At 33.7% G+C, this 60948-nt stretch overlaps 1 protein-coding gene across 1 annotated transcript; it reads right to left on the reverse strand.

Annotated features, from left to right (window-relative positions):
• Positions 1 to 29159: 29159 nt before the first annotated feature.
• Positions 29160 to 60390, reverse strand: LOC118187792 (uncharacterized). The gene is made up of 3 exons (XM_035358067.2): positions 60107 to 60390; positions 34449 to 34610; positions 29160 to 30807 (listed from the first exon to the last, which is right to left on the reverse strand). Exons 1-3 carry the CDS (start codon positions 60168 to 60170, stop codon positions 30581 to 30583), a joined length of 453 nt encoding a protein of 150 aa, XP_035213958.1. The 5' UTR covers positions 60171 to 60390; the 3' UTR covers positions 29160 to 30580.
• Positions 60391 to 60948: the final 558 nt, after the last annotated feature.

Raw genomic sequence — 60948 nt, forward strand, 5'->3', positions numbered from 1 at the left:
TTGAAAACGTGAATTTTTCTTAAAATAAACCTGGAGAGGTTTTCCATTCTTTGTTGATATATACTGAACAGTTCTGTTTCTAATTTCGCACGATCCCTTACAACAGGGAAGGCTTTTAGTAGGGCAGTCTTGAAATTTTCGTAGGTATAGGTGGGACTTCCTGCTTGACCCAAGAGACTTCTGCCGATACATTTGAACCAGTTAAGCGCTTGGCCCCTCAAAGCGCTGGTAGCTAAGGTAACTTTTTGAAACTCGTGCACGGGGTAGAGCATGAAGTGGTCATCCAATTTTTCCAAAAAACTGGTTACCTGTGAGTTTCCATTAAACGTTGCTTCTGGTTTTATCGAAGCGCGCATGGTCTGGACAATATACCCAAATCCTTCCAGGGCGGCAGCTGGCATTTCTGGATTCTGAGCTGTTTCTGCAGGCAGCACAGGTTCTTCTTGAAACTCGGCCATGGTTATTCTTCGTCGGGCGCCACTATCAGGTTCAATGTTTCTTCTAACTTTCTTCGGAAACATACAATGACCTGACTAGAACAGAGAGCTTACTAAAGCTATGTTCACTAATTGTAGTAAGTGGACAGGATACAGACGAAGGGTATACAAAACCCTTTATTTTTTTCTTTATATACAATGACTTCCGTACTTCGGAATACAATGACCCTCCACTCGGGGTCTAACTTAAAAGATATCAAAATAAAACTAAACTCTAATTTAACTTTAGAATAAGATTGGCCTTATAATAACAGAAAGCGTATGTAGCACAGAGACTGTGAACACTACAATACGTTTAATTTATCAAGAGGATTAAAACCTCTGGCCTGGAAGGCAAAGTAGCAACTGCGTAACTTCTAAGGTAAGCGGCCTGCTTCGAACTCACGGCTTCCTCTCTTCTGCTTGGCAAAAAGGCCACACTTAAATACTTGGCGTTCGCCAGACAACTTTGCATAAACTCCTTCACGCTTATAATTCTGGCCGGAAGTAGAAAATAAGAAGTGATAGTAAAGATTTAAAATAAAATAAACGTTAGTAAAACTTAAGATCCTTACATCGTAACTGCTTAAATACACTGCCCTCCAAAAGTTAAGGAACAGCATGTTTTTCAAAGCTCACCATCACAAAAAGTTCAGTAACGTTTAAATTCACAGTTCATATGCATGACAGTAACGAAGTTTAAGAAAATATATGCAAAAACAATAGCTGCTACTTTTATTTTATAGAAATGAATACTGATGTAAGAGTTGGAGAAAATATGCAAAGATTGTAATTTTTGTTCACGAGTATTCATCTTCAGTTGTTATTACCGTTTCATGGATAATATCCAGGAGAATCTCTCAATATCCAGGAGAAGTCGTTTGCCCGATTCGTTGAAGTGGCGGGTGATCGGATGAATGAAAATGGGGATGTCACAAGCTGATGCTGCTAGACGTCTCAATGTCTCTCATAGTGTGGCCTACCGACTATGGAATCAGTTTGAATCTGGGGATTCTGTGTCTAGAAGATACGTTCCAGGCAGACCTAGAGTTACAACACCTGCGGGAGCCTGTTATTTAGCTCTTTCAGCCCGAAGGAGGAGTAACATTAGTGTGCCTCAGCTCATGGCAGATCATTTAGTGGCAACAGGAACGAGAATCTCAGCTACTACAGTGCGCAGACGCCTGCACAATACAGGTCTGTATGCAAGACGACCAGTTGTTTGTGTCCCCTTGGCCCGACAACACAGAAGTGCACGTTTATGTTGGGCAAAAGAACACGTCTCCTGGACCAGTCAGCAATGGGCGTCTGTTCTCTTCACAGACGAAAGTGATTTAGGTCATCAGCTGATCTAGAGGGAACAACATACCAAATACAGCGAAGCTCACATTGTGGAAAGACATAGTTACAGAGGTGGTGGAATAATGATTTGGGCTGGGATGACTCTCGGTGGTCACACTGACCTGCATGTGTTCCATGGAGGAACTTTGACCGGTGTGAAATACCAAAGACGAGATCCTTGATCAATATGTATGCCCATGGTGCTATTGATTCTGGATTTCTTGTGATAGACTACAATGCACGACCGCACCGAGTTGGGTTGCTGAAGAATATCTTGAGGGTCACATTATGGAGCGGATGAAATGGCCAGCTGAGTCCCCAGAACTGAATCCGATAGAGCATCTTTGGGAATACCTTGAGAGACAGGTTACCGCTTTAAATCCTCCTCTAAGGTCGTTAGATGAGCTTGAACAAGGATTACTCCTTGTCTGGTCGTTGCTTCCCATTTCACTGACAGATAACTAAATTGACATCATGCAACGTCGCTGCCGCCAATGTATTGCAGCTAGGAGTAGACATTCCTTATTTAGAATCCATTTTTGTAATGTTGCCACCCCATTTCTCCTCAAAAAAGCTGTGATATACTGTTTCTCCAAGACTGGATTTCTCTGCCAAGAGAGCAATTTTTTAGTTGTAATTCATGTTTGTGTTGAACTTATATATAATATATATTATTAATTCTATGTCGCAATATTCTATGTCGCATTCATTAAGAACTGTTTAGTGAACATTTCCTGTAAATTTTGTTGCTTCATTCTCAAATCAGACACAAAAACATTCTGTTCCTTAACTTTTGGTGGGCAGTGTATTTCAGGGGTTATACTAAAATTTGAGTATGGAGATTTACTCAAAATTTTTACTTCCTTGTACAAAGTAAAGGAAGTATTGTAATCGCTAAAAATTTCGAGTAACGAAAATATTCATTTTAACTGCCTCCGCATCCAATTGATTTTTTTTTTTTTTTTTTTTTTTTGCGTGATGTCTGTTTCAATGGATAGAAGAAAGAACACTTTTTTTTTTTTAAACGGATTGTAAAATGGATTTAAAAGGAATTTTTTCGGGACATCTGTACATACTTATATACATTGCGCAAAAGAAAAAAATATCTGAAATGTTTCAGATTTTACATTACGCCCAAAGGGGTGTTTGCGTAACGTTCTGTTTGTTACCTTTATTTATTAAATATCATGGTCTTCCCACTTAAATCATAAAATTTAGTTCAACAGCAATACCGCCAAATAATTTTAAAATGAGCATATCTTTAGAATTTCTGATACACAGTCTCGCGCGCTGGAGATAAAAGTGCCCCCCCCCAACCACACAGTGTTGCCATTGCTCGCTTTGAAATCGTTGAGTTTCTTAATCAAAAACTCATAAATACTATACAAAATATGGAATAGATAATAAAAATGAATTCAAAATTCCAAATTTGGGCTTCCAGATGCCCATATTGGGGTGGAAACGTATTTTATTCAAAATGTGAGGCTCTGGGTACGATTGTTTTATCACAGTGCGAGAAATATACATACATTTATGCAGATTCTTCATTATTTAATTTCTTTAAATATAATACAGGGCTTTAATATTTGGTGGCAACAATTTGAAAAATGAACCGACATTTAAAGTTTTCAACACAAAATGCCAAAACGAAATTAATAGCAATTCTGGGCTAAAAAGAAATGGGACAGTTCCATATCTCTCGTTCTACAGAGCCGACTGACGAAATTCAGATTGCGTTTTTCATGTCTCGAAATCGCGACTTAGGATATATATTAGATTTATATATAGCATTTTTCTGATATAAGTGTTTTCAAACAAAATCGAACTTTTCCTGAAATGGCATGCCAACTTTTTTCCATATTTCGATTCTACGACTCAGATTATGCCTAGATATTAAATTTTGTAATATGTGGTTGCGAAATTTACGGAGAAATTCAAAAATTTATCTTGGCGCATTTTTTCCCGTTTGCGCCAAGAATGAATCACTTGACGAACTTAAATTCGTAGCAACCTCGTTTCTTCTTTTTTTCACTGTAACCAAGCGGAAAAAAGTCAGCATCCATACTTTCAAATAATTTTAACAAAGCGCGTAAACCACATTTGGCGTTATTATCGCTTATAACAAATATGTAAAATTTAAAAACGCGCCAATATGTAAATTCATGCATATCTTAGAAAATTGTGAGTAAAAGACTCTTATTTTTTTTGCAGGTATGCCTAGAAATACATCTACATTAAGAAGATGTTAAAAATTGTATATACAATTGTATATAATACAAAAATTTTTTCGAAATTTTTTTAAAAAATCATAAAAAATGAGTGAATTTAATTTGGAATGAACTTAAATTTCGAAATATGAAAGGAAGAATCAAATAAGTTTAATAAAAAAATATATTAACAAATATATACGAAATTCAATTAACATTGAGGAGCTAAAATTTCTAGAGATAATTTTCTGAAAACTACTCGTGCATAATTGTAGTTGAAAATCGAAATATAGAAAAAAAAATTAGCATGTCATTTCAGAAAAAGTCTGATTTTGTGTCAAAATACCTATATTAGAACAATGCTATATATAATTTTAATACATATCCTAAGTCGCGCTTTCCAGACATGAAAATCGCAAGTTGAATTTCGTCAATCGGCCCAGTAGAACGGGAGATATGAAACTGTCCTCCTTGTTTTTTTTTTTTGGGGGGGGGGGTGAGGGCAGCATACATACGCGTGTATGTATATATTTATCTCGCATAACTGAAATATGATTAGTCTTTGAACCTTGAAATGTTGTATGTGGGACTGCTAAACATCTAGTTGGGCACCTTCCTTTTTTATTGTGAAAGCTTTTAATTTCTACAATCGTTGGTCGAAGTCATACTTTCAATTACGAAGTGTTTTAAAGGACGAAACAATTCACATTTTGGCAATGTAAAATTTAAAATATATATTTTTTTTTCGAGAAATAACGAAATCTATTTTTTAAGATGATCCCCCTGTTCCTTTGGAAAACTTTTATACTCGTTATGAAAATATAAAATCGTAAGAAGTCTCCCGCGCGACAGGAAATTGGCCAGGATGTTTAATTTCAAAATTTGCACTTTTTGACGCTATTTTCAACTTACTTAAACAACCAACGGTACTTTTCCGTTTTGCTGGCGCAAATGATAAAGTTGCCAATAATGGTACCACTGATGCCAAACGGAATATCTTCGCTGATAGCCTTTTACGCCTCATGTTCAAATCAAGTCGCAGCCATTTCTTACCAGATTGATTGTTTCTTTCAATACTGGCATACAATTACATAGAATATTTACAAAGATAATTAAATTTTATGCCCTAAGACCATTCGCGGTAATTAATTCAATTAGGATGCAATCACATTGCTCAAACGAAGGCGAAAATATAAAAAAGGCAAAATCTAAGGTTAAATTCATCAATTCTAATGAGAATGCACTAGCGAAGTAAAGCACTACGGTTTTACATAATTTCTGAGTAAGATATTTGTACGAATTGAAATAATTCTTGCATTTAAACTTGTATTCCAAATTAAGATTTAACTTGAAATTAATGTAAATAATTACTGAGAGAATTATATTTTCGTAGCGTAGTTTACGTGAGATGAGATGACTTGGGGTCACGTGATACGAACCGGCGAATCAGGATGTTGAACCATGATAGCATAGTAAATTCTTAAATTAATGTCTTTTTACAAATTTATTATCTTTATTTATCAGCTTTTTACAAAATTATAAACCATATTCAAATGTTTATGCCTTCAAAATAAAAAATTCTTAGAACTAACATTTGTTAACATTTTTTATGTGTATACTGTATGTTGTCACCAACGAAGTCTGCTTGGCGAGATTTGCGCTGGCGAAACGGAAAAGTACCCAACCGGCTAATTAAGTTAGAATAGTTGGAGGATATACGTTTAAATGAAATGTAGTAAAAAAATTGCGCAAATTAGTAGGCCGTAAATGGAAGTTATGCGATGTCCCCATCAGGCTTTTTAAATTTAATTTTGAAGGCTTTTGAGGTAAAAGTTTTCAAATGGCACTTTTCTTTAATTTACATTATTGATTTATTGGCACTTTTTTCAGGATAAGAGTTTCCACTTTAAAAGTTAAATTGGAATCTGTAGGATAAGAATATTTTTAAAAAACATTTTATACGTTATTTATTTCTAAAGTCTAGGAAAGCCCGCCCTAAAACGTAATGTCTTAAAGATCCGGCATTACATTGATTTACGTTTACCTTCTTTACGAAAAAAAAGAAAAAAAGAGGTTTCTGATTATTACGTGTGGTCTCAGAATAATTTATTTAGCTAGAAAATCGGATTTCATTCCCTACATATATTCATATTTTAGCGAGATAAATATAAGCTATTATATGCTATTGCAAACAAGCTTAGTTTTATTGCCCATTTTATTTTCTACTTTTAACCAGCTAATTAATCTCCTTAACTACATAATTTCTTAGACTAGTGCAGTCAAACTAAAGTGAATTTTACTAGGTGATGCCAAATTTTAAGCATAAATTATTATATTTTGCAGCTTTATTTAATGAGCACAGCGTTTATGCTCTCAGAAAAGAAAATCCGCAACATTAATGCTTTCAGAGATAGTAATCCGTATTTCATTATAAAATCAAGGTTAATTTTAGGAAATACATTACTTATTTCGAGGAAAGAGGTATAATTTAAATCTTATAATCGAAGAATACATGCAATGGTAGTAATCTGTATTTCATCACAGTAAAGTTCGCATTGAAATAAAAAAAATTCTTATAGTTTTGCTTTCCCAGGTTATATAAAAGTTGTGTATCTATTTTACTCAGACTGCCAATTATGAAGAATATAATGCTGTCTTCCCTGTCGCTTGGTAGAGTAGCAACTGTAAAATATGAGAGACTTTTCCTTCTACGAGTACTTTTGTTGTTGTTGTCTCCATATTACATGAAAGAATGGTTGCCAAAGTCACTCCGAAGAGACGATGGACTTCTATTTTCCGGACCCAGATTTGAGACAGAACACCTCGGTGAGGGGGTCCGGGGGTCTCCCACCAATCCACACGAGAGAACTTTCAGCTCACCGCATATTTAGAGTACCGCCATACATTTAAAAACATCCGTGTCTTCTCCGGGATTCGAACCCGGGCCCTTCGGTAACGCAGTAGGCTTCCCTAACCACTCTCCCGCCGAGTTGGTAACCAATTCTGCATGGATATGTCTATACCTGGGTCGGAAGCCAACTCAACGGTTTACCTTCCCTAACCGCTTCTCGGACCTAAAGAGTCGGACATTCCATCAGCTCCTGAGAATATGGCAAGAACGTTGGGATCAAGCCTCCACAGGGAGACGTGTTTACAATCTCATTCCCAAGGTCAATCCAAACTAATAGCAATTACATGACGTATTTCCTCACTGGTCATGGGCCCTTCCCTTCATACCTCTGCCGCTTTGGCTTGAGAGAGAATGGTAACTGTGAATGTGGGGAGGAGGGTCATCCAGACCATTTTGTGTTCTCCTGCCCACACACAGCACTTAACAGCCTCAAGCAAACAGGAGACAGATTCTGGCCAAACTGTTTCCAGAATCTACAAAGTAACAGAGTTGCCCAGCGGAAACTGAAAAAAAAATAATTGACTGCTGTACAAGCAATTACTCTTCTGACGCTGGAAGATAGTAGCCTTAAAAGTCTATATAAGCTAGTCAGTATATAAGCAACAGAGTATGTTATATGTATGTTCAATATGTAATTTCGTATTTATGCTGTGCCAGATTTTCATACACAAATTTCGTACCGTATCTGAATGCTGTAATGTATCTGTATATGTTTATATCTTTTATTTATGGTACCTAATATATACTACGGATCACGCGTACCTCAATGGCATGCTTCATGTAAACTATCATGAATAAAGTTATATGTATAGATGTATAGATGAATATGAGTGAGAGTGTGTATACTTTTATTTGTTTCGGAATATATATGTATGTAAGTGTGTATATATCTGTATCTGAGTTGGTATTTTATATGTATATACATATATTTTGATTGTACTCTTCTTCAAGTGCCTTGTATGCACATGTATATTTCTTTGTACATTGTTGTACTCTTCTTCAAGTGCCTTATATGCGCATGTTTATTTCTTTTTTTGCATTTTATAAATGTCGTCTGCTCAGCCGGGGCTGCCGAGGGCTGCGGCCTAGCAGCTAATTGGTAACCAATTCTGCATGAATATATCTATACCTGGGTCGGAAGCCAACTCAGCGGTTTACTTCCCTAACCACTATATACTGCCTGGGCGACGCAAGTATATTTACTACTCGAAAGCGAGAGGCCTGGTTTTCTGCCTGTCTTGGCAGAAATATTAGTACACTAAAGTGCCACTGAATTAGAGATACTTGACTATTGATTTGTTATTCTTTGGGTCTTGATAACGGCTGCCACACAAAGGTGAATTCAGCAGGTCTACTGAAGTGTTTTAGAGGTATTAGCCTGCGGAATTTTCCATAAATCAGTTATGTATGATAGTGGTATATGAGGTAAATACACATTTATGTTTCAAAGCATCACGAAGGTAGTCATTGGGATTAAAGAATGGGGTTCTCCTTGGCCATTTCAAGCGCACAACATTTAGTGGAATGCTCCTTGGTAGCTAATCGGGATCTACGACAGCAATTTAAAAATCTGCGACAGTAACAATTTAAAAAGTGATTCATCGTTTATAGTGAAACAACGCAAAATGCAAAAACAAAATTAATAGTCGTTCTGGGCGAATTTCCCCTTTGGGCTCATAACTTTAAATACTGACTTAAAATACTATTTAAAATACTCACTAAAATTTTTTCTAATAATTCGTAATTTTAATTCAATTTCTTTTCCTTGGAGATGATATATAAAACTTTCTTTAATAATAAATTATTGATCTATTACTTAGTAGCTTTAGCTCAAGATTTCGGCTTTTTAAATTACTTAAAATTACGCTTGCTTAGAAATTTCATTCTGTATTTATATTTGTGCGTAAAAAACTATAAGTAAAAATTGTGTATAAAAATATTTGATAAAAAAATTATGTAAATCAAAATTAAAATTAAAATTAACAGCACTTCCTGAATTCCTCATTTTAACTTTTACTTCCCCTCTCTATTTCTAAAAATGGTAATAACGTTTGCCTGAACTGCGTCGTTTCTAGAGTAATCCGTATCATGCCTTTTACATAACCATGGTGGCGTAGCTAATTCGGAATTTAAGCCGAAACCTTTTCTCTTAATCTGCCATAATGGATAATTACCCAGTTTTCTTCTACTTCTACTTCTGTTTTAACTCGCTGCTTCTAGCAACAGTATCAAAAATGTGAATGTTCTTGAAAAGTCACGATTACTGTGCAAGTTTGTTTGTGGCCGCAAAATGTTTATTGAAATAAAAATGAATATTTCGTCTCCCTCGGATGCCAAGATTGCTCTTCATAAAAAATTATGGATCAACATCTACGCTATTAATGTTTCTACAACATTATTACATATATAGAGAGAGTGAGAGAAGTATTATAAAAAATGATCACAAAACTCTGCATATACGTAAATAGTTCTGTGGAAATTACTTTTTAGAGTCGACAAGACAAAGATAATTTTCGCACCTTTTTCCCTTTTTGTGACGTATTTTCTAAAAATAGTAGAAAGTCCATTTTTTTTTTAAATGCAGAGATAGAATACATTTTGTTTCAAAGAAATTACGATGACATAAAACTATAATATAAATATAAAATTACAATAACCATAAGATCTGAATTTTTACGATGACAGAATATTGTCTCTGGGGACGAAAAATACCAAAAATGCATCAAATGCGAGCAAAATAAAAGATGAATAAAAACATAAATTCCAGATTCCAAATTCCGGCTTGAGGTGCACATATTCAAGCGCAGTATTACGTATGTTCAAAATCTGGTGGCTCTTACACGCGCCACCGCCTTTCCATAGTGTGACTAACTCGCATATTCACTCACAGATTCTTCACTTTATAATGATACAGATTTAAAAAGGGGGAATGGTTTACCCCCGCCACCGGTCTTTCGCTGTCACCTCGTCGCAGGAGACCCTGGAATGGTGTGAATTTGTGTGTGTGCCGGTGCTCCATTCTTCCTTGCGATTAAAATGGATGAGGTATAAAAGCCGCAGAGAGCGAGCCCTGAGTGCTTGAATTACGAGGCTCCTGTGTTAATATTGGAAGAAGCGAGTTAGAGAATGTAGGTGTCGAGGTCAGAGGACATCGTAACTTTGGAAGCCGAGGGATCTCGCTGTCATTTCTTTAGATCCCTTCCCGCCGTTTGTGGCTGTTCCGCTGGCTTACAAGAGCAATTCTATTGTAAGTATTTCGTAAGGGGAAACTTCTTAAATTTGAAAGCATGTTTTGTTTTAATTTGAATGCGGAAAACGTGCAACTTAGCTATGTATAAAATTATGTAACTTTAAGGTCAATTATCCATAAATAGATGCTTCTGTTTCGACTTCTCTCATATCAAATCCGGGATAACTGAAGAAGCTGTTCTACAAGATCTTTTATTTCTGTTCCGTTTCTATAATAGACAAACTTGAGTCGTTTTATAAGTCTATAACCGTCATACTCAAACTTTATGTCAGTGGAAGTTGCATGTTAAAAATATACAAGAACCTCGAACAAATGTTTTTTAGCCCAAAGGGCGTTAGCCCAGAATTGCTATTAATTTCGTTTTGGCATTTTGCGTTGAAAATTTTAAATGTCGGTTCATTTTTCAAATTGTTGCCACCAAATATTAAAGCCCTGTATGATATTTAATGAAATTAAATAATGAAGAATCTTCATAAATATATGTATGTTTCTCGTATTGTGATAAAACAACGATACCTACAGCCATCAAATTTTGAATAACGTAATCCTCCTGCGAATATAGGCATCTGAAAGCCCAAATTTGAAATTTGTTTTATTATCGATTTCATATTTTGTAAAACATTAGCGAATTTTTATTAACAAACTCAAGGATTTCAAAGCGAGCAATGGCAGCGTTGTAGAGAAAAAACATTTCTATCTCCAGAGCTAAAGAAAAAATTATTTTGGGCTCTTTTTTTTTTTTTTTTTTTTTTTTTTTTTTTTTTTTTTTTTTTGTTTTTTTGTATGTACGTGCGTGTGTGGTTGCTTAAACTCTAAACTAAAGGATCAAAAGCGCAAATTACCTGTTTACAGCATGGAAAAAGCTTAGGTGGTTGGATGCAAGAAGAAAACAAGACAGATTTTAAAAGTAAATTTTGAAAAAATCTCATTTGACTAAAGACTTCAATATCTTTAATTGCTATATGTCTTTAAAAATATATATTTGTGGATGCTCGATGCCCAGCAGTAATTTTGAATAGAGCATAGAGCAGTGATCGAATTAAACTAAAACACACTCAACACCAATATTAAAAAAAAAGAAAAATCAGAAATCTCTTCTCTTCAAATATAATGTTATTTACATAGATTTAAGAAAATCTAGAAACACTCAGGCTTTAGAATGTTTTTAAGACCTCTTCTTCAATGCGGGGAAATTAAAAAATGCGCATACGGCAAAATGAGTATCAAGTGCTTACGGAAACACAATCTTGTTTAATGTCAGGTGAAGATGTGGTGGTGAATATTAAGTTATCTAGCAAGAACATAATTTCATTAGAATGAGTAATCTTGACAGCTAAAAAATTCTCCAATTAAAGAAAAAGAAATGCTGTGTTAAAAAAAGATAAGATAAAAATAACTTCGACCCTCGAGAATCTGTCTTTTCAGAATTAAATTATAGGTTTCTCTGAATTATACTCTTGATATATGTTGTAATATGCTAAAAAATATAATAACTTTATTTGACGAAGAATTGGAAAATTTTGTTTAGTTACAACGTGGAGATTTGTTGGCGCCTAAGAACCATGTCTTCAGCTGAAGACCTAATTTCTGCAAAGGAAACATAAATCAGCTAGCGCCTCTGTGTGCCCTGAGGTGCCTACGACGACATATTATCGCAATAATAATTTTATTTTCATTGGATCCGAATCTCGAAACTTTCCGACCAATGATTTGCAATAAAAATTTCAGGAAAATTTTCGCGGTTGATAATTACGTTAACATTTCGGAGAGAGAGACGTGCATCACAAACGGAATACATTTACAAATAACTAGTACGTAACTAAATAACAATTATGTTATGTTTTTTAAACAGAAATTTAGATTTTTAAACCATTTTAATTCAGGAGCATTTTTCAGCGATGGAATTTTAGATTAAGATTACCATGGACTTCTTATACCCTCTTAAATGCTATTATTTGCAGCGGCCACAGGACTATGGTAATGCGAAGGGGGACCGCATTGCTTTGGGAATAGAGCTTGAGTCCGTTTCATGGGAGTGAAATCATCTGCCTCGTCACAAAAGAATTCAGTTGAAGGGAATGATGAATTCAAGTGATTCAACTCTTTCGAATTTGCGTTGGCTGATAGCAATCTGTATGCTCAGAATAAGGTATGACTTGTTCCCGTGTTTTCAGCCCATTGCGTTGATATGGTTGATCGTTACGTTGGTGGGCTGAGTTCAGCTTTGTTCATTGAGCTAGTTGGCCCGTTTATAAGTTCAAAAACTCTGAATTCTCAGATTTATTGGACATTCACAGTCTGAGAGTTGAGAAAGAACATTTTCAGTCAAATTCCCCATTTGCTATCGAAAGGATGAGACCACTCGGATATGCGTGAGTAACATATGTTAAGAATTTGTGTCTTCATTTTACTTTTCTTACGACTCTCCAACCGGTGGTCGACTGGCTAAGATTACTAATCCTGATATTTTGACCTGTGTTTCAATTTCAGTAAACAAGCTGACTGCGTGAGTTTTTTGAGGTTTTTGGCATGTGTTATAAATTTAACAGTTTTTTTGGTTAAATGTCCTCCAAAAAATCATTCCTTTCATAGCAGGTGAGAGCAGGTAGCCCTCACATGATTTGTTACAACTGATTAAATATTAAGATGGGGTAATAAGTTAGCTTATTCTCCATATGGGGCCAAAGGTTAAGAATTGGGTTTCGTTCTCAGTTAGCTACAAACAGCAATAAAAAAATGCAGGCACTTTCAAAATCTCATTGATAATGTTTTTCAAACAACATTTCAAATTAATAGTATTTTTTTAAACATTCATTAGTGTTCCGCTATTGTCTGTAGCGTTTTCAAGTTTACCAGAGATTTACTTTAGTAAGAAAGATGTTGATTTTCAGATTTTGCTGAAATTTCTAAACAAAAGCCTATCTTAAAAAATATAAAGTACACATTCGTATTTAGTCTTTAGTAAGAAAAAGTTTAATTAATTTTATTTTTTTTATGGCGTATGTTCAAAATACAAACAAAGCATTGCTCGTGGGATTTAAGAATGCAATTTCTAAACAAGAACTAATTTTAGAAAAATGCATATTTATGTTCAAGAGATAAAATTTTGTAAGAAAAATGAAAAATCTTATTTCATCTCTGTAACAGACAAAACGTGAAATATTTTAAAGCAGTATTATTTTATTCCTTTTCAACACTTCGTGAAGTCTCTGAGTCCTTTTATGAGAGTATCATTTTGAAAACCTTATTTATATTTATACTTATCAGTGATATATGAAAGAACACTTTTCTCTTCCCCTCAAAACAAAGGGCATTCATATATATGTATACGTATATTCATCTGCTTCAAGGCTTCAAGGCAGCCTTTTCACAGCAATACTTAACGCTTTAAGAAATCTTTGAAAACTCACAGGAAATTTCCAATGATACATATTCAAATTGAGATAGTTTAATCCTTACTCTCTTGATGTTAAGATTTGGGATGTTTTCATGAGTGAATATTCCCGTTTCGCTTGCTCCTTAACTCTCTTGTACCATACTTATCCTTTGCTATCCGAGATGTCACTGCTCCTTCTGAGGTTGAGATATCGATGTCCTCTTTCAACACTGCAAATTTTGCTCCTTTTTACTTCCTTGTACGAAGTAAAAAGGAAGTACTGTAATAAGCTTCAGGCAGCATATTTCAACGAAAATATCCACTTTGACCGCTTTCGAATGCAATTTAACGATGTTTTTGCGTGATATCTGTACGTAAGGACAGAATAAAAGACTTTTCCTCCAAAAAAACTAAAAAACTCCTTTAAAATGAATTCTGAAGAGAATTTTTCGTGGCGTCTGTACGAACGTATGTACGTACGTATCTCACATAACTCAAAAACGAGTAGCCTCAGAACGTTGAAATTTTGTTTATAAGACTACTATAACATGTAGATGTGCACCTCGTATTTTGGTTTCAATCGGCCGCGCCAAACGTATATAGATATATTTATAAATATATCCAGTGATCTCAGTTTCTTTACTGCTATATGTTTGTAAATTGTACATTTTTTGCTTTAAAAATGATTGAATTATGTTGTTTTTATCTTCCGGTTAAGGGTTTTATGCCTTTAGTAAATCTGTATGCAATATTTTTAGAATTATCAACAATTTTAAAATTCTTTAAGTGCCGCTAAGCCTAATTTGATGGCGGCCATTGATGTTTGCATTTGAAACAGGAGACTAGTGGATTTGTTGCCAATCTAGAGAAAATTAGCTTCGCAACAACAAAGATAACGCATTCATTTATTATTGCCAATTAAATCATGCTTAATCCTTTCTTGAATTTTTTCGAGGAAATAAGCGTTTCAGATTTACTTCGTAATTTTTAATACAGATATTTTGAGTTTTTATGTATTTTTTGCCTTGTCGCGAAGTGAGGACTGAAATGATTGAATGAGAAATACTGAATCGTCTGTGAAAACTGTTTCTTTTTTGTTTTGTTTGCTTAATTTCTTTTATACATCGTTCTAGCTTTATTATAGTATTTGAATAGAACATGTGGCAACGATTAGATAATTGTTTAAATGATATAAATTTTGTGCATTCTGAGTTATAATATGAACGAAATATAATACTGTTAAGTAAACCTAGCGCCAGAACAGTTATGGTAAACAAAGTGAATTTTAAAGAATGCATTTATTCTATTGTGGTTTATGCGCTGTCGGCGAAGTAGGTTTAATTCAATCTAATAAGTTTAAATAAAATGCAATAAAAATGCGTATAATTTAATGTTCCGTACAAGGAAGTCATGTGGTGTACACATCAGATTTTTTATACATTGTATTAAAGTGAACTCGAGCTTAATAAAGTTGAAGTTTGATTTTTCGTTGGACATTATTTCATTTAAAGAAGGAATACGGAATACTATAGAGCTTTGCTTAAATTCTTGGTGAGCACACTTCTTCGTTTTACGACAAAGAATTTTTATCTCAATTTGTGGATGGCTCCTTCCGCAAGCCTTTGTATGATCAACTCTTTCGGCAAAAGTTTATTTAATATTAAGGGACAACGGTTTGCCTCATTTTAGATGCATGAGAATCTCATAAATAAGAAGAACTCTTTACATTTCTCATTCTAGGCTCTGTCCCTCTGCATAAATGTCATCGCCTTTTTCTAAGCATTTGGTTTCTTTCTTTCATAATTAACCTTTTTTTCTTTTTCAATATCCATAACTAGAAGTTAACGAGAAGGTACCATTGAAAAAAATGATGCTAATAAAATGCTTCTAAATTCATGCGTGCTGAGGTGGTTTGTGCTATTTAGTGTTCTACCACTGAATATGTGAGTTTGGGAAGAGGAGATTTATTCTTTCTCTACTTTTCTTCTTTATTGCCAGAAGGATATACAATCGGAAAATCTCTGTGTTTCGAGAAGAAATTAGAAATGCAAGCGTTCATTTTGTTTGCATATGTTTATCTAAATGCAAGGAATTTTCTCCTTCCTCAGAGCGTTATTTCGGGATATAACTGGGAACACCGGGAGCTTCTGAATTCGAATCCCTGGAGCTTTCCTGAATTTTCATGTTTTCTGATCCAAATTAACCTAATAACACGTTAGCATTAGAAACATGGTTATCAAAGCATATCCAATTTTTTTGGATAGCTGACGTTATGTTACTACACACTTATCATTCGCACGAATCTGCAAATATCGCTATTGGGCTAAGAAAAACATATTTAATATATCTGGCTGGACAAGGAAACAAGTTCTGGAACACTATTATTTGGCGGTTTTATAGTTACTGTTTTAACTGAATTGTTTAAAATTAGTTTGATGAAAGCAATAAATTCAATAAATGCACTTCGTATTTATTAATTTTTAATAGTGTATTTATTATGGATTTAATTTACAATCTATTGAATCGATGAATTTAAAATACATTTTGCTCAAAAATCAATTGCACATTTCACAGGACAAAATTTTTAGTGCTTTTTTCGAATTCTTTTTATTTTGTTACTAGCGAAAATACCAGATGCCAGTTAAGTTAGATTGAGAGTAATGCATATAGCAATAGAGAGAACGATACCGCTGTATTCCTTCTCTAATAATGATGAAAAAAATACGATTCATAGTCATACATTTTTCAGTCTGATGCGATATGGAACCCACATAAAAAATAGCCAACGGTACCAGAAATTAATTAAAGAAGATAGATTTTCTCTTTGCGCAAAAACTTCATCTCATTCGAGACGTTATCAATAATTATGATTTTAAAGATCAACATTGCAACTGGATGATATCAAGCAACGAACAAATTCTTAAAACCTTAAATTCACTTAAAATAGAACATATCCAATGCTACGACTTTGAGAACCTTTATGCTACTTTACCAGTTGAAGAAATTCATAGCAGCTTGCTTACTCTTCCTAATTTATTTCCCAAGATTTACAATATTTTCTACTGAAGATTGGGAACATTTTCTTCAAGCGTTCTATTTAACAATTATATTCAATTTAATAACAACATCTTTAAACAAATACAGGGAATACCGAAGGGGGGCAACTTTTCAAAAGCAATCTATGAATTATTCCTTTTTACACAAGAATTAACTTTTGTACGTTCACTAAAAATTGAAGATAAAAAATATTACTAACACATCTTTCGTTATATTGATGATGTAATTGCCTTCAACAAAATTGAAAAAGCTAATATTTACCCTTCTTGCCTCCAACTTAATACTACTAATACTGTTCAAAATGATATAGTTTACCTTGATTTGCATATTCTAGATTACAATTTTTTTGAAAATCTACGATAAACGCAGAGATTTCAACTTTCCAACACTTAAATTAACTAACTGGAATTCTAATATTTCTAAAAGGGTCATAGTTAATACAATTAACGCACAACTGCTTAGAATTAAAAGACTCTGTAATAATACAAAACACCTCCAAGAAGAAGTACTCTACTTTGTTACTATCTTACAGAACAACCTTATTCCTACAACAGTCATTAAAAATTCATTAAAAAATGCTGGCATTAACTTTTTCTTTTAGATTTTTTGAATTATATAATGAAATTTTATGCTTAAAGCCCTTTGGGACGGTGTAAAGTGGATGGCTGATTCAAAGGATCTAATGTATAAATGTAAAATTAATTCCTCTCACAGCTTCAATTTTTATTGAGATTTTTACTTATGTCACACTTTTATTCGAATGTTTAAAGTTTGCCTTCCCTAGATCAACATATTACTTACAATTAGATCTCAATTTTATTTGTAAATATTCTAGAAATAATATTGTTTATTTAGTGTTTGCACTTTATTTTGCTTATGTTAAAATTTTTTCATCGGAACCACAGTATCAAAGCTACTTTTTAGCGGAAGCATTAGAATATTCTTTTTACCTTGTTTTCTAATTTTTCAATGCGTAAAAGTTCTTGACACAAAGGTCTTTTTTAGTTTGTTCTCCTTTCTTTAATCAATATTCTTTAGTAAATATATACATATATATATATATATATATATATATATATATATATATATATTTCGTAAAACTTTGATTAATATACTCTACGCTTTGATACGCATACTCTACAAATTTGATTAACATACTCTACGCTTTGAAAGTGAGTAACAGCAAAACTTTTCGAAACAAAGCAATTTTTATCTTCAACGCGCAAGACTGTTGCCACTCGGAAAAATGAGTGGGAAAATTAATGTTTCTGGAGTTTTTAATTAATATCTCGGCTGATTAAAGTCGTACGCAGTCGAAATGGCTTCCCACGAATTTTGGGAATCGAGAATAATGTATTTGATTTTTGGCAATGCTATTTTTATTTTATTGTAAAACTTAGAAATTTTTTATTAACAAACTCTACGATTTGAAAGCGAGCAGTGGCAACAACTTTCGACATAAAGCAGATTTTCATCTCCAGCTTGCGAGACTGTTGCCACTCGAAAAAATGAGGGCACAAATTATCCTTTTTCCGAGTTTTTAATTAATATCGCTGATTTTAGCTACTATTTTTTCTTTTTTTTTTAAGTGGATGTGGATCTTTTCTAGGACCCAGAAAAGAATTGTAGAAAGTTTGGTAACGATAGCTACAGTAGTGCCTGAGTTATTAACGAACAAACAAACAGACTTTTTACTTTAGATATATGGAAGATTGATAAACTAGTTTCTTGCAGAAGAGAGACTAATTGTTCAGAAACAAAGAAGTGTGTTAATGATTCTTTTTGCTGGGAGCAAGTTTTAAACACTATTTTGTGTATTTTCAGGCACAGTTTCACCAAGTGGATATGTGTGTAGCAAAAATTATCTCATGTGGAGTTCTGAAAACTTAAAGTCCTTACCAAAATTGGATTCTGTTTCGCCTTATCAAGGTGACGAATAGCCGGAAACATGTTCTTTGAAATAGCGTAGACATTGAGACATTGAAATAGCGTAGACGGCGTTTAGGAGTCACTTCTTTACTGCTGGATAAAGAACGTAACTGGTGAGTATAACATCCAGTAGTTTCCATCGTAAAGATGCTAAATGATTTCTCTATAATAAAATAGTGTATAAAAGTTGTAGCCACCGAGACCTCAAGTTCTTACTGTTATAGACTACATTGTTAAGACAAACTGTACATATCAGTGCTGCCATCTAGAGTCACAGTTTCGTAAGGTTAATAAAACGTTACGAAACATGTAGATAAGTGAGTAGATATAAAGTGGGGGTTCACCGACAGGCATTGGGGGTGTGAGGTGTGGGCGTGGCTAGTGGCGTTCTCGGAAGAGAGGCTACCTCATGCATGACATCAACGGAAGGGGTAGAGATTGTAGAGTGGAGGCTAACAGATATAAGAAGGAGTGTGTTATGATTCTTCATTAAGTTGATAAAATGATGTCAAAATTTAATAAAAGATTATCATTTATTAAATTAATTGATTTTCGGGAGATGATTTCCTTTGTTAATCAATTTTTAGCCTTTGTATTTTTTCTTCATATTCCAACTATTTTACCACGTATATGATAGTTATTTCTAATTACTGTTAACGACGCTTATTTTTGATTCTAATAATTGATTCAGAAGGCCTTAATTTTAGATGCAAATTCTCTTTTTTTTTTTTTTTTTTTTTTGTTTTGTTTTGTTTTGTTTTGTTGTATGTGTGTGTGTGTGTGTATTTTAAGCTTTATTATTCTTTATTTATTATTATTTTCTTCTGTTCATAATACCACACTTACTTTCCGTAATCTTAATTACATTACTCATTTTTATTACTAAATTCATTTTATCCAGAATTATTTTCATACCTATTGACCAATACTTTTAATTTACTAGCTATATATTACAAGTGCAATTACTAAAATAAGCGTTTTTGTGTATTATATTATTCAATGTTAGATGAAATTTTAAACTTTTTTGTGTACACTTTAACCTTCATAATATTCAATGTACCCTAATTTTTAACCAATTTACTATATTTTCATACTATATACATGACCTTTTATATGATTTCTTTCATACATTTTAACCTTCATAATTTCCAATATAGTCCAAATTTTAACACAATTCCTATATTTTTAGATTATATACCTGACTTTTTATTTAATTTTAGATGTAAATTTTAACTTCTTTTATACATTTTAGCCTTCATAACATTTAATATACTCTGAATTTTTTCATACATTTTAACCTTCATAATTTCCAATATAGTCCAAATTTTAACATAATTCCTATATTTTCAGATTATATATCTGACTTTTATTTAATTTTAGATGTAAATTTTAACTTCTTTTATACATTTTAGCCTTCATAATATTTAATATACTCTGAACTTTAACTAATTTGCTATATTTTTATACTATGCACATGACTTTCATTTAATTTTTAACTACTTTCATGCATTTCCTTCTTAATTTATAACAGGCTCTTAGGTTTAGCTTAATTCCTCTATTTTCTGACCGCATATATGAACTTTATCTAATTTTAGATGCTATTTATAACTTGTTTCGTACATTTCAAACCTTCATAATTTTTAAAGTACTCTAATTTTGAACTTTTTTATTACATTTTCCTACTACATACATCAACTTTAATTAATTTTAGATGTAATTTTTATACTTTTCTGACACTTTTTTTCTTTGTAGTTTCCAACACAATCTAAAGTTTAACTCTTTTTTATAATTTTCGTTTCTAATCACGCTTTTGATTTTACTATTTCAGCTAAATTTACATATTTATATTTCTTAAACATAGAGATAGTTTTCAATTAAACAATTATTTTATAACCTTTAACTGTTATTCATACCCAATTCGTTGAATAGCCCTTACTTAGTTTATATATTATAGTAGTACTATTCTAATTTGCCAATTCTGCAATTTATCGTTCTGTAGTAGTTTTACCATGACTGATTCTACTATTTTACTTCGTTATTAACTTCATTCGAATTTTGAAACTTTTCTTGCATACTCTGGTATTTCTTTAAAGTTTTTACATCATTTGTAGCTGAATTCATGCAATAAAGTGCTTCAGTGTTACCAATGTTCAATTTAGAATCTCGATTGCCATTAATCTAGTTTGAAAAATTCCGAATTTTTAGAATGAATCCACTACTTTCGTGCATAATTTTAGAACCATATTCACTGTTTCATGTATTCATACAGAAATCTTTCTTACTATGTTGAACGCTTAATACCTTTTAATTCAGTATCTTTTGCTAATTGACTACACTCCATACCATGAATTTTAAACTTCAAATGTCCCGACTATGCAAATTTTCATCTTATTACCTTTTTTCCTACACTAAGTATGAGTATTTCTGACTTCATGCCCAACTTTTAGTTGAAATTAACGATTATTTACGCTACATGTACCAAAGAAATTCCTAAGATAAACATTTCCATTATCGAATCAGAGACGAATGACTATCGATTTTACCCATTGGTTACCATTTCATCTCTTGAAATTTTATTTTATTGATATACGCTTATTTCTAATGCATAATGTTAACACATTTTTCGAACTTAATTCAGTTCCAACTTAACTCTCGAGACAATTTCATATATAGACTATTTTTTGTAATTTTTTGACTAGGCTGTTCTTTTGTTAATGTCAATTTTCATTAATTTATTTTCTTATGAACGAAATCTTGTGAAACACTGCCATACCTTTACACAACATATATCATTACTAATCTACCTATGTTTAATTTACCTTTACTCTTTGCAAATAGTGTCTAGAGTTATAATAGGAATTGAATCTTCTTTCTAGAGCAGAATTTATTTGTATCTCTAGAAGAGGAATTGGAAACAATTTTCACGTTTTTATAAAACTAATGTAGTATCTGGTTGTCATTATGGTTGAAAGTGTTTTATTCAAACGTTTCAGAGTGGTAAAATATGATTCTGAAATGACGTTTTCTGAAAATAATCAATATATTTCTCAATAATACAAATTAAAATAATCAAAACTACAAGTCTTTTACAAAAGGTGAGTATAAAAGCCACTGAAATATATGTTGCAGACATATCAGATTTAACTCGGAGATGAAAATCTTTGCATGTATGATTAAAATATGTCAAAATTTGGTTTGAAACTGAACCACCGAGTGATAAATATAGATCTGATCTTGATTGTTTTAAGGTCTTTTAGTAGAAGATATCCTATTTTTTAAGTAAAATCATTTTCTTTTTCCGATGAAAGTAACTGATTATTTTGATGCTGAAGACGTGAAAAATGAGCAATGCCCTCGCCGGGACTCAAACTTGGACCTCTCGAATACGCGGCGAGTGTGCTACCGTTACAACACGAGGGCATACAGAAAGAAGGAAGAAAGTAATGGGTGACTCTTTTATGACCTTTTCCGCTTTTTTTTTTTTTTTTTTTTTTTTTTTAGTCCAAAGGGGCAATTTTCCCTGAAGGACTTTTACTTTCCTTTTGGAATTTTGCGGCTATAAACGGCGAATCACTTTTCAAATTGTTGCTACCAAATATTATCGCCCTCTATTACATTTGAAGAAATTAAATAATGAAAAATGTGATAAAACAACGGTTTCTCGCCTTGTGATAAAACAACGGTACCTAGAGCCATCCAAATTTAAATAACGTAATCTTCCATAGAATATGGGCGCATGGAAGCCCTAATTTAAATTTGAAATTTGCTTTATTATCGATTTCATACTTTGAAACACTTTAACGAATTTTTGATTAAAAAAACTAAACGATTTCAAAGCGAGCAATGGCAACACTTACGGGGGGGGGACATTTTTATCTCTTGCGCTCGAGATTCTGTATCGGAAATTCTAAAGATTTCTAATTCTAAAGATTCTAAACATTTCTAAAAATCGGAAATTCTAAATTTAAAATAATTTTGCGATATTGCTGTTGAACTGAATTTTATGCTTTGAATACGTAGAACATGATATTTAATAAATAAAGGTAACACACAAAAAGTTAATAAAGCGCCCTTTTGGACGTAATTTAAAATCTGAAACCTTTCAGATTTTTTAAAATTTTTTTGAAATTAAAATACTATAAGGTTAATTGCTGCAGACGCTTAATTGATTAGAAATACTTTATTTCGGATAATTTCCCCCCCCCCTTTTTTTTTTTACTTATTTTGATTTTCGAAAATCGAGAGGGGAAAATTGTGCGAATAGTTTAATTTTCGAAGGGCGCAATTACAGTAAGAATATAATAAATGGAAAGTAGTCATTGAATAAACTACAGATAACTCTAACAATGTTATTTATTTAAGGTAAACCTGCATTCCGATAATAATAACATTACATTGCAGTATCTAATAAGATAAAGTTTATGGACAAAAATATGGAAACACCTTGTGAAATGCATGTTTGAAAAGAAAGATTGATTTTAATGAAATATGTAGGTGGCGCTGGCGTTTTCGACTACTGACGCCACCTATACAACTTCATAAATGTGCTAAACAGTTCAGTTGTTGTCGGAGTACTGTTATGTGAGGTTGTCATTGCATTATGTCAGAGTTAACTGACTTCGAACGTGGGCAAATTGTTGGAGCACGTATGGTAGGTGCTTCCGTAAGCAAGGTAGCCGAGGTGTTTAGTGTTTCAAGAGGTACTGTATCGAAGATTTATTCCGCATATTTGAAAAGCGGAAAAACATCATCTGCTAAATCACAGCGGGGACGAAAGTGTGTTCTGAATGATCGTGACAGACGATCATTAAGGGCAATTGTGACAAAAAATAAGAAGACCACAGCTGCAAAAGTTACTGCTGAAATGAATGTTGTGTTACCGAACCCTGTGAGTACCAAAACAATTAGAAGGGAGCTTCAACAAACAGGGAATTGCTGGCCGTGCTGCAATTGAGAAGCCACTCATCAGTAATGCTAATGCCCGTAACAGGAAAAGGTGTTTAAGTCATAAAGTCTGGACTATAGAGCAGTGGAAACGAGTAATATGGTCTGACGAGTCTTCTTTCACATTGTTTCCCACTTCTGGCCGAGTTTACGTCTGGAGAACGCCATTTCAAGCCTATAATACAGACTGCTTGTTGCCAAGAGTGAAACATGGCGGGGGTTCTGTTACGGTTTGGGCAGCCATATCGTGGTTCTCTGCTAGCACCATGATAACTGTGTCAGGGCACATGACTGCCAAGACTTATGTGAACATTTTGGCCGATCAAGTTCATCCCATGGTACAAACTTTGTTCCCCGATGGTGATGGTGTCTTCCAAAACGACAAAGCCCCTGTTCACACAGCTCACATTGTCCAGGACTGGTTTTCTGAGCACGAGGATGAGTTGTCCCATCTCCCCTGGCCACCACAGTCACCAGACCTGAATATTATCGAACCTTTGTGGTCTACATTGGAACGGAAAGTGCGTTCTCGTTATCCACCGCCAACATCGTTATCTGAACTTGCCACCGTTTTGCAGGAAGAATGGTATAATATTCCCTTGGCAAACATACAGGAACTGTATTTATCCATTCCGAGAAGACTGCAAGTTGTTCTGGATGCCAACGGGTTTTCTACACCATATTAAGCAAAGAAACATGTTTTTTTTAAAGGTGTTTCCATATTTTTGTCCAACCCCTGTATCTTCATTTTCACTCCCTATAACTCGAATCCCATTCTTATAGTTGCCTCTCTACTATTTAGGCCTCAAATCATCCATAAATGATTGGAGAAAGAGAATGGATAATGGCTCAGTGAAATCGTGGATTGAATGTCAGTTCACTGTTTGCTTCGCTGTGATTACTTGTAATTATACTGGCATTAAGTTCAACATTTATAACTGAAAGGTTAAGCGTGGTGTTGCGAGGGTTTGTATTTGTTAGTAAAACGATAATAATGACTACGTGGACGAATTCATTTTAAAATTAAGTGAGCTCGTTCCCTGAATGCATTGATGTAGGGGTAAATTACGTTTATGTTTTATAAATTTTCAGAACCTGGCAATAAAAAGCTGGAGGGGGGGGTAATTCGGTATTGCGATTGGTGTCTGTCTCAACTCGGAATCCACAAATTCAAGTTGCATTCTAAATTTGTTTCTAGTAAGAATAATAAATTAAAAGGCAGCATTCCAGAAATAGGCAATCTTTTTTCTCCAGGAGGAAAAATTAGTGCACGAGTGTAGATAATTATTCAGAAATTAATTTAAAATTAACTGCAAAATAAATGTAGAAATTTCTTGTCATTAGTTAAAATCCATACATAGTTCACGCATTTTTTATGACTTAGTGCAATTTTTAAGTTCTGCCATATTTACATTAATTTCTGAAAGTCTTAACTTGAGATTAATTGCATTATTCAAAATTTTTTACATCTTATTGTCATTAACTACAATATTCAAAACCTTCGCAGTTATTAGTTCAAAGGGGCCTCAGTCCAGAAGGGCTATTAGTCTCGAAACGGCAGTTTTCGTAGATTCACTATAAACGTCTGTATCACTTTTCAAATTGTTGTCACCAAACATTGTAATATTTTGGGCCAATATCGCCCTATATTATATTTAAAGCAATTAAATAATGAAGAATTTACATGAATGTACGTATGTTTCTCGCATTGCGAAAAACAACATTTTGAATAACTTAGTCCTCCACCTGAACATGGGCACATGGAAGCCCGAATCTTGAATTTCGAATTTTTTTTATTATTTGTTTCATATTTTTAAAACTTTAACGAATTTTTGAACTCAATGATTACAATGCGAGAATTGGCAGCACACTGTGAGGAATAAAATATTTTTATCTCCAGCACGTGAGACTCTCTCTCGGGAATTCTAAAGATATGCTGTTTTTAAATATTTTTAGTCCAATGCGGCGTTAACGTAGCTCTGAAAACGTGTATATATGTGTAAACGAAATAAACGCCCCTTTGGCCATAATATAAAATTTGAAAGCTTTCAGGTTTCTTTTTTAAATTTTATTTTATTCCAGAATCATTTACGAAATATTTCGAAACAGTGTTTACCGAAATACTTTTCTCCTATTCATTTATGATAGTCGTGAAACTAGTATAAATAAAATGAATTAATGGTAAACGCATAAAACTATTCGTTTGATTACTTAGTCAATAGATGGCACCATTACCTATTTCATATTTGATTTTGACGATTGTTAAGGAAAAGCAGAATAAATTAAAATATTAAACATATATATTCTTAAATTTTGTTGGAAGATCATGAACAATGTAACTGTCCAGTTATAACGCGGCTTCTTATAACATCGTCTGGAAATAAAGCGCTTGGCTTAGCAGCAAACGTAAAGAGAGTTGCTTCCTATCAGTTTCAAAAATATCTATCGTCGAATATTTTTTTCAATTTTCAATTATTTTATAAAGCAAATTTTCGATTATTTTATAAAGCTATTATCTACACATCATATGCTTGTTTATTAAGAGTGCAGAATGTGTATAATGAGCTTCTGGTTTACATTATATTGCGCATGTATCGCATGCATTGTCATTTCTACAATGGTCGATTTTTGATGAGAGTGTTCACATCAACATTGGGGGGCCTCTCACCTTAAGACAGCCAGCATATTTTTCATCTTTTAAAAATTAATTAATATTTGTAAGCTCCTCAGAACATGCACGACGTTCATGATTACGGCTGGTGGGATCTCTTAAACTATGATTCTCTGTTTTTGTTATCTCAAAAAGGGACGTTAGTCTGGAAATGAGATTTTGCTTTGGTTCAGTATAAACGGCGTGTCACTTTTCAAACTGTTGCCACCAAGTATTGTCGCCTTATATTATTTTTAAAGAAATTAAATAATGAAGAATCTGAATGTATGTATGTGTGTTCTTCGCATTATGAAAAAAAACAACGGTATCTACAACCATCCGATTTTGAATAAAGTAATCCTCCACCGGAACATCTGCACCTGGTAACCCGAACTTTAAATTTCGAATTTATTTTATTATTTATTTCATATTTTGTATAACTTTAATAAATTTTTGATTAATAAATTCAACGATTTGAAAGCGAGCAGTGGCAACACTATTCGAAATAAAACTTTTCTATCTCCAGCGCGCCATTGAAAAAATTGTAAGATATTACAGTTTTAACTAACAAACTTGCGTCTATGAAAATAATGTTTTACTGCTGTCGTAAATAAAATACTTTTTTATCTTCGGCGCGCCGGTGTGTTGCCATTCAGTAAAGCCTAAGATACTTTCAAATTTAAACGATTTAAAAACAATAAACACAGTTCTAAAGAATACTTTTTCTGCTTTTAATGAGTTTGATTTTAATAAACATGTTTTAAAATTATGAGGTGTCTAATTAGGAATATTAAATATGTTTATGAAATTACACAAGCTGGACTCTTGTGATATACATTTTCTTTTATATTATAACTATTTTGGGCGGCTGACCATGCAAGTTGCTAGTTTTTAAAGAAATAATATAGCGAATATAAAAATATGCATGGAAAGCTCCAACTGGCTATAGAGAATTCTTAATATATACTGTTTAAAAAAATTTTGAGATTTTGCTGTTGAATTTAATTTTATGTGACTCAAGTTTAAAGAACGGGATATTTAATGAATAAAATTAACAAGCAAAAAGTGAATAATAAAAAGACAAACAAAACAAACAAAAAAAAAAAAATTGTAAGCCATCTTAGAAAGAAAAGTGAACATTGGTGTGACGAACTGAGAAAAAGACTGAAAAACGAAATTGAAAGATGCATGCTAACCAGGGGCGTAGCTAGAGGGGGGTAAGGGGGGGCATCTGTCTCCGGGGGCAGAATCCAAGGGCGCCAAACTGATGTTACGACATTTTAGAATTAAATGTTTTCCATCCTTGGCAAGCAGTAGCGGGCGCGAAATCTTCAGTTGTCCCTGGGCGCTGAAAACCCTAGCTACGACTCTGATGCTAACACTTTAACACTGCATCGAGAATTCTAAATATATGCTACTATGTTGCTTTTAAACATTTTCTGATTTTGCTGCTCAATAGTATGTGGCGTTAATTGTGAAGAAAACGATGTTTAATAATACAGCTAATAGGAAAAAATAAATAAATAATTATGAAAGTTTTCAGATTTTATATGACACCCAAGGCTGCGTGTTTTTTTCATTTACACATACATACGCGTTTTTCGAGAGCATTTCGTCTAAAAATTTTTAAAAGCAGCATGTCTTTAGAATTTCCGATAGATAGTCTCGCAGGGTGGAGATAAAAAATGTTTTTTTAAATCCTTCGCATTATTACTTTTCATATTTGCCAGAAGACGGCGCCACTATTTGAGTTAAACATTCACAATCCCAGGTGTATTGACCCGAGTATCAGGATGAAGAAAATGATTTGAGTCTTGCTTAGGTAATTAATTAGGAAATCCACAGCAGACGATGTCTTTCGGAACTAATGTAGTTTCTCACTCTGAAAATTTTTAAACCAGACAGGTGTTTTTTTTTTTTTTGTTACATTTTCACCCAGTAACCTCTTAAAAATCAGAATAAATAAGGTAATCATGAAAAGAACTAAGAAGAAAAAGTGCAAATAATAGAAGCGTGTGTGTGTGTGATTATGACAAAGCCTCGAGGGCTATCTGCCTAAGGGGAGGAATGCCTTCGTGGAGGACTTTCTAAGGGAAACTGGCTCGTATACACGTTACACATGGGGAAAACCACGAAAACGCCCATGCAGCCAGCCCGTTCGCGGGATTCGATAAATAATAGAAGCACACAAATTTCTGTTTTATTAATTTAAAGTAGCTTTTTTTATATCAGTACATATTGTGAATCTAAATATATACATCTGTTTTTATACAACGTCTAAATTTTGCATCATATTCATTTCTTCACTTTTTGTTGTGTGTGTGTGTGTGCGTATGTGTGTCTCCTACGTATTTTTTAGGATATGGAAAAGGACAATTTCTTCTGTAAAAAATAAGCGGGAAAAACTGTATATATACTTTCTTTCTCATTATCAATATCTAAAGTAATTCAGTATCTAAACTTTGATATTCCGAGAGCTACAAATGAAACATGCTTTATGCATTCAGAAACACAGTTGTTTTTTGTACTCTTTTCTGAATCCGTAGTTTTTATATTAATGCTCTGATCTGTTAGTTGTGATGAATCGTTTCATTATGTTGACACGGAAGTCTGCATTCCTTTGTCCTTCCTGTAGTGGTACCAATGTTCAGAGGACACTCATTTCGTGATTCCTTGTGGTGGATATCTAAAATTACTGTTTCCATAAGGAAAGTGTCTATGCCTAAGAGTTTTAGTGATATAACTGCCCCAGGCGGTCTGCGATATTTCTTCTTAGCTACGCTATACAAATTATTTAATTGCCACCCTTTTGACGTTGTTACTTTTATCGAAATTTCAAGTTACTGAGCTATAGCAACATGCACTCGCGTATTTGCGTATTTTTTCTATTTTTCCCCCCATTAAATTTATCGGCTTATTTCTGTGGGTAAAAGAAGGAATTAACAATTTTTTTTATTTCCATATTGAACATTTCTAACTATTTCTTGAATCAGATTTTTTTTTTTTTTTTTTTTCTCCTCTAAGGTGCATAGTTTAAAATCTAGCAACTCTCATTATCGTTAAAGATCTGTAGGCAAACGTTCATTCGCTTTGCTGCTGAAGTCTGGTGACTCATTCTCTTAATTAGAACAGTAACTGCGCAGAGTTCTGAATCTATTCGGTTGGATCAAAAATAGTCTGTGGAACCGGTAGTGGTCTGTGTATTATCAAAACAAGACCCTATATGAAATACATGGAATTGTAAATTATTAGGCAAAGAAAACTCATTTCTCATCGAAAACTCAAAACTCATTTCTAGGCCGAGTTGGTCGCACTTCGTAAGGCCATCTGTCTTATTAGTGACAAAACCACAGTTTCCAGCGACTCAGCCACCACCCTGGAGGTAATGTGCAATCTGCACTCCAGAAATAATTTAGTAAAGGAATGAATGAGCAACTTTTTTGGTCGATTACAGCAAAGTACTCGAGGGTTATTTGCCTAAGGGCAGGGATGGCTCCGCGGAGATATTTTCTAAGAAAAACTGATTCGTATCCATGTTGTACATATGGAAAATAACAAAAATGCCAGTGCAGCCCAACCATACGCAGGATTTGAGCCCCGGACCCAACTACCTGGCTTCAGCGACTTTACCGTTTGGCCGCTGGAGCGCCGACAATGGAATGACGTTTGCAACTACTTCACAGTTTTCCAATTGATCAAAGAACTTTTTATACGAGATTATGACGATATTATATTGACTATGTCCTTTATTCATGGATGTAACTCTTGTAGACCGAATCTAGTATAGGGGCTGTTGTCTTTAAGTTCTGGGCTTGCTCTATCTCTTTTTTATCGCCATAAAAGTGCAGAATTAATAGTCTTGGCTAGAATTCTGAAGGGTTGAATGAAAGGCCTGCAAATACATGTGCAAAGAATACCAGCAATAAAATATACAAAGAATTGGTCTTTTAAGTAAAGAAGTCTATTTGTTGTTTTCAGGACATAGAATGAAATTATGCTAATTAGTTAACACGTTTTTAAACAATCGGCAAAAAAAGCTGGGCGGAGGGTAAGCGATGGCGAAAATAGGCGAGTAAATATATTATTTTAATTTAATTTAATTTTGCTTATTGATCTTTATATCTACGTTTGCAAACAGGTCTATTTAAATGTGAAATTCAAATTTTTACCGATGTAGGCAAACACTGGCGTAAAGCACTACTCATTGATAGTGAACTCTAAAAAATTTATCTTTTGTAATTTTTAATCTCTTCATTGATTTTCTGCTCCCTGGTTTATTAATTCCTCGTAGATTATTTTTTTTTTTTTGAAAAATATGAATGAAAAATTAGTTAAGATACTGAAATTCATTGAAACACGAATGACAGTTTCATAAACGTTGTACTTCCTGTTTTGATATTCTTTTGCAGTTGAAAGCAATTGCTACAGATCCCTCTTATTCAAATGTGTTTTGGAAAGTTTTTTAGATGCCAGAAATGGATGATCAAAGTGATGACAAATGTTGACATAAGAAGAGGCGCCTCTCCCACTGAAGCTCCGTTGCATCCGTCCTCGACACAGTTGCAGATGCTGATCCGACCACCAAATCCCGTTCTGTAGTAGCAAGCCCGCTCTGGGTCATAGGGTGTCGAGGCGCATTGCCTGATGGTTCGCATCTCATGCTTCTCTGAAACGGGAAAAGAACAACAGATTAGGAATTCTGCAATACCGGCCACATTTTTAATACTTAGTAGTTTAATTATTCTTCTAATTTATTCTATGCAGATGTGGCTTTGCTTCCGTCCCATTTTTAATATTCTTCCGCTAAATGCCAAAGTCAGATTCATTTTTTTTACCTTGTACTTTATGAATACTGCACAACGACTTTGTCGCCAAGATGACTCACAAAAAATTATTTTATTTTAAATACCCAGTCTCTTATATGTAAGAAAAGCATAGCATTAAAATTATAATTGTGTATACACTTTTAAAAGGAACTTTTTTTAAAATTCCTTTCATTCTCACACATGAACCGATATGATTGATTTCCATTTGATGGTTTTGGTCACAATCTGCCTAATACTTCCTTTTCAGCGTACACCTCGTCAATTTCAACGATCCTTCGGATTACAACATTTAAGTTAAAAACAACTTCAGTTTAGTTTAGAAACACCTTTAGTGTAGTTAGTGAAAAGGCCGTTAGAGCGCGTTCACAACAATTGCCTAATGGTTACAAGTGGCATCAGCTGAACTTCGTTGTTAAGCAAAAAGGCTTTGCTATTGAATGGTGTGAGAACACAGAATTCTTACAGTGAACACTATGGCATCAGCTGAACTTCGTTGTTAAGCAAAAAGGCTTTGCTATTGAATGGTGTGAGAACACAGAATTCTTACAGTGAACACTATGGCATCATCGATTCTTGAATCGTTATCGCGCGCTACCACGTGCCTCGAAGGGTATAAAAACTGGAAGGACTGGTTTGTCTTTCTCTCCTTACTCATGCTAGACGTGGCGAAGGCATTCGACCGCGTCTGGCATGAGGGGCTTATTTATAAACTTATAAATCTCCCTATGGATAGAGAGCTGATTCAGCTAATTATGTCTTTCATCACTAATAGGAAATTCACTGTGGCTATTGGAAAGGACATCTCCAGTTTACGCACCATGAATGCAGGCGTCCCACAGGGGTCCATTTTAGGGCCCGTCCTGTATTTATTTTATGTTCATGACTTCCCTAGGGCTCACATTGGCAGAAATTACTTTCTTGGGTGCTATGCGGACGATACGGCATTAGCCGTAAAGTCCGCAAACGCACATCATGCAGTCAAGAAATTACAGGAGCTTCTACCAGTGGTAGAAAAGTGGTGTAAGACTTGGAGAATTGCTATTAATGCCAGCAAGTCGCAATTATTATTGATAAGGAGGAAAAATACACAGTTGACTATTAACAGTAAGCTCTTTTTATTCTCTGAAGAGATTCCTAGAGTTAGTAAGGCGAAATATTTAGGAGTAATGCTAAATGAAAGATTAAAATGGGGAGATCATATAACAGAGGTGAGAAGAAAAATTTTCACTGTTGTAAATAGTCTCATCCCTATATTGGGTAATTATTCTAGCTTAGACCTCAGGAAAAAGAGGCTAGTTTATATCACGGCAATTAGGCCATTGATGACTTATGCGTCGCCGGCCTGGTGCACGGCTACCAAGGAGGATATAAAAAGACTTCAAATCATGCAAAACAAAGTCTTAAGGCTTATCACCCATGCTCACTTTTTTGTGAGCAATGCTACACTGCACTGTGACTTAAAACTGGACACTCTAGAAGAGCACCTGAATAAGATCAACAGGAAATTCTTCACGAAAGCTCTGAACTGTGACCATATGAGAAATTTTGATATCTTTACCTACGAAATATTGAATGAGGACGCCAAACTGCGCCCACTTGCGGCCCACCTTATCAGGGACCCGAACTTTCCCACCTAGTGCCCACCTGTAAATGATGTACCCAATGTGTTTATTAGCATTCTTAATTTTGTATTTTACTCATTTATTGTACTGTGTATTTCTTAAATTCTCTAGTTTTATTCACATTCTACACTCATTTTATGATTCCCACTTAGTCACGCCTTTACCGGGCCGGTTACTTGCTTGTGAGCTCTTGCGTTGCTGGTCTTCCTATTCTTTATCCGTCTTTCTCCTCCTTACTGCGGACAATCTGAAGATAGTTCTATGTTATTGTGCCCATCCGGCATAAATTTGATTGAGCCAGATAAACTACTGATCTCAGTGGTATTCTGGCTATAAGTTATCAGTTAGTCAGTTGTCTTTCTCTTTTCTCCTCTTCTGTCTGACGTCGTGTTAACGCGTGTGATGGCCTTCGGAACACACACTCAGCAGTCGCCATCGTTCCTACATATTTTCACGTGGAATGTCGTCGTATTATGCATAGAAAGAAGCAGAATTAAGAGATGTAATATCTAGAGGAAAATGCTTGGTTTGAGACTCACTAAGTCCTGCTGCCGTGAATAACATAAAAAAAAACGCTCAAGCAGATTATCAATAGGTGTTCGCCTTCAAGATGTGTTTGACCAGCGATGGGTCACCACGTGGTGAAGTGTGTTAAAAAAATGTGAGTGTGAAAAAAGAAGAGCTTGCACGTGTGTAATAAGACTGCGCGACAATACGAAAATGAATATGAGAAAATTTTGACTGCAGATATATTCGATGAGACAGGATTGCAATTTATCTACGAATAGTCACGTTTCGGCATTCACCGACCATTCCATTTTAATTTATCACGTTTTGTGTATCTAAGTTCTGATATTTTGATATTTTATATGTGTGTGACAAATGTTCCTTATTTAATCCAGAAAATGTGTTTGATAAAATAAATGTGAGATTGGAAAAAGAGAGTTACCGACTCATGCATACCTTATTGGGTAAGTCATTTTATTCTTATTAGTAAAAATCATGCAATGTACTAACCACTAAATTTTAGTTGAACTATTTACGCGGAATTAATTTGTATTTGATATTCTTAGTATCGTTACTTTTAGGCGGTCACGCCAAAAACACCACAAATGGTAACTGGAACAAGGACTTCTGTGGAATGTTCTAATTTTTCAGGTTTTTTTTTTTTTCCCAAGAAGGTTATAAGAACTCACCAATCACAAAGTAACAAACAAGCTGAAGATCTGTAAACTCAATTCACGCATGTGCAAATTTACCTTCTCTGATTGGCTATGCCTTCGACTCTATTCGACAGGTGTGAACGAAGCTTCATAAATATGAGTTATGATATTCACACTAGAGTGCAAAACTCCCTTTACATTTCTCATGCCACTTTTTGCATAAAAAAGATAAAGCTTCACAAAAATCTGAAATGACATAACGTATTTTACTGCGATTTGTAAGATTTTTTCAACTTCTTAATAGCCTTCGCATAGTTTTTAAAATTTGGAACATTTGGATAAAATACCCTAACTCCATTCGGTGGCCTTCGTGAAACCCTTTGCTTAGCAATAAAGTTTTGCTTACGTTACTTTTGACAGTTATATCATAGTCTGAACAATAAATTTTCTTTAGCTGGTTTCCCGTGAAGACGTCTTTTTCTGAGCAGCTAACTTTCAAAGGCTTTAGCATAGTTGCTTAAACTAATCCAATCTAGGAAAGCAAGGAAAAAATTCCATTTTTCCTTTGAGGTGCTGAACGGAATTTTAGAAATTGACAACAGCAGTTAAGCTTACAGAATTATAGTTTTTGCTATTCTAAGAGCTATAAACTCAGCGCATTTATTCAATGAAAGAATGATGACATTGGATGCTTACGTTTTAAGACTTCAAAATCCACCCACTGCTCTTGAATCCTGCAGGACTTGTCACTCGGAGCTGTGCAGTTTTCTAGGTACTTAGTGCTTTCAGGAGGAAGGGCACCGCAGTCCTCTTGTCCTGGGTTTCCTGTGCTGCATACATGACATTGAAGACTTCCAACTGAAAGTAAACATTTTAAAATAAATTATGTAATTTGTTTTCACTTCTGCCTAACTACAGTTAATGTGAATCTTATTGATGCTAGGCCAAAGTATTTAGGTAAAACTGTTATGGTACCAGTCAGAAAATATTTCTGTCTGAAAAAAAGCGGATTCAGTAAATTGCTTATGCCTACTGATTAAGTAACGTGAGTGAAGATGTTGTTATTGTGATTTTAATATGTTTTCTATTCAATAATTTACTTTCATTCAGCTTTAATGTCTTATTAAATGACTATCAGCGTACCGTTCTTTCATTCAGATTTCAAAATTAAAAGAGATAAGATCATGAAACGGCTCTGGCTGAACATACTTATCTACCCTACTTTAAATCTAAAAGATGAGTTTTCATTTTACTTTAAAAAAAAAATATTTAAAAAATATTATTACGGAAAATTAAGAATGTATATATTCCTTTTTATAATAACTATTTTAGGTGGCTGGCTGCACCATCGGCTAATTACTTGAAAAGTGAAATGGGCAACAAAAGCGGTCTGATGCAAAAGTGAGGTACGAGAATAATAGCTTTCTGGGCTAAAAAAAAAATGTATGAAAACATTTAATGCTGCATCTAGGATTCTAAATATATTCTGTTTATACATATTTTGTGATTTTGCTGTAAACTTTATGTAGTGTAAGCGCAAAGAAAATGAAGTTTAACAGCAAATTTACAAAGATTAAAAAAAAAAGTCTGTGTCAGGAGAAATGAGTCCAACAGCAGATAGATAATCCGCGAGCTCAACGACAACACAAAAAACTTAACTAAACTTCTAGTGCAACATTAAAATCTAATTCCTTTCAGTTTTATTTTAAACTGATTTCTACACTGAGACTCAAGTCAATAAGCTAGATTTATAGATGAAAGGGGCACATTCCGACTTTAACAATTAGCAAAATTTAACCCTCCCCCTTTTTTTTTTTTTTTTTTTTTTTTTCTATACTTATTCCAAATTTTCAATATTAATTTAAAATTCTGTATATTTTAGAAGAAAAGGTTGTATTTGTTATTCCTTTTTCAAAGTGCAAAATTCATCCAATTCCCATCTGCGTTACTTCAAAAGGAATAGTACGTATTTAGTTCCATCTATCCGAATCTATTTATTTTATCTACCAACTCCGAATTCAAGTAATCTGATACTATACATTAGAGATATTCTTCTTTCCTTCATGAAAATCACGTTTCAAAACTTTTAAACCTGGATGGAAGACGTTTGCTTAAATTTCCGAATTGCTTAATGCTACCTCTAATACCCAACAACGTAAAAATTCAGACATATGTTTTTAGCTCTAAAGCCATATGTTTTAGCTCTATAAGCTCTCTAAAAAATAATGCAGTAATTTTTCGATTTTTAAGTATTAAAATAAGTATTATATTATACTACTTTTATTTTAAATCATTTATTTTCTCCAATGAAAAATATTTAACAGGAATGAAGACAGACAATTATCGTAAATTCAACATTTGAATACTTTCCTTTATTGCCCACAGATGGCAGCACTAACTAAAAAGGTGGTTAAGATGCATGGCATCTAAAAATTTACGGACATAAGAGTGTAAAAATAAAAATGGTCTACTTGTTTTAAAATAAAAGTAAGAATGTTTTTGTGTTGTGACTTATCTTAATTATCTGACAGTCATATCAGAACAAGACCACGAAATTCATCGTTGCAAAGTGAGCAAGTTTCCGCCTGTCGTTGGCAAGAGGATGAGTTCCATACAGGTGACAGTACGGCTCAGTTCCGCCTCCAATTTTGATGCAGAGCACCCCGGAGGCACGGGTCCGAGGGTCTTCTACCCTTCTTTCCCTACCACCAACTTCTCGAGAGACTTTCGGTTCGCTATACACTTAGAGTGCCCCCCGTGCCTTGAATATGTTATACATTTACTAACATCCATGCCTCCTCCGGAATTCGAACCCAGGTCCTTCGGTACGCAGTAGACTCTCCTAACCACTTTACCGTCTGGGCGGCTTAAAACTTAGAATGAACTCATTGATAAGAAGAAAACAAATCGCACATAACTCTACAAGCAAAAGAGCAACATTTTCATTAAAGAATATCCGTAAATTCCTTGAAAACACCTAAAAGATTCTGAATTGCATTGCTAGGGGGGGGGGAATAATAAAAGTTAAAAATTAAAACGTCTTGCTAAGTGAAAACTTCAGGCCACAGTCTATCATCTCAGAGGTGATTTTTACCATTAAGTAAATAGAAATAATACCTCTTGTTACCAATTAATAAAACTAAATCTTTATTGTGCAGTAAAACTAAAATTCAATCCAGAAAGGGACATTCAGTTCTGAAAGTTTGATTTTTGGTTTTGCATTTTTTTAAGGAATGTTAAATGGTATAAAAAAAATAAGAATACTAACAACTTACATCACAGTCTGAATAAAACTCAAAAATGGAAATACTTAAAGATTAGGTTAATCTTTGGATCTTGGCAATTTTTTGGCGAAAATTTTGCGACCAAGCCTCCTACAGCATCTGCTAGTTTTTTTTTTTTTTCCAACAATCTGCTAGCCGAATTACGCTTATACTAGAATTTTTATGGAACAAAAGTGCTTAATCATGACGAAGATTAGGTGCGAAATTGGGAGAAAGTGCAGAATCGCCCCCTGCTTGTCGCGTTTTTAAGAATTGCACATACACGGTATCCATGCACACGTCGACCTATTTTCACTTAAAAAAAAATCCCAGAATTGCACAAAAATGGCATTGACACATTCTTGACTTTATCCATGTACACTGCTAAAGTCCTAGATAGTAACCTTTATCGCCTTACCAAAATGTCGTCAAACTACCTGTTACCATATTCCAAAGATTAGCCGAAGAGTATTAGAAATTATTAGAAAACTCTAGATTATTAGAAAACTTTATCACGTGAATTTATTTGGAATATAAGCTACAACTTATACAAGAAGTAGCTTTAGTAATTTTGCAATCGCCATGTAATGGGGCGTTGAAAAACCTATTTTATTTACCAGACTTATATAAAGCAATATTTCTGGTAACAAATTATTAGATGATACAGATGAAATTACTCATTTAAAGGACTCACTTTGTTAGACTGTTGACAAAGGCATTTTATAATATATAGAAGGTACGTAAAAGATCTACGATACCAATTTGAATGGGGGAAAATAAAGCTTTGAAGTATTGTGGAAGAAGGTTAAAATTAAAATATATCAAATGAAGAAAATGGACTTTTATGAGTATGAAACGAAATTTATGTCAATTACTCTATTTAAATTTAGCAAAACTGAGTTATTCAGCAACCAATATTCATGGTAGTGTTTTAAATTACTTTCGATTTTACCGTATGATTCATGTTTTTAAATTTTTTAAGTTCTTTTAGTTTGCCTGTTTAAGAATGAAACTAAGTTAAAAGCTATTAGTATCTATAGTTAATAATTTTAATACGAATTTCGTATTTCAGAAAGAGTTTAACTTAATTCTTATTATTTTTTGCGTGATATTTTACTTCTTTTCTCATTTGTTCAAATACTGGTACCAAAATTATTAGTCCTTCCGTTATTATTTAATTATTTTTAATTTGTTTATTAAAAGAATCATTTCTAGTAAATATTATGTAATATTTTTTCTTTGAAATAGAAAAACTCGTTTCAGCTCACCTGAAACACGCATACAGATTTTCTTATAAAGTCTATTTGGTTTTATAAGAAAATTTCTATGAGTGAAACTAGGTATACTTTTAACTTTCACACTAATGGGATTCTCTATGACTATTATTATTGAATTTCGTAGACAGTTTTGATACTGTGTTATGATACTTTATCATGTTCACCGCTGACATTCTTCTCAAATTGCTTTTATTGATATTTTGCATTGTAATATTTGAGTTTTGATTTTAATTTTCCTTTGATTTTTTAAAAATTCTGTTAGTTTAAACTAAGTATGAAACTAACATTAATAATATAAACCATGCAAATAAACAAACATAATGAATCGTAGAATCAATATCAATGTAAGGCTGAATTTAGCCTAACTTACCCCTCTCACCTCAAATTAACATACAGTTTAATTTGATTCGATAAAATCTTTTATTTATTGATGTGAACAATCATTTGAGAGATACATTAAGCCTAATTTTACTATAATTTGCAGTAAACAACTAGTCATTGCCAGTAGTCAGATTGCGTAAACTGTTTGGTAAAAATGATCTTCATTTACTATAAAAGAAAAATTTGTTTTTTGGTATTGAAGATCGCTATAGTATAGTTCTTCCACTTCCTTATTTATTTTACATTACCAAATCGCTGTTCTTTGTCCTTGTCGTATCACATGTGTCATCAATTCGATCTGGTAACTTGCCAGTATTTAGAGGTTTTGCGAACCCACGTAGCATACAATTTTTCACTTCGTTTATGACTTCAACAAATTGGGGGATTTAAGGAGTAATATATTGTTGCGTACCTACGGGTTCGTAGTGGATTGAATGCACACAGAACCGATGAGATCTTGATAAAATTTATTTTCTCAAAAGAAGTACTTAACAGTTCTGGAACTTTCGACAAAAGCACTCTTACAGCTCTTCTCAGTATCACAGACAAAATCAGTAGTTACACTTCAAACTACTAAGAATGTTAAATACAGCGTAATGCAGAGCGCATCTAAAAGGCGAAGCTCACACGGGGATTTCTCAATACTCCGAACTCAAAGCTGAACTAAAGAACTCTGAGTTCAAAACTGAAAACTGATTCTCTCTCCGATCTTGTATAGTTTTCCTCCGGCCGATGAGAAATCTCTAGTACTTTCCATTTCTCGAAATTACTGGAAGGCATAGACGGTTAAAGTTACATATAGGGATCAACTGCAGTTATTAAATTACTGTACCAATTACAATTACACAGCGACCGAACCAAAATGGTGCCAATTTTGGCGATATTTGGCGAATTATTGCCAAATTTGACTACAAAATTAGTCGCCAAAACCATTGCCAGCTTGTCGAAAATCTCGCCGATTCAGTAAGATAGCCATTTACCTCAATGTTAAACAGACTTGGCTGTAATCTATTCCGGCACAGTTTCATGTTTATAATTATGAATAACGTTATTAAAATTTATACTGTCAATAAAAAATATGTTTCTAACGCCATGTATCATATATGTCGTCAACAGAAAATTTCCGTCTTTTGACCACATAGTCTAGTAGTCTAGACTACACGTCATGTTACGTCACATTAGGCTGCACTACCAAAGCACTACTCGTCCAAGGGGCTCAAAATAGCTTTTCTAAGAAATATTTCCATTCACTCACACTGCATGGCAAATTGCCTGTTCTGTAAATGTTGCCATTCCCAGTGATATGTGACCTTTATTTTTAAAATTTAAACAGCACATTTTTTTTTTAAAAACTGAGTAATTTAAAATTAATGTAAGTATTTTTAATAAAATATGTCGTTATTTCTCTTTATAATGATACCTAAATGATACAAATTTATCAATAAACACAGTAGATATAATCCATTATATACATAACTAAAATTTTGAAGCTTTTGAGTGATTAGTAAAATTAATGAAATGTATTTTCTGCATCATATTTTACACTATTATTGCAAAATAACTGATTTTTACAATTAGCTATCTGATATTGCAGGCTAATCTACATGTAATCTACCTAATATTGCAGACTAATCTACATGTAATACACATTTATATAAACTGATCTTAGATTAGCTTCTTAAAAGGAAATGTGTTGCATAACCTTTTTTTTTTTTTTTTTTTTTTTTTTTTTTTTTTTTCGCTTCTTAAAGAGCATAATCAACATTATACTCAACAATGGCAACACGTTAGTGAACATAATTAAAACTATATTTACTAAATTTCGAAAAGAGGAAATGTAATGAAATCTTACATAAATTGGCAAAATATTTCACATATTATGTATGTCGCTCAACCTCAGATGTTTTACTTTATTGTAACATTAAAGTAACTGTACTTCATATGGCTTTTTGTTGGAATTTGACCATGACATTTCTTTTCCCTTGAAAGCGATTTTCCAACTTTCTGTCGTAAATCAACAACTGAAAAGCCCTGTGCGATAACTTATGCCGGGTGCGATTTATTTCCTGTGACTACTTTATTGTTCTTTCGGAGTGGCAACATTTTTCAAGATTCCAAAACGACAGCGTTCTTACGACGAAGCCTTTCTGCCTGCTCTTAAAAACCTAAAAAATTATTGCAATTGTTTTTACATTTCGGGAGAAGTATGACTAGTTATTTCATATATTTTACATTTAGTATACGGTATACCTGTCATCTACTGTCGTTTTAACTTCTGTTAACTGTATTATAGGCCAGAGTTTCTCATTTGTTTGGAAAAAGTGTTGAAATATATTTTAGATCTTAGTCAATTTTTGTCCCAAAATACGTACAATGTCCACTGCTAAATTGTGTTTTTCCGAATTTCTTGTTTATCCGAGGCTAGTTATTCTTAAATAAATAAATAATGAGAAAAGAAAAAAGAAGAAATAAAAAAATATGTTAAATTAAAGCAGCAAATATGAACTGCTTAACATTTATTTCTCACTTAAGAATTTATAATAAAAAAATAATATTTACATGAGATTTTTATTAAAATAGTCTCAAATAAATATTATTTTTTTATTATATTAAATAAATAATATAATATATTAAATAAATATTATTTATTCTGTATTGCAGATAGTATATTGGTTTATTTCCTAAACATATCTTCTTTGTTTGGTCCAAATATTCGAGAAATGAGTAAGTTTCTCTCGTTTTATGTGAATTTTATGCAAAATAGTGAGTTCTTTTTATAATTTTTAAATGATAAGATATTTTATATTATGACTCATAAATAATTTTTTTTTCAGATGGTCGCAGTTTTGTGTGATGATAAAGTCAAAACAATAATAAAAGAATTGTTATTGTAAACTAAAAAGTGCCGAGAAACGAATTATTTTTGATAATTTAAGAACTCTAAGAGTAAGTTTCAATTTCTTCGATTTCTGAGAAAGCATTATATATATACATATGTTATATATTCGGGAGGGAGAAGAAATTATTTGCCCTTTATACCTTTCGTACAGAATTATTAATGTAAGAACATAAAAATAATATGAAAAAAGCTTCCTGAATGCTTTGACCTTGACTCCATACATGTCATCTTAGATTTTGTAATCTTAAAATCCATAAATTCCTGAGACAGTAAGAGCAGAACGTAAATAAACCAAGACACATTATCTCTGGGAGAGGGACTCTTGTAGCATTGCACGCAATTTTCCATTAGGTGGACGTTATTTTGGTTTCGATGTGTTAGTAGGGAAAAAAAAAAAAAAAAAAAAAAAAAAAGATTCTCAATCTTTATACCTTTAGAAAAAATTGTCCAGCTGCATATATATTGGGAATTATGGGTAACACTTAAAAATGTTCCCAAAAAAGAAAGTATGTCTCCATTCAAGCTGTTAAAGTAATTGCCAGATGAAAAGAACTTTAAAGAGAAGAACAGCAATAATAAATACAGCAGTCTCATTTGTAATAATGTGATTTTTTTAAATACTGAAACTGAAAATAATTTTAATTTTGCATCCTGAAAACAATTTTAGATTACAGTCAAACACTTTAAGACGTATTTTTACCATTGAATAAATAAAGTCATGCTTAATGTTAATTAATGTTACCAAAATTAAATCTTTAGTGCTAAATCAATTGCACTAAACCATTGCAAATACTCAACTCATAAAATTTCAGTTTTTTAAAATTTAATCATTTGTTTGTATTTTTTAGAGAAGGAGAGAGGATATAGCGAATATATGCATTTTTGCTGCATTTTGAAATTTTGAATAGCAACAGAGAGGAAGGCTTGCAGTCTATATTCTACTTCAAAATTTTATCCTCATCATTAGATTTTATATTTCATAACATAGACAGTATACGCAGTTAAAAATTTTGCAGTTGATGTAATGTAAGGACTTAGAAGCCTATTTTACTTTAGGCACTTCCAGTATAAAAGTACATTTATTGCAAAATGTTATTAAGAAGTGCAAGTAAAATTAATTTTTAGATGATTCAATTTGATCTCATCTATTAGCTGCTGTTTCTGATCTTTACATCTTTCGGTAAAAAACCGCTAAAAGAAAACACTCTGGAGGTACTCCTCTGAAGTGATAATAAAGTATACGTAAATAAAACTATCATTCTGCTATAACGTTGCGCGCCTCTAACTTGCACGCAACCAAGAGGTGACTGCGAAAGCTTGTATAAACCACAGAGTCTTGTAAAGGGTTTAAGTCCCTTTTTATTCAACGTACTAAATTACAATTGCGTCCTCTTGACGCTTACAAACTGTGCCAACTAGGCAGTCAAAATAAAAATAATAACCTGAAAAGAAAATAAAGACAAGATTCTAACTACGAGGCTCTCTAAAATACCGCCGCGTTTTACAAATACCGCCGCTAATTCAGCAGACTTGAAGCTCACTGGAACAATTGCAACTACTTCCCGCCAAGCACATAGGCCGCAACGCGGGGTTATTCAATTCTCGATTTCTACCTCCGCGCTCGCTAAGTAAGAATAACTCACTCTCACCGAACTTGTTTCCTTCTATTTAAACCATACTACTTCCGCTGATAATTTGAATGCTTGCGCGTTCTACTCAAATTTACATATTCTGGCATTGGCAGTTCCAGGGGAAAGTAAGGCTTGACAGGAAATATAGTTTAAACTTAAAATAAATGTTAGTTAAAATAAATATAAACCCTACATTTGCCGCTGCCAGAATTTGGAAAACTTGGAAGCAGGTCCTACAAACGACCTGTTGTAAGTTTATCTAATTCTGAACTAACTGGCGAAAGCCTCGTTTACACAAAAAAATCTTATGTAACAATTAAAATTCTGTTAGTCGTTACAAAGCTTTCTTCTTACAGCAACTTTTCCTGGACTTCATCAATCAATCTTGGTCTTTCCTTCCAGCATCTGGAAGGAATAAGTATCAGTATCTTTCTACATACATTATAATTTACACTTTCTTGACACAATAAATTTTTGTTTTTAACGTTGCGTTTTTCTTAGTTATTGCTTACTTCACATTCATTCAATTTTTCAAGCATTAATTTAACTTTACCCTGGCTCTCCACCATATGTGGTGTCAACCGGGAATATTCGTGTTTTAGTCTTACAACACTTCCCCTAACCACCATGATTTGTTAGAATTCAACAACCAAATAGACACACCTTATCGACATTCTACAACTCAATGAGCTACTTTAATATTCTTAAAAATTCAAATGTAGGTGGAGAACCCTACAAAACACATTCATTCTAACTTCCCCCTCATTCATCTTTAAACATGCAGGCTTCCGCTCTAAAGCATGACTTTACAGTTTAATACTTGAATTTTGACTTCATTGCTTTTAAGCATTCACTTTTAGCATCTACAATTTTATGCTTCTAGACTAAATTCTACTTTTACATAACATGCAAGTATTTACGTATATTTACAAAATTTTAATACATATGATTTTTACAATTTACCATAAAATGAATAAGAGAAAATAAATTTTTACTTTACTCATTCTTCGCCAAGCTGGCGGCACTCGAACTAAAATTCTTATTAGTACAAGAGTACGAAGTTATTTTTATCTCCGGCCAAATTTTGGCTTTAACATAACAGAATTAGTCTTTCGACCAACAGAAAATGCTTGTTTTTAGCTTTTACACTTAAAGAAAATAATACTTTTGCCTTAGCTAAATAAAGTAAAACAAAACTAAGTCTTAACCGAGACATATTGACTTTCGTCAAAACATAGAACTTCGTACTTATGCATAACATTTCGGAACAAAAGAGAAAAAAAATTTATAGAAGGTTTTAACTTATCTTTGAGTTTTCGATGCTTGAAACTCCGTCATCCATTTTTGACAAAATTGATCCCAAGTTAGAGGTGTCATGGATGTCAATCTTCTCCTTATTGATCTCCGATTGTCGTCCCCGTTGTTCTTTCTTTTGCGTCCTCTACATGCTGGCCTCTTGACGGAGTAATCGTCTGGTTGTTGGCCTTTGCGTTTCTGCCTGGGACGGCTGGTCTTGACGTCCTCCGGTCTGGAGTCCTTGAATTTCTTCTGTTCGTCGTATTTTTGTGCCTCCTGTTGGCGTTTCAGTTTCCGGAACGGCGTCCTTGCTGGCACCTGACTCTGTGGCCGTGTGCGCGTTCTCCTTGATGTGTATTTTCTCCTGCCATCTTTTATAGGTGGTGTTTTCGTCTTTACCACGGTTTCTTTACCCGGTTCATCTGTATTTTTGTTTTTCTTAAACGCCGGAGTTTGAAAATCATTTTTTCTTTTTGATACCGACGTCCGGGTTGTAGAAGTGCTAGGTCTCTCTTCAGTCCTCCGTTTCTTGGGTGGTGGAATAGTTGTTGCAGTCTCTGGCCCTTCTATTTCGTTTAGACTTGAGTCCTGCAAGAAACTTTTAAGGATTTCAAAATCATTTGGATTATAATATTTTTTCACCTGGTCGGGACTTGCTTTACAGATTTCCCCTCTCTCGTTTCTAAGATATAAGACTACTCCTTTGATTTCCTGAATTACATAGGGGCCTTCAAACTTTGGAGCTAGCTTTGCCATAAAATTCTCTGGGGCACTTGATAAAGAAAATTTCCGTTTCAATACTTTATCCCCAACTTTAAAATCTGCTTCACGGCGTTTTCTATCATAATAAATTTTCTGCCTATTTCTTGCCGTATCCGAAGTTTTAAGCGCCTGATCAATTAGCTTTTGCACGTCCTTTTGTCTAAATTCCTGCTCTCTTTGTTGCACAAAGAATAATTTATCTAAAGGCGTAATTAACTTTCTGCCTAAAAATAATTCTGCTGGAGTTTTTCCCGTAGTATCATGATGTGCCGTTCTTAAAGCATAAGCTAATTCATTTATGTAGCCATCCCAGCGCTTCTGATGTGTGCTAACGTAACTGCGAATTATTTTTACAATGTTTTTATTTACTCTTTCTGCTATGTTAGCCTGTGGTCTATACGGAACCATTTTGATATGGCGTATATCAAGTCCATTGCATATGTTTTCAAATATTTGACTAATGAATTGTTTTCCGTTATCGCTAATGACTTTTATCGGTGCACCGTATTTTAAAATGTATCTGTGTAAGAATGCATCTGCGACTGTTTTGGCTGACGCGCGTTTAAGTGGAACAATTTCTATCCATTTTGAAAAATGATCTACTATTACTAAAAGAAAACGATTTTTATTTAACTCGCTCTGGGGGAAGGGACCAAGGAGATCTATGCCTAAAATTTCATTCGGAAATGTAGCGCGAATGCTATTTAAGTACCCGGCCGGGCTGTAATTAATATCATTTATTAACTGACATTGATTGCAGGACCTGACATACGCCGTTACTATTTTGTATAATTGCGGGAAATATACCGCCTCGCGTACCCTTTTTATAGTCTTTCTGACCCCGAGGTGGCCCGCTGTTTTTTTTTCGTGCAACTCCTTCAAAACGCTTAATCGAAGCGAGGCTGGGATGACTGGCTTATACTCAAGATTTTCGTTCGTTGTTTTCGTATAAAATAATAAATTATCTATTATTTCATAGTTTTTTGCTCTATTTCTTATCGCATCGATATCTGTGTGCTCAAAGCTTTCGGGGTCTTTCAAATAAGCATAGATATTTCCAAATTCAGGATCAGCTTTCAGTTCAGTAATAACCGTATCTCTAGAATCTAAAATTTTTGAAGTCAACACAGCGCATTTAAGTTCATTACCTTCATCGTCCAGTTTTATACGAGAAAGTGCGTCAGCTACATTGTTTTCCTTACCCGGTTTATATTTTATTGTGATATTATATTCTTGGAGTTTTAAAGCCCATCTTATTAACCTGGGCGTTAGGTTTTTTCCCGAGTAAAGTCTACCAACAGCCGCATGATCCGAAAAGACTGTTACTGGCGATTTGCCGAAATAAACTCGAAATTTGTGTACAGCCATTAATACGGCTAATGTTTCTCTTTCTGTAGCTGTATAATTCCTTTGTGTTTGATTCAATGTTTTACTAAAAAATGCCAGCGGATGGTTATTTTGCATAAGAACCGCACCCACCGCATAGTCTGATGCATCTGCCGCAATTTCCAGGTTTTCATCCCCCTCAGGGAATTTTAAAACAGGGGCATTAATAAGCGCTTCTTTTAATCTTTCAAAAGCTGTTTTCGCTTCCGCTGTCCACGTAAATTTACTCTTTTTTCTTTTGATTACTAAGAGTGGTTCAACAATATTAGCGAAATCTTTTATGAAAGATCGATAGTAAGAACATAGTCCAAGGAAAGACGAAAGTTTCTTGGCGGTGTTGGGCGGTGGGAAATTCTTAATAGCTTTTATTTTTGAATCTTGCGTTTCTATACCCTTTTGCGAAATTTTATAACCGAGATATTTAAGTTCTTTAGTTGCGAACTTGCATTTTGAGGCGTTAATTGTAAGACCGGCCTCTTTTAATAATTTAAAAACTTGTTCGAGGTCCCTAATGTGTTGTTCCAACGTACTACTCGTTATAATTATATCATCTAGATAAATTAAAGTTGATTTTCCTAGGACAGGCTTTAGAACAATGTCCATAGCTCTCTGGAATGTTGATGGGGCCCCACACAACCCAAAAGGCATGCGTAAAAATGCATAAGTGCCCGATTTTGTTATAAACGCGGTTTTATGTATATCTTCGGGTCTCATAGCTATTTGATAGTAGCCAGACGTTAAGTCCAAAGTAGACATATATCTCGTCGATTTGATCTGTCTAATGATCTCGTCTATAACCGGCAAAGGGTAAACTGGGAATTTAGTTATGCTATTTAGTTTTCTATAATCGATAGCAAACCTCCAAGCCCTTTTATTCGAAGGAGGAAACTCGTTCTTTTTCCTACATAGTACGACTGGACTCGCGTATTCACTATTTATGGGCGTTATTATTTTATTCTTTAACATCTCCTGAATATGTTCTTCAATGATTAAGTCTTTTTGTTTATCATAGCGATACGGTTTAGTCCTACAAGGTTTTTCGGCATTTAATTGAATCTTGTGAGTCACGATCTGACAGTTTTCCGGTTTTTCTGAAAACAAATGAGAAAAATTACTCACCACTTGCTGTATTGCTTTACTTTCCTGGTCATTCAAATGGCTAAGGTCCAATTCAGGTGTCTCCACCGGTTCCACCACCCTCTGGTCCATCTCCAGCACCACGGAACTATCTTGAAAATTTAATTTGGCCCTCGCGGCCCTTAAAAAGTCCATACCTAAAATAAGAGAGTGTTGGAGGTGTTTCACCACAAAAATTAATACTTTGAGATTTTCCTCTTTTACCTGTATGTTTAATGATACTTTCCCGATGCAGTGACATGTTTTTCCTTGCGCCGCTATAATTTCCGTATTTCTGGTTTTGAATAGTCGTATCCTATAAAAATTCTTTTTGAAGAACTTTTCACTCATGAAATTTCCTTCTGCCCCTGTATCGATGAGGGCTTCTACTGGTACATCGCCAACCAGGACTTGTATAATTGGTAGCTGTGAGTTTTTTACGATGACTGTATTTAGATGTCTATTTGAGGGTTTTTCTAAAACTTCCGGGGTCTGGACCCTCCCTTTCACAGGCCCCTCTAGTCGTTTAAAGCTTTCCTTTCAATCTGTGTCTTCTGGGTACGCGGATGCTTATTTTCAAATTTTCTTTTTGGGCCTTGACCTTCGAGTTTCGATGCGTTAGCTTGATAGTTCTTTCCCCCATATGAGCGATTTCCATTTCTGGTTTCCTCCTTCCTTCGGGTATGTTGAGAATATGTTTCCCCTCTCGCTCTTTCCGCGATTCTGCGATTTTGAAACTTCACCGCCAATTCGAAGAGTTCCTGCAATGTTCTTGGGTTTCTAATTTCAAAGTAATCTTGGACAGCGGGTAACAATCTTGGTAATATTATTTCAATAATCTCCGCATCGGGTTTCTTGCCATACAGTATATCCGTTAGCTTGATTTTTCGTAAAATAAAGTCCGTCAATTGTGCTGTATCCCGTTGATAAAAACTATATAGCTCGGCTTCCAGCCGTGCGCGATCTTTCACTATGGGGAAGGCCTTTACTAACGATTTTTTGAAATTTTCAAATGTATACGTCGGGCTTCCAAATTCACCTAGAAGAAATTTGCCTATATTTTTCCACCATAGCGCGGCCTGTCCTCTTAGTGCTGATGTGGCGATAGCAACTTTTTGTCTTTCAGGCACAGGATAGAGCTGAAAGTGGTTTTCTATACCTTCTAAAAATACGGACACCGAATTTTTTCCGTCGAAATAGACGTTTGGCTTGATTGATGCTCTCAAAGTCTGGACCAGGTATCCAAATCCTTCTAACTGCGTTGTCATTTCTTGGTGTTGTCCAGCGGCTTCCATCCAGTTTTCGGCCATTTCAGTTCGATAATTGTTCGGGCGCCAATATAACGTTGCGCGCCTCTAACTTGCACGCAACCAAGAGGTGACTGTGAAAGCTTGTATAAACCACAGAGTCTTGTAAAGGGTTTAAGTCCCTTTTTATTCAACGTACTAAATTACAATTGCGTCCTCTTGACGCTTACAAACTGTGCCAACTAGGCAGTCAAAATAAAAATAATAACCTGAAAAGAAAATAAAGACAAGATTCTAACTACGAGGCTCTCTAAAATAACTAACTCACCGCGTTTTACAAATACCGCCGCTAATTCAGCAGACTTGAAGCTCACTGGAACAATTGCAACTACTTCCCGCCAAGCACATAGGCCGCAACGCGGGGTTATTCAATTCTCGATTTCTACCTCCGCGCTCGCTAAGTAAGAATAACTCTCTCCGAACTCGTTTCCTTCTATTTAAATCAGAATACTTCCGCTGATAATTTGAATGCTTGCGCGTTCTACTCAAATTTACATATTCTGGCATTGGCAGTTCCAGGGGAAAGTAAGGCTTGACAGGAAAGATAGTTTAAACTTAAAATAAATGTTAGTTAAATTAAATATAAACCCTACACTGCAATTGAATATCTAATGTATTGTGTAAGTATCGTCTTTTATTACTTATAACTGTAGTGAAAATATTCATAAAAATTGCCGACTAGATATATTTTTAATTAGTCAAACTGGTGTACAGAACAGCCTCAGTTAATCGAAATAAGTGGGTTGGACTTGGATATCATATTTAAAATAATTATTGTTTCAAATAAACTGCTTATTATTAAGGCGCTGGTTTTATCTCGGAGGTAATTTATCCTGTAAAATGTCACAAATGTTAGGAGATTTTCTGTCTTTTTGCAAATAGATTTTCTATCTTCTTGCAACTAAATAAAACACGAATAAAGGGAAAATCCGAAAACTTGAAAATTTCTCTTATTTATTTATTTATTTATTTATTTTTTTAAATTTCTGCTGCAGTTGTTAGATTGTTTTCCATATTTAAGTAACTTCAGTGTTACCTTTCGTTAGAATTTATACCAAACGTATGCTGCAGAGTAATGCTATTTCAAAATCTAAAGCACAGTTTTGAACTCTGAATATGTCTTCAGTTTTTGCTAAACCTCTGAATCACTGGACACTGGAAAATATCGTTTTAAAAATGATAGAAAATCTCTCTCTGTTTTGTTTTTAGCCCAAAGAAGCGTTTGCTCAGAAGGCCTATTAATTTCGTTTTGGCATTTTGCGTCGATTTGCTATAAGCAGTGAATCACTTTGGAAATTGTTGCCACCAAATATTAGAACCCTGTGTTATATTTAAAGAAATTAAATAATGAAGAATCTGCATAAATGTACGTGTATTTCTCGCATTTTGATAAAACAACGATACCTAGAACCATCCAATTTTGAATAACGTACGTCTAGATCCGAATATGGCCATCTGGAAGCCCTAATTTGGAATTTGAAATTTGTTTGTCTAATTTCATATTTTGTAAAGCATTTATGAGTTTTTGATTAAGAAACTCAAAGATTTCAAAGCGAGAATGGCAACACTGTGCGGGGGGGGGGGGGTAAAATTTTTATCTCCAGCACGCGAGACTGTGTATCAGAAATTCTAAAAATATGCTCTTTAAAATATTTTGCGATATTGCTGTTGGATTTAATTTAACACACAAAACGTTAAAAACGTTAAAAACGCCCCTTTTGCCGTAGTATAAAATCTAAAAGCTTTCAAAATTTATATATATATATATATATATTATATCATTGTCTCTATATAATTTCGATAGTAAATGACCGCTTTTGTAAATTTAAAAACGTATGACTTAATGAAAAACTGTGCGGATTTCATGTACTGTATGTTCCTTCAAAATGTAAATCTTGATGTCATATAACGGCGTTGATTTGTATTTATAAAACTTCAGTAATTTATAAATGACCATCGCCAAGCTCAAACTATTAATCTATATCTTTTGTTATTGCCATATTTATTTTCTAAATGAATTTTGGATATTTTGCAGATGATATGAATCCATCAGAATTATTTTGCAAAAATCATAACTAAATTTTTCTTTATTTTGCAAAAATCATAACTAAATTTTTCTTAAAATCAAACCCATGCGCAACATTCAAATATGTTTTTCTCGAAGCGATGATTTCGCAGATTCGCAGTTTCGGCGTGGTGCGACGAAACGCACCATTAAAAGTTTCCATTAAACGCAAAGTTTCCATTAAAAAATATATACAGTATAATATATAGCTGTATAGTCACAGCTTCAAAAAATTGTTAATGCAAATTCCAGGTAGAAGAAGTTTCCTGAAATTTTACTGCTTTTTCAACGACAAAGCCACGAATTTTGCCATTTTGCTCTGCAATCAAATTACTTCTCTGTTTATTATCGATCATTACGTCACTTATTTTAATTAAATATAAATTTTTTTTACGTATTAACTATTTCACTCCGACAATAAATAGTATTTTCTAGCAAATCGGGCAGGGGAGATGTTGTACTCATAAAGATCATTATTTCATATTATGAAAACCGCACGTATTCCGTAATAATCCCCTCTTTTTTAAAAATTGATAATAATTAGTCCAAAGGGATTTGATTCCCGAAGGACTATTACTTTCGTTTTGGCATTTTGCGTTGGACTCCTATAAATGTTGGTTCACTTTTCAAACTGTTGCCATAAAATGTTAGAGCCCTGCATTATATTTGAAGAAATTAAATAATGAAAATTCTGTATAAATGTATGTATATTTCTCGCATTGTGATAAAACAACGGTATCTAGAGACATCCAATTTTGAATGACGTAATCCTACTGCGAATATGGGTATCTGAAATCCCAAATTTGAAATTTGGAATTTGTTTTATGATCGATTTCATATTTTGCAAAACTTTAACGAATTTTTGAGTAACAAACTCAACGATTTAAAAGCGAGCAATGGCAACACTCTACGGGGGGGGGACCTTTTTATCTCCAGCGCGTCGAACTGTGTATCGGAAATTCTCAAGATATGCTCATTTTAAAATTATTTTGCGACATTGCTATTGAACTAAATTTTATGGTTTAAGTGCAAAGAACATGATATTTAATAAATAAAGGTAACACACAAAACGTTAAAAAAACGCCGCCCCTTTGGACGTAATTTAAAATCTGAAAAAATTTCAGATTTTTTTAAATAATAATAACTTTATTGATAGTTTCTTACTCGTCTTTTATAAATCAAGATTTTGGCTTTCATATGCTATAATTAAGTGCAATATAGTCAGAAGACAGAATTGTGAACCCAGGCCCAAAAATTGAAGAAGAATAAATACAAAAAAGAAATCTGCAACAGGCAGTGCGAATCGAATAGATTAATACATGTTTAGTGGCTATGATTTACGAGGATTATCTCAGAGATTTACGAAGTAAATTATCTAACGCTAGGGGGAAAGCTGAAAGATTTTGAAGAATTTCGCTCACTGCATCTGGATCTTCTTGTCAGTCTTCTCGTGGAATCTTCATCAATATCTAATCAATTCAACATAATTGATGTTTTATTGTACTATTAAAATTTTAAATAAGCATAAAAATTTTTAAGATTGAGTACATTATATTTTGAAATAGTTACCACAATGCTCAATATACTTCTGCAATTTGTAAATAAATTTGTCCTTCCGTTAAGAGCTGGGAGCACGAAGCCCGTCTATCGCAAACTCAATAGAAGATTTGTGACTTAAATTAGATCTTCATTAAGATCTTCTATCGTAAGATTGAAAATAATTATCAGAAGTATTCATTTCAGGTTAGATTCGATTAGCTTAATGTAGTAAAGGACATATTTGATTATGAGAAAGTACGTAGGCCTATATGCCTGGACGGATGGATGCCTTCGTGGAGAACTTATTGGGGGGGGGAACTGGATCGTGTCCACGCTGCACATGAGGAAATCTACGAGAGTCCATACAGCCGGCTCGTTTGCCTGGAATCGAGCCCGGGTCGGGATACCAGTATTCAGCGACTTTACCTCTCAGCCATTGGTGGTTCAGAAGAATATGGTTGAATATGGCTTGGGCTGTCTGCTTAAATTGAAAGGATATCTAAAGGATTGAAAGGATTTGGCTCCAATTTATGTTGCAAATTTGAGTAAATCCTAAGATTGCAATGTACGTTGAACTTCAGCGGTTTCAACCACTCAGCTGCTAGATTTCCTAACATTTCCAGAAGCGGGTAGAGGATGATGAATGATCTGACAGGTGTAACAGCTTTACATATTATTAAAATCTTGTAGTTTAAATAATTTAAATAGATGAACATTGAGGTATTTGTGAATGGCAATATTTGAAACCAGACTCGAGTGCAACGTGCGACTCTCGCACAAAGAATGTAATTTATTTTTAAATGTTAGAATATGTTTTCTCTTCCTGTTTGTATGTCGCCATTTTTGAGTGTTAAATAAAAGTTATTGCTGTGTTCCATCATTGGAGTTGCTTCATTTCGCCAAAGAAGTATTACATTCTTAATTATTTTGGAGGCACCGACCGAGATCGAATAATCGTGCGTATTTTTATTTTATTAGTTCATCACTGAACGTAATATTAGTGATGCCAGATTATTACTTCCTGTTGATATTAAATTGCCTTATTTTATTAGTTCATCACTGAACGTAACTTCCTGTTGATATTGAATTGCGTTATTGTATTAGTTCATCACTGAACGTAACTTCCTGTTGATATTGAATTGTCTTATTTTATTAGTTCATCACTGAACATAATATTAGTGATATCAGGTTATTACTTCCTGTTAACACTGAACTGCCTTATTTTATTAGTTTATCACTTGAACGTAAACTTAGTGGTACCATTTTAATGCCGTTTCTACTAGAGCTCAAAGGAAAACAAAAATAGCTGAAGAGCAGATCTTGGAACCGATGAAGGAAGAAAATAAAGCATCCAGAGATGTTTTTGAAGAAGAAGATAATTTACCGGAACTAAATACGGAAGATGAAGCTCTCATGAAACTGGTAAAAATTGACTCAGAAGAAGTTGCACGACTTCAGCTTACTGATAAGGAACTGTCTAAAATCATCCAAGAAGTTAGAGAAGGTACATGCAAAAATGAAAACTATAGTCTGACAAGAAAAGAGCTTTTAGTTAAAAAAACAACTGATAAAATGGGCTTTGAAAGACAGCTTGTAGTTATACCTGAAAAACTCAAGTTGTCAATTATAAAGATGTGCCACGAAGGAACTTCTGGTCATTTGGGTGTCAAAAAGACCAAAGACAGATTTGCTAGATATTTTTATTGGACGAGGTGTTACAAAGAAACTGAAGATTTTGTAAGAACCTGCGATGCTTGTCAGCGCGCTGGAAAAGGAAATGACAAAAAGAAGGCTCCAATGACATTAGTACCAGTAATTTCCGAAATATTCACTAAAATAAATGTCGATGCTGTTGGTCCGCTACCTATTTCAAAGACTGGAAAAAAATATATTATTACAGCTCTGTGTATGTCGTCCAAATATCCAGATGCTGTTGCGGTGACAGACATTTCTTCGCCATCTGTGATTGATGCTTTCTTACAGGTTTTCAGTCGTATGGGTTTCCCAAAAGTGATCCAAACAGATCAGGGGACCTCTTTCGTCAGTGCTTTGACAGAGGAATTTTTGGAGCGTTTCGGAATTAAACATGTAAGAAGCTCTGTGTATCATTCGCAGAGTAATCCCGTTGAGCGATTCCATAGAACGCTAAAAAGGGTGTTAAGAGTCGTATGCATAAGAGCTACTTCTGATTGGGAGAATTATCTACCATCAGTTCTTTTTGCTCTCAGAACAGTCACACACGAAAGCACTGGTTTTACACCAGCAGAATTAGTTCATGGCAAAAACCTACGAACGCCAGTCACTTTACTTTATGAGCAGTGGCTAGAACCGATTGAAGAAAGTCATAATGTTGTCAGTTACGTTTTCGAACTTATTAATCGAATGAAGAAATGCCAAGAACTTGCCGTGGAAAACATGAAAGAAGCTCAACAACGGTGGAAAACATGGTACGATCGAAACGCAGTGAAAAGACTTTACTAGAGGAGATTTAGTTCTTGTTTTATCAACGAATCGTCAAAGTAAACTAGAAGTACAATGGAAAGGACCTGGAAAAATAGAGCAGAAAATTTCAGAAACCAATTATATTGTAAGTTTCGAGGAACAAAATGAGCCAAATCAAGTATATCACATTAACATGCTTAAACCATATTACAAAAGACCAGAAATGATTAATATGATAACTGAAGTGGAAGGAGACTTAGAAATGAACATTCCTCATTTACCTTCCAATCCAAGTATATTAAATTTCTCGGACATCATAGAGGAGAATGAACTCGATAAAAGGTTGAAACCCGAGCAAATAGAAGATTTGCGAAAGATTCTTTGGAAATATTCTGGTTGTTTTTCAAATAATCCTGGACTAACAAACTTAGTTTGTGACGATATTGAACTATTAAATAACGAACCAATACAAATAAAGCCATACAGACTGTCACCTCGACAGACTGAAATTCTCAAAAAGGAAATCCAGAAAATGCTCGATCTTAAAATTATAGAGCCGGGAGAATCGGACTATACATCTCCCATGATTTTGATAGAATCTTCATCAAAGGATCCTAGGCTTGTATTGATTATCGTAAACTCAATGCTGTTATCAAAACTGAATACTATCCTTTGCCTAATATTGAAGAACGTATCGAAACTGTAGCAAAAGCAAAATATATTACCCTATCAGATTTATCTAGAGGCTACTGGCAAATTCCGTTAACAGAAAGAGCCCAAAGATATGCAACATTTGTAACTAGTTTTGGAAGTTTCAGGCCTCTACGTTTACCCTTTGGATTAAAAAATGCCCCATATTTTTTTAGCAAAGTTATGACTAAAATCCTGGCTGGATGCGAAGGATTCGCTGTACCATACCTGGATGACATTGCCATTTACTCAGAAAACTGGGAAGAGCACCTTAAAAACCTAACTTCTGTTCTAGAGAGAATACAGAAAGCAAACTTACGACTAAAACCATCAAAATGTAAATTTGCACAAGATCATGTGAGATACCTAGGCCATGTCGTGGGACAAGGACAACGAACCCCGGATGAAGTAAAGATCCTGGCTGTGAAGAAGTATCCTACACCTAAAACCAAAACAGAAGTACGTGCTTTCTTAGGACTGGTAGGGTATTATCGCCAGTACATACCGAGATTTTCAGAAATTGCTTCACTCCTCACGGACGCTTTGAAGGGGGTAACAAAAAAAGGAAATATACAATGGTCTGAAGTATGTGACAAAGCTTTTAAAAATTTAAAAGAGTTGCTATGCAGGAAACCAATTCTGTATGCTCCCGACTTTGATAAAAGGTTTATTATACAAACCGATGCCTCAGACAATGGCATGGGTATAGTACTATGCCAATTAGATGATGAACAACATGAACATCCTATCTTGTATATAAGCAAAAAATTTACTAAATTTGAAAAGAATTATCGTACTGCTGAAAAGGAGTGCGCTGCTATCATCTACGCTATCAAGAAATTACATTTTTATCTGGATGGTCAGCAAGAATTCTTGATTCAAACTGATCATAACCCTTTGGTCTGGCTACAATCCAACGCCAAATGTAACTCTAGATTGATGCGTTGGGCACTCTTATTACAACCTTATAATTTTAATCATTCATCGCAAAGGAACTTTGCACAAGAACGTAGATGTTCTGAGTAGAATTAAGTAATATAAATATATAATAAGAGTATATACTAATATAATAAGAGTATGTAACCACGTTTAGAACTTATTTTATTATTTAATGTATGCTCAACTGATGTATTTGAACGATCTCCATTTCTTTTTATTTAAACGTGGTGTAAAAGTATTTATTTAAAACTTAAAATCTTTGGCCTGAAATTTGTAAATTTATAAGAGAAATTACCTTTACTCTTTAAGCAATTGAGCAAGCCGAGCTTATAAACTTTCAAATTTTTACAGAACTTTTCCCTTCGGTAAAAGTCTCTCCGTTGGGGGAGAGGTTGTAACAGCTTTACATATTATTAAAATCTTGTAGTTTAAATAATTTAAATAGATGAACATTGAGGTATTTGTGAATGGCAATATTTGAAACCAGACTCGAGTGCAACGTGCGACTCTCGCACAAAGAATGTAATTTATTTTTAAATGTTAGAATATGTTTTCTCTTCTTGTTTGTATGTCGCCATTTTTGAGTGTTAAATAAAAGTTATTGCTGTGTTCCATCATTGGAGTTGCTTCATTTCGCCAAAGAAGTATTACACAGGGTAGAGCAACATATCTCGGTAAGATGGATAGTGTTTAACACAACATTTTCGTACATGTTTTTTACTCGTAAACATTTTATATTTAAAAAAAATTAGCGAATAAACTACATAAATTAGATATTGTATGATGCAGAAAGTTAAAAGAAAATAAATGTATATATATATTAAAAGAAGTAAACAAAATAGCTAAAATTTTAGGAACAAACTGATTCTAAAGATTTATTATTCCCTATAATTTCATATAAAGGGCTATATGACAAAATTGTTACATTCTGAAAGTTTACCTTAAATAATTCACTTTTTAATCTGGAAAAAAATGTATGACAACCTTTCAAGATATATTCAGTTACCGAAATCTGAAAACTTCATCCTAGAATCTAACACTTAGAAGAAAAGTTTACTGTTAAAGTCTTCAATTTAATTCACTAACAGAAAAATATAAAAACTCATCGAAGGTTTAAAAGTGGTGCAGTCTGTTGGTTTTTTGATTCCATTTTACACCCGAAACTATTTTAAGACTAACAATTATGATGTCTATCAATGGCCGAGCGGATAATAGTGCTGATCAGTGGTAGTTCGACCTGTGTTCAAATCTTTCGCCATCCGTATTATGTTTAGAAGCCAATTTCCCTTAAGAAGTCTTCCATGAAAGCATCTTCCCTTACGCACAGAACTGAAGTGGGGTTTGTCATAAGCAATAAATTATAATAGCTTTGACATACTAAAAATAAAATATAAAGTCACCAGGGAAACTTCTCTATGAAGACCATCCATGGGTCCAGACGAATAGAAGTGGGGACCTTAAAGAAATGTTCAGTACTAATGTTTGTTTGGTGTCCGCCGAAAACAAAGGATAATTTTTACTTCAATATTTTTATTAACTAATAAATAGTTGCTGAAAATGTAATATGGAAACTTAAGCAGAGAAAATTAATGCAACTTATAGCTCTTAATAGAATTTTAAACTGACATAGTTAACTAACAAAGGTCATTAATAAATTATTTTTTTTATAAAGTTTTACTGGTAATTTTTCGTGAAAAGTATAATCTAAAAAAGAATAGAAAAAGAAAGATAAGTACCTTATCTATAAAAAAATTGCTAAGTTAATTGTGAGATTATTTTCTTCACTTTTGTTAATGTGATACTCTCGTAGTGAAAATTATTTCTTGTTTTATTTTAATCTCTTGTTCTGTTTTTTTTTTCTTTAAATTTATTAGTTAATAAAAAACATGAAAAAAAATTACCCTTCTTTCCATCTTGTGCTCACAAATCATTATAATATCCATTTATAAATATTAAAGTCTTAAAACTCATGTCTGTGATGTTATCGTCATACGATGATTTGTAGGCACTTTATTTTTTACCACGATATTTTCGACGACGATGTTTTTAAACATCGAAGTTTTTGAGCGGATTTGTTTTCAACGACGCTATTTTGTACCACGATATTTTAGAACTGCGATGTTTTTTCTTTGCTTTATTTTCTCCCATCTTGTTTTTTCTACGGCGTTTTCGTCCGCGGTGTTTTTGCCACGATGTTTTCGGCTATAACCATTTATTTACTACATTTTAAGGGAAAAAAAAGTGTTTTTCTAAATATTAAGAGCCAAATTGAAGAAAAAACACTTACTGTAATATTACTTTGTCATAAATTTAATACTTCAAGGTCACATGGAGACTTTTGCACTCATTTAGAATCCGATTTAAGAAAATAAAAATCTTGCAAATCTTGCAAAATCAATCTATCTAAACGAACAGGGCGAAACAGCCGTCCAGGGCATTTTGCAAAGCTCTCTTCTACTTCTTTTCAGTGTGGTACCATTGAGCCTGATGAGTATTATGTAAAGTATTTTATAAAACAACATAATAAATCTACATTTTTTCATTTTAATTTATTTAAACAAAAAAACAAAAAAAAAAAAAAATATTTCGCCTTTTTGTACATTTTTTGTCACTGTTTACGTGCTACAAAATAAAGCTGATACATTTTAAACCAGGGTATTATAATTATTTTTTTGAGGGAATTAGAAAAAGAGAAGGTTGTAAAAATTATTTTTATTACAAACTCAAACTGAATTAATTATATTTCGACGATAAGACCAAATTAATGCAATTAAATTATTTATCGATCTAATAATCAAGTTGGTAAGTAAAATATAGAATTAAAAATTCAGTTTTTTTTTCCATTGTAAAAAGAAAATCATTTTGATTGTTTCTTGCATCATGAAAGAGAAACTTCTTATCCATGCTTTAGAAATTATAGGAACATACAATAACTTCAAGATATTGTTTGTAAATGAGAGTACAGGTCTCAGATGTGAAAAAAGCCGTAAAAAATTTAAATAGGAAGTTTAAAATTTTGTTTATGCTTCTAATTTTACCTTTCAAAATCTTGAACTAAAAAGAAAATAATAAATAAATAAAACTAAAACTTGGTATATTTAAATAGTATAGAAAGGTGTGGCGACTGCCAAAAAGGGGGGACGAGGCACACGTCCTGTTCGCATCTGCATAAATCTTGCTTGTTTAGTACAGAAAAGCTTTGATTTTTTTTTTTTTTTTCTCCCCTCTCACTTGCGTAAATCCGACAAATGTTTCCCACAAACGAAATGGTAATAATTTTTATTATCACAGAAAAAGAATTAGCGTAATGAAAAAATTAAGCACTTTCTCGAGATGTTAAAAAGAATAATATGACACTTACCAACACAGATTTTAAGAGCCGCCAAAATCAATTCTGAAAACATCAAACTAGATATTAAATTCATGGTTCAGTAGCCGCATTCAAACTAGCTCCTTGTTGGTATTTAGGCCGCATTCAAAGTTAGCTTCTTGTTGGTACTCAGGCCCGAAAGATTCAAGCCGCATTCAACACTAGCTCCTTGTTGGCATACATCAGAACCTTTCTCTCTGATGCGTCAACTGCACGATAATATACGAAGCCAATCGTTCCTGCAGTAGTGGACTTCAGATCGCCAGTTAAGACGATGATAACTTAACCAATTGCGAAGAAGACTCGAGAAGAAGAATTATCTCTTTTTCTGTCACAAGTAGTGTCATAAAACACATTACTCCGTTCTTTTTCTCGCTGCTTTTATGGGCGTAAGAAGTGTCGTCAAATCGAACTTAAAAAGGAATGCTAAACTTTTGTTCAGCAGTGAGCGTAATTTGTTCAATACAACAGTGGATGCGCAAATACTTGTGAAGAGAATAGTCAAAATTTTTCTGCTAACATTGTTCACTTTTCGATTCTAACACATCATTTATGCTACTTTGAGCTGGTTGAAATTAGGTTTAATTTTAATAGTAAATATTCTTCGTAAAAGCATTTTTAAATGCGTTTAAAGAAGCATTTGACGCTTCGGATAATACGATGATTGGCAAAGATGACTGTATACGCCGATGGATCCGGGTTTAAATTCCGAACAAGCGTGGATATTTGTAACAATGTAGTGTCTTTATGAAATGGAAGGCACCTAAAATCCGCTGATCTGAAACTTCTCTACAGAAGCTGGAAATAGAGGAAGAAGTATAAAAGGCTTGAAT

Source organism: Stegodyphus dumicola, chromosome 1 (genome assembly GCF_044657685.1).
Source record: "Stegodyphus dumicola isolate Sdum_Otavi_A_Nest chromosome 1, ASM4465768v1".
Taxonomy (NCBI): domain Eukaryota; kingdom Metazoa; phylum Arthropoda; class Arachnida; order Araneae; family Eresidae; genus Stegodyphus; species Stegodyphus dumicola.

Coding starts and splice junctions, on each gene's coding strand:
- LOC118187792 (XM_035358067.2), bottom strand. CDS start 60,170: ATGAATTTAATATCTAGTTTGATGTTTTCAGAATTGATTTTGGCGGCT. Junction 34,611..60,106: donor GGCTCTTAAAATCTGTGTTG/GTAAGTGTCATA, acceptor GTTTACTTTCAG/TTGGAAGTCTTCAATGTCAT. Junction 30,808..34,448: donor GGATTTTGAAGTCTTAAAAC/GTAAGCATCCAA, acceptor TTCCCGTTTCAG/AGAAGCATGAGATGCGAACC.